Source organism: Heloderma suspectum, chromosome 4 (assembly GCF_057233095.1).
Source record: "Heloderma suspectum isolate Gila_16-S chromosome 4, 16-S_ref, whole genome shotgun sequence".
Lineage (NCBI taxonomy): Eukaryota > Metazoa > Chordata > Lepidosauria > Squamata > Helodermatidae > Heloderma > Heloderma suspectum.
This window is the reverse complement of record NC_139461.1, coordinates 158,062,517-158,134,333: the sequence shown is the minus strand read 5'-3', so window position 1 is coordinate 158,134,333 and position 71,817 is coordinate 158,062,517. Positions and strand designations below refer to the sequence as shown.

Here is a 71,817-nt window from a genome sequence, read left to right as displayed (position 1 = left end):
ACAGCGACACTCTGAGTCCACGTGCAGAATTGTACTTGCTGGTATTTTTCTTATAGTTCTACAGTGCCATTTCACCCTGCTATCTATGGATTTCCACAGATGCTTTAATGTTGTTTGATTAGTAGTTCCATATACTTAATTCAGATTTGTTTTCTACTTAATGTAATCTGCCGCATTTAATTTTTATAATCTTTTCCAGTAGGTTATCGTGACAATTTTGGATGCTTTTTATGTAACGCAAACACAAGAACCATCTGTACAGAACCTTAAAAAAAAAAAAAAGTATTCAGAAAACCCAGAACCCTGCCAGGATTCTTGCTTCTGAAAACTGTAAGTTGACCTATACTTAATTATGGGTATGTATTAAGAAATTTAAATGAAGTTTAGCACACAGCAGGTGTTTGATACTTGATTCCTAAGCATATTTTTCCTTTCTGTTTGTCATCTTCTCCGTTGTATCTGGTTGGCCACTGTTGTAAAATGGATGTGCTGCTTACTAGAGGAGCCTGTGGTCCAATCCAGCACAGCTCTTCTTGCATTATGATTTTCTTACAATTCTACATGGTATTTTAATTTCTGAGGTAGCAAATTACTCAGCATTCTCTCTGTGGTTTTCCACATGAACTTCAGTGGTTTTGCCTCAGAAGACCCATTTCCTTAAGTCTGGCAGAATAATAATAATGGTTTTGAATTGAGAAACTACTTTTCTGCTACCATTGCATCAGGCAGAGCCATCTAGGAAAGTGGTTTAAGTGATGAGAAACTTGCTTTAAGGGGAGGTAGATGATGGGGGTCCCTTGACAGCCCACTGTGACATATTTAGTAAGCAGTTCACTGACTGAATTGCTTGTATCCATTCTGACTTGGATGCCATCTTACATCTGATAAATGTCTGAAATTTCATCAGTCACCTTGTCAATATTGTTTTGATAAGTTTCAGTTATTACAGCCTGAAGACTGTGGTTTGTTAGTTAAAAATAACACCATTGTTCAATAGGGCAATAATGGCCAAATATTCATATAATCCTCATGCTAAAAGTGAATGCACAACCCACCAAAAAAAACCCCAAAACTATGCTGGACTAATACCAAGGAAGGTATTACCAAGGAAGATACCAAGGGAACCCCTTGCTGTATTGGACTGTAGGCAGGATACTCAAGGTCCCTTGGCTGGATGTTCCGTTCCAGCAGCTGAGTTGCATATGGTTCCATATGTGGGATGGGGACATAAAACTCAATATATGGTTGATGCAGAGAGATCTGGGAGTCATTGGTGCACACAATCCCCATCAGCACTCACAGTGTAGGTGGTGATGCACCTTCCCTTGCAGCCTGTGGAACAGGTGAAAACAGGCCAATCTAATACCTGGGGGCTACTATGAATAGTTATTACCTACATGTAACTAGTCACACACTTGTTGTTGTTCAGTTGTTCAGTCGTGTCTGACTCTTCGTGACCCCATGGACCATAGCACGCCAGGCCTTCCTGTCCTGCGCTGTCTCCCGGAGCGTGCTCAAGTTCATATTCATTGCATCGGTGATGCTATCTAGCCATCTCATCCTCTGCCGTCCCCTTCTCCTTTTGCCTTCAGTCTTTCCCAGCATCAGGGTCTTTTCCAGAGAGTTTTCTCTTCGCATTAGGTGGCCAAAATATTTGAGCTTCAGCTTCAGTATCTGTCCTTCCAAGGAGCACTCAGGGTTGATTTCCTTTAGGATGGACTGATTTGACCTCCTTGCAGTCCAGGGGACTCGTAAGAGTCTTCTCCAGCACCACAGTTCGAAAGCATCAATTCATCGGCACTCAGCCTTCCTTATAGTCCAGCTCTCACAGCCATACATTACTACTGGGAAAACCATAGCTTTGATTATACGAACCTTTGTCGGCAAGGTGATGTCTCTGCTTCTTTTGCCATAGCTTTCCTCCCAAGGAGGTTTGCCATAGCTTTCCTCCCAAGGAGCAAGCGTCTTTTAATTTCATGGCTACAGTCACTGTCTGCAGTGATCTTGGAGCCCAAGAAAGTAAAATCTGTCACTGCTTCCATTTCTTCCCCTTCTATATGCCAGGAAGTGATGGGGCCAGATGCCATGATCTTTGTTTTTTTAATGTTGAGTTTCAAACCAGCTTTTGCACTCTCCTCTTTCACCCTCAACAAGAGGCTCTTTAGATCCTCTTCGCTTTCTGCCATTAGGGTGGTATCATCTGCGTATCTGAGGTTGTTGATAATTCTCCCAGCAATCTTAATTCCGACCTCTGATTCATCCAACCCGGCATTTCTCATGATGTACTCTGCATGTAAGTTAAATAAGCAGGGTGACAATATGCAGCCTTGTCGTACTTCTTTCCCAATTTGGAACCACTCGGTTGTTCCTTGTCGGGTTCTTACTGTTGCTTCTTGACCCTCGTACAGGTTTCTCAGGAGACAGGTAAGGTGGTCTGGTACTCCCATCACTTTAAGAATTTGCCACAGTTTGTTGTGATCCACACAATCAAAGGCATTAGCGTAGTCAATGAAGCAGAAATAGACACTTTTCTGGAATTCTCTTGCTTTCTCCATGATCCAGCGAATGTTGGCGATTTGATTTCTAGTTCCTCTGCCTCTTCGAAACCCAGCTTGTAATTCCGGTAGTTCTCGGTTCACATACTGCTGAAGCCTAACTTGTAGGATTTTGAGCATCACCTTGCTGGCATGTGAAATGAGCGCAATTGTGCGGTAGTTTGAACACTCTTTGGCATTGCCCTTCTTTGGAATTGGAATGTAAACTGACCTTTTCCAGTCTTGCGGCCATTGTTGAGTGTTCCAAATTTGTTGGCATATTGAATGCAGCACTTTAACAGCATCATCTTTTAGGATTTTAAATAGCTCAGCTGGAATACTGTCATCTCCGCTAACTTTGTTGTTAGTAATGCTTCCTAAGGCCCACTTGACTTCACTCTCGAGGATGTCCGGCTCAAGTTCAGTGACCGTGCTATCATGGCTATCAGGGACATTAAGATCTTTCCTGTATAGTTCTTCTGTGTATTCTTTCCACCTCTTCTTAATCTCATCTGCTTCTGTTAGGTCCCTGCTTTCTTGGTCCTTTATCATGCCCGTCTTTGCACAAAACGTTCCCTTGAGGTCTCCGATTTTCTTGAAGAGATCTCTAGTCTTTCCCATTCTGTTGTTTTCCTCAATTTCTTTGCATTGTTCATTTAAGAAAGCCTTCTTGTATCTCCTTGCTGTTCTCTGGAACGCTGCATTCGGTTGGATATATCTTTCCCTTTCTCCTTTGCTTTTCGCTTCCCTTCTTTCCTCAGCTACTTGTAAAGCGTCATCAGACAGCCACTTGGCTTTCTTGCATTTCTTTTTCTTTGGGATGGATTGAGTTGCTGCCTCCTGAACAATGTTACGGACCTCCATCCATAGTTCCTCAGGCACTCTGTCTATCAGGTCTAATCCCTTAAATCTATTCCTCACCTCCACTGTATAGTCATAAGGGATATGATTGAGGTCATACCTGAATGGTTTAGTGGTTTTCCCTACGTTCTTCAATTTAAGCTGAAATTTTGCAACAAGATGCTCATGATCTGAGCCACAGTCAGCTCCAGGTCTTGTTTTGACTGACTGTATAGAGCTTCTCCATCTTTGGCTGCAAAGGACATAATCAATCTGATTTCGATATTGACCATCTGTGATGTCCATGTGTAGTCGTCTCTTGTGCTGTTGGAAAAGAGTGTTTGCTATGATCAGCGTGTTCTCTTGGCAAAACTCTATTAGCTTTTGTCCTGCTTCAATTTGTACACCAAAGCCATGCCTGCCTGTTATCCCGGTGATTTCTTGACTTCCTACTTTAGCATTCCAATCCCCTATGATGAAGAGGACATCTTTTTTTGGTGTTAGTTCTAGAAGGTGTTGTAGGTCTTCATAGAACCGATCAACCTCAGCTTCTTCGGCATCAGTGGTTGGGGCATAGACTTGAATTACTGTGATGTTGAATGGTTTGCCTTGGATTCGTACTGAGATCATTCTATCGTTTTTAAGATTGTACCCCAGGACTGCTTTTCCCACCCTTTTGTTGACTATGAGTGCTACTCCATTTCTTCTCAGGGATTCTTGCCCACAGTAGTAGATATGATGGTCACCTGAATTAAATTTGCCCATGCCTGTCCATTTGAGTTCGCTGATTCCCAAGATGTCGATATTCAATCTTGCCATCTCATGTTTGACCACCTCCAGCTTACCTTGATTCATTGATCTGACATTCCAGGTTCCTAAACAATATTGTTCTTTACAGCATCGGATTTTCTTTTCACCACCAGACACATCCACAGCTGAGTGTCCTTTCGGCTTTGGCCCAGCCGCTTCAGTCTTTCTGGCGCTACTTGGAAATACCCTCTGCTCTTCCCCAGTAGTATATTGGACACCTTCCGACCTGAGGGGCTCATCTTCCGGCGTCATCTCTTTTAGCCTTGTGATACGTTCCATGGGGTTTCTTGGCAAGAATACTGGAGTGGGTTGCCATTTCCTTCTCCAGTGGACCACATTTTGTCAGAACTCTCTGCCATGACCTGTCCGTCTTGGGTGGCCCTGCATGGCATAGCTTATGGCTTCACTGAGTTACGCAAGCCCCTTCGCCACAACAAGGCAGTGAACCATGAAGGGGAGTCACACACTACATATATTTAAAAATGGCACCATTTTTAAATATATGTAGTCACACACTACATATATTTAAAAATGGTGCTTCTCAGAATCAGAATATCCATTTACTATTAGAAAATGAATTTATTTATTTGAAATATTTTGATCTCACCTTTCAGTCCAAAGACCCTCAAGGAGCTCACAACATAAATTAAAACAGTTACTATATACACGGAATAAAAAGAATAAAATAAAAACAGGAAAACCTTCAGAAGACATAAAGCAACAGGGAAAGGAGGAAACTAACTGATGGTACAAAGGAACCAAAACATCTTGACAGCCTGTCGAAAGGCCAATAGTGAGGAGGCCAATCAGGTCACCCAGGAGAAGGAATTCCATAACCTAGACACCACTGCATAGAAAGACCTGTGTGTCCCAGGCAATCGAATCTTCAGTGGCAACAGAACCTAATGGGGAAGCAGAGCCTGTTGGGTTTTCAATCTGGGAATGTCACCTGAATACTTAAATAAATGCAAATATTACCAAATGCCATAAAAAGCAAAGTTAGCTGTGTTGGCCAAAAGAAAAATTCCAAAATCCATAATACAGCAATATCTTTATATTTCCCAAATCTTTATATTAGACCAACCAAAACATCTCAGACTCCATCAATACCCACAAACTGTGAGACTGGAACACCACTGAAATGTACACTTCCAGATTCAAACAGATGAGAATTGCTCCACCTGTGCAACCTGATGGCTAGTAACACAAAGAGGAAGGTGAAGAACAAGCAGGAGGCAAAAGCCACTTCAATCACCAGGTTGAAGGTGAGGTCAGGCTGTGGATCTACAGGAGCTGAGATGCTGCTGAGATCTGAGAGGATTTTGGGGATGCTGTCAGCCAGCACCACGGTGACAGTGACTGAGGCGGAGAGAGGTGGCTGCCCATTGTCCTTCACTAAGACCACCAGGCAAACGAGTGCTGTCATTCTGGTCCAGGATGAAGAGAGTCACTGAGACATTGTAGCTGAGCGAGGGGTGGGGTGGGGCTCTATCCTGGGCCTTGACCTGGAAGTTAATCTTCTGAAACTCTTCATAGTCAAAGGAGTTCAAGGCATAAAGAACACCGATCTCAGAATTAATGGATAGGTAGGAGGAGAATGGGGAGTCATTAACATCTTTTCCAGTGATTGAGTAAGTTATTCTGGTGTTCTCTTCCTAGTCTGGGTCATTTGCTCTTAGAAAAAAGATGGAGGCCCCTCTCTAGTTATTCTCCATGAAAAATGATGTGTAATCTGATTCTTCAAAGAGGAGTGGGTTGTCATTTATGTCTTAAATGTGTAGTGCTATTATAGTGGTGGTAGGAAAAGGAGGTGTCCCATGTTCAGTTGTTGTGATGGTGATACTGAAGTCTGCCACCATCTCCCTGTCAAGGGCACTGGCTGATAACAAACCATAAAAGTCATCCATTGATTTTTCCAGTTGAAAAGGGAGGTTTGGAGGAACTGAGCTTTTGACCTCACCATTGATTCCTGAATCTTTATCCTCTACATTTATAATAGCAATAACTGTTCCAGCTGATGAGTTCTCATGGATTGTGTTGGTTAGAAAGGTTACTGTTAGTTCTGGTGTCAGATCTGTGACCATAATCTCAACTTTTGCCCTATCAAACAGTTGTCCATAGTCTTCAGCTTGCACCTCAAATTGAGAGAAGGATGATACCTCAAAGTCAAAGTTTCCCATGAGTGTTATTATGCCAGTTGTTGAATTGAAAAGAAACATTTGTGAGTCCTTCTTGGCAATTTTCTTAAAAGAGTATTTCACCTCTCCATTGATGCCTTCATCTAGATCTGTGGCTATGACTGTAGATACTATTGACCCTTTTGGAATATTCTCCTTGATGCTGACTTAATAGACTGATTGGCTGAAAACTGGTGCATTGTCGTTTGCATCTAAAACAATGACATGTATTTGAGTGGTGCCAGATCTGATGGGATCACCCCCACTGGTAGCTGTGAGGACCAGATCATAAACTGATGATTCCTCCCAGTCCAGAATGTTTTCAAGCACCAGCTCAGCATGGCTAGCACTGTTTGCTCCTGTTTGCACATCCAGATAAAAACAGCTATTGCCTGTGAGTTGACAGCTCTGTATAGAATTCATCCCCAGATCTGGATCATGAGCTTCAGGTAGAGGAAACAGAGACCTTATTATAGATATTTCATTAATTTTCACCTCCTGCTCTCCTGGAGGAAAGTGGAGAGCATTATCATTTATATCAGTAACTTCCACTTCTACTCCATAAAGTTTTCTCTCAACAATAACCTGAAAATTTAAGATGCACTTTTTTCCCCTTCCACAGAGTCCCTCTCTGTCAATTCTCTCAGAGGTCTGCAAATGGCCACTGTTGTAGTTCAAAGCAAAATACTGGATCATACCTGTCTTGGTAAGAATCTGGAGTTCACGGTCTGAAAGAGGATTTCCATCCATTCCTAGATCCTTTGCAATATCCCCCACAAAAGAGCCTTTCTGCATCTCCTCAGAAATGGAATAATGAATTTGTGCAGAAACTGTCTCCCAAAGAAACACCATCATGAAGCATTGCTTTAGGATTCACTCTTTGCAGCTCCACAGCTGCTGATTTTCTCCCATTTCTTTGCAATTGGTTCTGGCTCAGAAGCTTTTGGGTCTGAAATGAATGGATTTTTGAAAAAATATTTAAAGTTGCTTCTTTTAGACTTCCTGCAATGTCTGTGCACGTATGATTTCTCAGATATTTTTTGTTTCTGTATTGGGGAAATGCAAGGTGGTTTAGTTGAAACTCAGGCTGTTGTGTACCTCACCAGACTGGTGAACAGCGACACCCCAAGCTCAACTGAAAACTCTAGATGATTTTTGCCATTTATTATTTTCCCATTTGCCATCATTAAAACTTTTCCTTTATTTTTTAAAAATACTTCGTGTTCAAAGACTGAACAATCTAGCTTCAGGGATGTGATGGACTGACAGATTCACAGTCTGTCACAAACGTATGGATCAGAGCAGTATGGTGACTGCATCTTATCTGCCCCTCTGGAGCCTTGTGCTTGAAATGTTTGACCCAATAGGGTGTTTTCTGTATTTCAAATGATATTTGATGCAGATCAGATTAACACCATGTCTTAATGTGTTTAGGGTTTTTGCTTTCTGTGGCTATGAATACCTATATCTATGTAAGTAGGAAGAGAGGTTGATTTGCATGTTTTATAGATTAACCTAAGCTTATCCATACTCAAGAGCATTCCAGTTATCCAGTCTCCAGACTCTAGTCTTCAGTTGGAGCTAGCCAGCCATGCTTCCTGAAGTCCGTGCTGTTGAAAGAAGGAGATTGACTCATCTGTTGCTTCCAGGAATGGATCTTCTATAGCATCTAAGAAAAAGTGTGCCTGCCTATTCAGCTAGGGTATATTTTTGAGTTTAGCTGAATAAACTAAAGAAATGAAAGTTACTTTATATTTAAAGTATATGTATATGTGTGGTACAGAGAAAAACCTGTGCATTTTTCATTCACCTCTGAGACATTCACAGCCTCCTTGTGTCATGTGAAATAGTTTTAAAGGTAACTTTAATACTTCTCCAGCTTCTGAAATATTTGGCTTGGTTCCAAAAAGCGAAATAACCATTTTCTCTCCAAATCCTCAGCCTTTTCTTGGGTGGCTGGCATGGAGCCATACAGCAATTGCATTTTCCTGCTCATGTCCCCTTACAACCCACACTCAAGTAAAAGACCACCCTCTCTAAAGCAGGACACAGGGCCACCGTATGAGGCAGGCAGTTCTTGTCCCTGGTTCCCCCGAGCCTAGTAGCCTTGAGGATCAGGCCTGAGGAAGCCCCCATTCACCCTCTAGTGATGCCTCAAAGTGCTCAGCTTCTACTCCCATAGCCTGCACTGCACCAGCTAGTTGCAATCTGGTGATAACTGGTGATTATAAGTAACTTTCCGCACCCAGCAAGTGCAGCACATCATGGGGCAGGGAAGTGTGTGTGTGTGTGTGTGTGTGTGTATGTAAATACAAATAATGAAATAGCACATTGTATATATGGGCCTTAATAGGGCAGGGTCAGCTTCAGCAGAAAAGCACTGCTTTCCCCTTCACACTGGTTGTCCACTCAAAAATCTCCAAGTTCATCCCCCCTGGTTTATTTTTCCCATGAGCAAGAGAGTAGCTGGTAGGGTTATTTTGAACAGACTATCAGCAGGAAGAAACAGAGGTAGCAGCCCCTCCAGTGGCCCACCTTCTACTCCCAATTGCAGCCTCCACATCTGCTTTTCAGGTGAAGAAGACAAGCCCCTTGGAAGACTGTTAATGCATCTACTGTGTAATATCTACTTTGGCACTTACTGAAGTCATACTTTTCACTGAACGTTGTTGATACAGCTGTCTGGCTTTTCTCATATTTATGGCATTTCAAAATAGCAAATATACCATGGCATTTTACCAAATATCAAATTATATTTACCAAATATAATATTTATAGTCATGATTGTTGCATCCTATTGTTTGTTTGCTAGCATTTCTTGAGGGTAGAAATACTGGTGAAAATTGTCATTGAAAAAGTTATGGGTTGGATCCAGACTTGCTCCTTCTGAACAGGAGAGTTCCTTCCTTTCACAGAGGGAACTGGGCTTCAGCAGAGACTTCCTGCTAGAGGAAGGGGGTGGGGTGCACATTTTCACCTATTTCCCTTCTACCTTCAGCCCTCCCCACCTCCCCTCATGTTATTTCAAAGGGCTCCCCAACCATCTGGAATAGTGTGGGAAATCCACTGAGCACAAAACCACATCCAACCAAATGTTCAGTGCTCTACTATACCAAACAAATTTTTCCAATAAATATAAACCAACTATCCCAATAGTTGTGATGCAGAGTATATATAATTATAATAGTATAATTATAATATAATAATAGTTATTACTAATCCACCTTTGGTAAGAACAGTTTGCATTATGCTTCTTTTAACTCTTGCATCTCTCTCTCTCTCTCTCTCTTTCTCCCCCTATCTATCTCTCTATCTCTCTATCTCTTATCTAATCTCCCAAATAAATTGATCAGATTTGTATACTATTTATATACTGAACTGTTGCAGTCAAAAATAGGGTAATTTTTGATTACGTATTTGTTTAACAATATGACTTTCTCAAAGCAAGATTCTGATAACAAGGATCAGGCTTCTCACTTCTTTAGATCCTATATAAGAGTTGGTAGCTGCCTTTAATAACTCATTGACATTAGCATAAAGATACATTTCTCAATATTTAGTTTCCCTTTGTTTCCAAGGTATAGGACAGATATTTATCGTTTCATTGTGTGTTCTAGAGGAGCATTCAGACCCATAATATCAGATTTCTGTGTTCCAAAACTTAATACCAAATATGCCAGGATTTAGCCTTACTGCTCAACAGAAAGACTAAAGAGGAGAGGGAACATGGGGAAGCCTTGTCTTGTAGCTCTTGCAAGATGAAAATATTCTGAAATGCAACCATGTCTTAAAATATTTACCATGAGGAGTACTATAAATTCACTTTAGCCAGTTAGTTAGCACAGGGCCAGTTCCTTCCAAAGAATTCTACAACTGAAGAGAAAGTTCCATTCTAAATGGTCGAACCCCTTCTTTGCTTGGATACATACTAAAGCTGCCTCTTCTTTTGATATTGATGATGAATTATATCCACTGTTCTGACATCATCACTTTTGACATTTTCACTTATGCACACTTGGAAATTAACAACATAATCCTACATAGGTCTACTCAAAAGTAAGCCTCATTGAGTTCAACGGGGCTTATTCCCAGGTGCGTGGGTATAGGCTGCAATTCTATGCGAACGTATATGGGAGTAAGCCTTTTTGAACACAGTGGGACTTGCCTGAATACATATACATTGTATCAGGCTGCATGTCATAATGCTGACACTGGGTTACCTAAACCATGATTGTCAGAGCAGCCAGGAGTCTGTGGGTGGGGTAAATAAATGTGAAACTCATGTCTCATATTATGGTTTGCACTTGGAAGTCTCAGCACACTAGATATAATGACCTTAACATTTTTATGTTAAGCTGATCAACGATGCACTTAACATCAAAATGTTTTTTCACTCTGTTTTCCTTGAGGTATTGACCATGCCTAACAGCAAGACCTTACATTCCAGCCTCTAAGGATGGTTTGTACTAGACTACATTTTCAAATGATGCTGTCTTTTCTTAATTGCCTTTTCTGAGCAATGTTTGTATGTGTGGCATGGGGAAGTTAGAGGATAAATAATGTACCATTATTATACTGCCCATTATGATGACACAAGCGCTAGTTTTCTATTGAAGTTATTCCTGTATTTTCAGATCTTCTTACGGTGTTCTTCCCATAATTAGATCAAGATAAATATGTCACCTATAGAATGTCTTTATTTGCTGTTGCAGCTGCTAATATTTGACATAACTTTGTCTAGTAAATTCCCACGTCCTGTACTGATATTCTGACTTAATGGTTATATTTTACTTTTTGCTGTTTTCATCCATATGATTAAATTATTCTGTGTTTTTATTTAAATATTTCATTCGTACTTTGAGATGTAGTTTTTTTAGCCAATGTCATGATGACCTATTGTTATAAACAATAATCTTAAACTTAACTAACTAATTAACATGAAAGAATGTCATAGTTGGGCAAACTCTAATAATATGACCGTATTGGCTTTTGTTTTTGTTTTTTAGCCTAGCTCTTCCTGTTTTTCTTGTCCTTTCTTGCCTGCTCTCCCTTGATGCTGTGCTTTGGGAAACTGAGGTGTGTGTTGGCTAGGTAAGTGTCCTACTTTACAGAGGGCAGTGCTCTGTTTGGAAGCATCCTCTGAAGGGCTGTCAAATTCCAGTCTGGTTTAAAGACAAAGAAGAATAGGAAGGGAGAGTGGGGGCCTTGAAGTTGCCCACCCATAGTTATCACCTGGAGAGCAGTGTATTGTATTTCGGTTTAAAATTATAGCCATTATTTCTAACTTTGCATTTATGCATAACAATTAGCGTATGCACATATTATGCAACTATGTGTCCTCTTTTGTCCTCTTTGGTTCCTTGGGCTTTTCCATAGCCCTTCTTCTCTCAGCATTTGTGAGACATTTTTGGGACTTCTTGTGTCTCCCCCCCCCCCCGCCCACCACCTTCCTCTCAGCATTTTTGTGAGAAGTGGTGTCTTTGGGCTTCTCATTGTCCTCCCTTTTTCCTCTCAGCATTTTTGTAAAGAGTGGTGTTCTTGGGCTTTCTATTGCCTCCCTTTTTGTTTTTCAACCTTCAGTTAAGGTAAATTCTCATAACTTTCTCCCCAATTCTTGTTTTTAGAAAAACAAACAAATCCTGGATTCCTGCATTTGTGGGGTAAAGTTTGCTCAAGGCTCTTTGGTGGTATAAAATATACTTTCCTCCCCCTTTTCTGTTTTTTAACAGCTGAAGTCACTGTTAAGAAGATTAGTCTTTACTGCAGTTATCCCCTCTCCATTTATGTGTTTTAATTTAGGCTGGGGGTTTGGCATCAATGAGCTCATTTTTATTTCCATGCTGTATTTTTGGTGCTTCATCTACTTTTATAATTGCACCCAAAAGCTTAGGGATGCCTGTCCCACTCAGAAGGGTCCTCCACTGCCATATAGCCGTGCACGGTGACGTGGCTGGCTCCAGCAGTGCGAACCAAGCTGCTGCTTAGTTTCTCTGGAGTAGTCCATTATTTTTGAAAGAACTGATCTGATTTCTAATCATTATACCCACTGAACTTCAATAGAATTTGACACCTTTCTCACTTAATGGCATATTTGCATAGACAATCGTTTGTGTTTTGCCCTCAATCGCTTGTGTTTTGCCCTAAACAGAATGGTTTAATAGAAACTTGAAAGACAGTTCACAAACATCTACATTGGAAGGCAAAGGACGGACATTCTTCAATGGTGTTTTTGCTTACAGGGCTACGCAACACATCACAGCACAAAGATCACCATTCCTGGGTTGCTCAAATCAAGATGAATCTCTCTCTAGGTCCTTTAATAAGACAAACAGCAGTTCAAAAACAAGAGAGATATAAGGTTTACTTCACATAGACAACCATTGTGGTGCTGAAGGACTGAAGCTTAAATGTAGGTCTTTTTTTAGGGTAAGAAAACATGGATTTTATGAAAAGAAGAACAGAAATTTACAGCCCCTCTCAACCTGGTTGAAAAAAAGAGAACATTATACCTACAAACTTTCTGATGATCACCTATGGAATGCTTTTAAAAGTGCACCAACTCATGACGTACAAGGTGGAGATGATGCAGACCTTCAGCCTATGTGAGATTACTGATTCCTTCCATTTGTCATCAGCACTACAAGATGCCAGAGAAAGATCTGCTGCCATATTCAGATGACTGCCTAGTGTCTACCTGGACTAGGGACTATGTTGTGCAATGTTAAATAATGGTCTCAGTTTGTGAATGAGCCATCAGAGAGCATAGGAAGAACTTTCATATCACTTTACTGAAAACACAACACTTTGCAATAATTTCATACATTCAGTTGTGAGTCAACAAGGATTGCAACACACATGAATTAAAGTCAGCCTGTCCTTTGTGCTTTTGAAAATATGAAGCTGCCTTATGCTGAGTCAGGCAATGGGTCCATCTAATCCAGTGCTGTTCAGTCAGACTCTGGTGTCTTAGGCAGGGGCCTTTCCCAGTCCTTTTGCCTGAGGACTTTTACACGGATGTGCTGGAGACTGAATCTGGAGCCTGCATGCAGACCATGAGCATCAGCCCCTCCCACATAGCGGGTAGAATTGCACGTCATATTCCAGTGATGTGGACACAATCAGGCAAAAAACCGAAGGGAACCCTGACTAAACTTTAGAGGGAGATGAAAGAGAACTCAAAACAGGGCTGCCATTTTAAGCAACACAGCTGTTTTGAATGTCACCTGTAGTTCTACCCTTTCTCTGGAACATGTCGCTTCTGAATGTTCTGTAGGAACAGTGAGATTTTATAATAAAATCAATGATCTGATGAATGTAGATGTTATTGTTGTATTTAGAAATACAGATGATTCATGAAAAGCTTTTAAGCATCACTTTGGACCCCCCCCCCCCAGAAAAACATGTTTTGTTTTTTTTAAATGAAAGCAACAGGAGTTTCAGGGAGGATCTTGGAGGAATGAAAGTAAAACTGAGATAACCCTGTCAAGATGGTTAAGTACAATAAAGGGTAAATCTTAAAATCTTAGCTCTACAACTGGATTCCCATTGTTATAATTTAAATAATCAGCAGTTAGAACAGTATCTGTTGATTGGTCAGAGAGTATTATTATTTTTATGCCTTAAATTGACTTTTTCTAGAATCCCTGGCAAGAGAGACCTGGCCATGAAGAAATGCTTGGACTGCACTGCTGGATGTCCAGTGCTTAGGGCCAAACTAGATGATACATGAAATGCAGTAGCTGCCATCTACTTTCCCCCCCTTTTTAAAAGAGGTATGTGAACTGCATTCAAGCATTTCATGTATTGTCTAGTGTAGCCCTTAAAGAACTGGAATACTACTGAAATTCACACTCTCTGAACTAAATAACTACCATTAAAGAACTCTCATTTAGGTACAGTGACTCTATTATAAACAGAGCATAGAACTGGCTTTATTAACTTTAAAATAAATCAGAAATAATGAAATGTACACGCTCACCTGAGAAACTGCTGCCCTCTCCTTAATGGTGCTAGAGCCACCTGTTGTTAACCAAGGATCTGGCTTACCAGGAGCCTGCTGTGGTGTCAGCAAATTTGTACAGCTTTCAATCGGACAAAGAATTTGGCTTTTCTGAGAGCCTGAAGTCAATGAAACCTCATGGCAATAAGACTGAAGAAAAGCTCGGACTCCATCAATGCCCACAAACTGTGAAACTGGAACACCATTGAAATTCACACTTCCACTGTCACACAGCTGTGAGGTTCTCCACCTGTGAAGTCTGAGTGCCAATAACATGAGGAGGAAGGTGAAGAACAGGCAAGAGACAAAAGCCACTGCAATCACCAGGTAGACGGTGAGGTCAGACTGGAGGTCTGCAGGAGCTGAGATGCTGCTGAGATCTGAGAGGGTTTCGGGGATGCTGTCAGCCAGCACCACGGTGACGGTGACTGAGGCGGAGAGAGGTGGCTGCCCATTGTCCTTCACTAAGACTACCAGGCTTTGCTTGAGGGCGTCTTTCTCCAGAAAGAACCGGGCTGTCCTGATCTCTCCGGTGTGGAGCCCCACGGTGAAGAGCCCTGGCTCCGTGGCCTTGGTCAGCTGGTAGGAGAGCCAGGCATTCTGGCCGGAATCTGCGTCCACTGCCACCACCTTTGTGACCAGGTAACCCGGCTCAGAGGAGCGAGGGGCCAGCTCTATCCCAGTGGAGCCATCGGAGGGAGGGGCCGGGAACAAGATTTCTGGAGCGTTGTCATTCTGGTCCAGGATGAAGAGAGTCACTGAGATGTTGGAGCTGAGCGGTGGGGAGCCTCCATCCTGGGCCTTGACCCAGAACTGGATCTCCTGAAAGTCTTCATAATCAAAGGAGTTCAAGGCATAGACAACCCCAGTCTCAGAGTTAATGGAGAGGTAGGAGGAGAGAAGGGAGTTACTGGTTTGGTCTTCGATGATGGAATACAATATTCTGGCATTCTCCTCCCAGTCTGCATCACTGGCTTTTACAGAAAAGATTGAGGCTCCTCTTGGATTGTTTTCCAGGAAAGAAGGCATGTAGGCTGATTCTGCAAAGTGAGGAGGGTTGTCATTTGTGTCTAGAATCTGGAGTAAGATAAGAGTAGACACTGAGAATGGTGGAGTCCCATGATCAGTTGCTGTAATAGTGATATTGTAGGTTGCCACCTGTTCCCTGTCAAGGGCTCTGTCTGTCACTAAAGTGTAAAAATTGTCAATCGTTTTCTTCAGCTGAAAAGGAAGATTCCTGAGAATTGAGCATGTGACTTCTCCATTGACTCCTGAATCTTCATCTTGCACATTCAGAAGGGCAATAACTGTTCCTGTTGGTGAATTCTCAGGGATCGTATTGATGAAAAAGGTTATTGCTAGTTCAGGTGCATTGTCATTAAGATCCGTAACAGAAAGTACAACTTTTGACCAGTCACTCAGCCCCCCTCCATCCTCACATTTCACCTCTAATTCATATAAGGTTGATTCTTCGTAGTCAAGGTTCCCCATTAGAGTTATTGTACCCGTTGTTGAGTTTAAAAGAAACATTTCAGAATCCTTCTTTGTGATTTTTTTGAATGAGTACTTTACTTCTCCATTGAGTCCTTCATCTAGATCAATGGCTCTTACTGTAGCAACTCTGGACCCTTTAAGAATGTTCTCCTCTATGCTTACTTCATAGATTGGTTGGCTGAAAACTGGTGCATTGTCATTTGCATCTAGAACAATTACTTGGATTATAGCAGTGCCAGACTTTACTGGATCACCCCCATCAGTAGCTGTGAGGATCAGGTCATAAACTGATTCCTCCTCCCGGTCCAGAATTTTTTCCAACACCAGCTCAGCATGTCTGGCACCATTTTCCCTTACTTGCACATCCAGAGAAAAATGACTACTACCCATGAGTTGGTAGTTCTGTATGGAATATATGCCCAGATCTGAGTCTTGAGCTTCAGGTAGAGGAAACTGGGATCCAGGGGTGGATGTCTCACTGATTTTCAGCTCCTGTTTCCCTGATGTGAATTGGGGAGCATTATCATTTATATCAGTAATTTCCACTTCAACCCTATAGATCTCTATTTTGCTCTCAATAATAACCTCGAAACTTACAGTACACTGCTCTGCCTTTCCACAGATTTCCTCTCTGTCTATTCTTTTAGACGTTTGTAAGTAGCCACTGTTGTTATTTAGAGTAAAATGCTGGATCATACCTGTCCTGGTAACAATCCGTAGTCCATGGTCTGAAAGATGTTTTCCCTCTATTCCTAGGTCCATTGCAATATTCCCCACAAAAGAGCCTTTCTCCATCTCTTCTGGAATGGAATAATGAATCTTCCCAGAAACTGCCTTCCAAGCAATCATTGTTATGAGGCATTGCAAGATTCCCTCTTTATAGCTCCACATCCTCTGAGTTTCTCCCATTCCCCTGTAAAAGGACAAATGCCACTGGCTCTGGTTCAGAAGCTTTTGGTTCTGAAATTAATGCTTTTTTAAAGTAAAAGTTGTCTCCATTACATTTCCTGCTGCAATGTCTCTGCAAGTATGATGATATTTTGTATATATGTCTTGCAGAACTTCAAGCTGGGTTGGTTAGAATTCAGAGTCTGACTGTTTCTCTGCCAGATTGGTGAACAGCGACACCCAGAGGCTCAACTGAAAACTGTCAATGTTTTTTGCCATTTATTATTTATTATTTTATTAGTAGTATTTTTATACCGCCTTTCCACAAATGTCACTAAGAGGATGTACAGCAAATCAAATAAAACAATAGCAAAGTAAAAATAAACAGTAAAACCATATGATAAAATTAAAAGAACACTAAGGCTGCAATTCTATACACTTGGGTGTAAGTCCCATTGAACTCAGTGGGAATTATTTCTGAGTAGACATGAATAGGATTACACTTGAAAAGCAATGTAATTGGCCAAACTGAAAAGATGTGTCTTGACTCCTTTTTGAAAAGCTGAGAGACTGGAGACTAATCGTAACTCTGAACGAAGAGCATTCCACAGTTTGGGAGCAATACAGGAGAAAACCCTTCCGTGCATGCCCAATAAATGGGCCTCTGTAAGTGATGGCCATAATATTGCTTCCATATTTGCCACCATTAAATTCTTCTCTTTATTAAAAATGCTTTGTGCTTAAAGACTGAACAATGTAGCTTCAGGGATGCGATGGACTAACAGGACCACAGCCTGTTAGACCAAGGGGGCACCCCCCCCCCCCGATGTCCCTGGGATATAGCATGGTTTCCACAGGGCCATTCTGTCCAAAAGAAGAAAGGGGATGTCATCAGGGAATGTCATGAGGACAGCCAAGCTGCCATCTGTAGCATTGGCAAAGCTTTTTTTTTCTGTAAATAAGAAAGAAAGAAAAAGGATTCCTTGGCTACCTCTTCTTTAAAGATAAGTCCACCCCACCCAAACATTTTTAGATTCCCCCCCCACACACACACACACAGTTAATCCAATCTTTGGGGGTATTTTTGTTCTCCTCCCCTGAAACTAATGACAAAGTCTGGGCTGAATACTTCAGCCCAGCTCTAGTGTCAACACACTTCTGCTACATTCCAGGGCATTTGTTTTCAGCATGTGTCCAAACAACATTTACAGTGAAGAAAATAGACAGGCATTCTCAAGTGGTTTGACATACATTTGATGCTGAATATACGTTCATGCCTCTTTCATCATGCTTATGGCAAAGACAGAAGTTTCCTCTTACAGTGTGGGGTAGTAGTTTGGATGGTCTGCCCCCAAAGACTAATGGAAATCAGTGGATTCCTGAAAGCTCTGGGGGATTTTCTTGTGGATAGAGCTGAGAATCCTGCCAAGACCTGTTTCACTTTGAGATGAAACAGTCCACTGATATGATCACTCCTGAGCCCTCCTGGCACTATGGAGCTCAATCAACAACCTGGCATTCCAGGGAGGTGAGGGTGATGAAACAGGTTGGATGATGGCTAAAGCACAGGTGGAGGAAATCTGCTTGCAAAGCCAACTGAACACAAGTAACAGCACATCATCATGCCTATGCATTGCGGTGAGGGCAGCAAAAAGGACTTATTTCATTGCCTCCATCACATCCTCAAGTAACTGTCCAGTGGAGCTTTTTAAGATGGTCCCAAAGCTGTCAACACCGGCTCCAGTAAATGGAGCCCTAGCCATTTCAGAAGCCCATTGTGATACTTTTGCTAGGCACATTGAGGATAACATCATCTTTCTTCACAGCAGCCTTGAGGCTGCAATTACTGCAGTTCCTGTTGAGGTGTCCCATACTGCATCTAGCCAGATATTATGGGATCAGTTTCAGGTTTTGCAGCCTGAGGTGTTTGTACTTACATGTCCAGCCACATGCTCTCTTGATCCTTGCCCTTCTTGGCTGATTAGAATAGTAATAATAGAATAATAGAATAGTAGGGCTAGAAGGAGCCTATAAGACTATTCAGTCCAACCCCCTGCTCAATGCAGGAATCCAAGCCAGAGCATCCCTGACAGCCTCATCTTGAATGCCTCCAGTGTGGGAGAGCCCATGACCTCCCTAGGTAATTGGTTCCATTGTCATATTGCTCTAATAGTCAGGAAGTTTTTCCTGATGTTCAGCCGGAATCTGGCTTCCTGTAACTTGAGCCCATTATTCTGTGTCCTGCACTCTGGGATGATCAAGAAGAGATGCTGGCCTTCTTCTCTGTGACAACCTTTCAAGTACTTGAAGAGCGCTATCGTATCTCCCCTCAGTCTTCTCTTCTCAAGGCTAAACATGCCCAGTTCTTTCAGTCTATCTCATAGGGCTTTGTTTCCAGTCCCCTGAACCCTCTCCAGTTTGTCTGCATCCTTCTTAAAGTGCGGTGCCCAGAACTGGACACAGTACTCCAGATGAGGCCTAACAAGTGCTGAGTAGAGGAGAACTAGTACTTCATATGATTTGGAAGCTATACTTGTATTAACACAGCCCCAAATAGCATTTGCCTTTTTTTTGCAGCCACATCACATTGTTGGCTCATATTCAACTTGTGATCGACAACAATTCCAAGATCCTTCTCGCTTGTAGTGTGGTTGAGCCACGTATCCCCCATCTTGTAACTGTGCATTTGGTTTCTTTTTCCTAGGTGCAGAACTTGGCATTTATCCCTATGAAATGTCATTCTGTTGTTTTCTGCCCAGCGCTCCAGGGTATCAAGATCACTTTGAATTTTGTTTCTGTCTTCCAGGGTATTAGCTATCCCATCCAATTTTGTGTCTTCTGCAGATTTGATCAGCATTCCCTGCACCTCCTCCTCCAAGTCATTAATATAAATGTTGAAGAGCACCAGGCCCAGGACTGAGCCCTGCGGTACCCCACTTGTTACCTCTCCCCAGTTTGAGAAGGTCCCATTGATAAGCACTCTTTGAGTCCAGTTCTGTAGCCAACTGTGGATCCACCTCATAGTTGTTTCATCTAGCCCACTTTGAGCTAGTTTGCTCATCAGGATATCCTGGGGCACTTTGTCGAAAGCTTTGCTGAAGTCGAGGTATATTATGTCTACAGCATTCCCACAGTCCACAAGGGAGGTTCCCAGATCCAAAAATGAGATCAGATTAGTCTGGCAGGGTTTGTTCTTGACAAATCCATGTTGGCTTCGAGTAATCACTGCATTGTTTTCAAGGTACTTACAGATCGATTGGTTTTCCAGCTTCTTCTGTCTTCTCATTGATTTTTAATTGGAACTGGGCTAACTTGAAGTTTGGAGCATTGTCATTAGTATTAATTATTTTTACTTCAGTTCTATAAATCTTCAGTTCTATAAATCTATAAATCTTCATTGCAGATTCTGTAACAGTACTCAACTGAAGAGACACATTTCTACCCAGGGACAGATCTCTTCTGTGTCTTGAATCTCTCCTTAATGTATAAATGGCCACTCTTATTGTTTAAAGCAAAATACTCTGCCTTACCTGTGGACACAAAGCTGGGTCCATGATGTAACAAATTCTTTATATCCAGTCTAAGATCTTTTTCAATATTCCCCATAAAGGAATGTTTTGGCATTTTCTTTTGGCATTTATTTCACAGTTTGAGGAACTGCTCCACGGTCTGATCCAACATGGCTTTTCTTATCTTATAAAACAAAAAGGAGAACCCCCAAAATGATGCAAAACATGATAACAAAAAAGAAAGCTGGATCATTGTAGAACCAAAGGCAGAACTGTCTTGCAACAGCCATTTCTATTTCTATTAATTTGATATTCTTACCTTAAATGTGGGTGGTGCTCTGAATGTATCTTTGGCCAATATTTTACATAAATAAAATACATTTTATTTACCTAAAAGTAAGAGTGATTTCCAGAGTACAGAGGGTGGTTTCCTAGAACTTCCTTCAGCTTTAGCACAAATAGTTCCTCTCCTTTTGCTTTATGTTTCTAGGTGGAGCAGCAGGGCTGAGTTGGCGGCATCTCTCTGTGCATTTCTCTGCCTGATTAGCAAACCATGGCACCTCCCATCCCAATCAAAAGCTGCACCATCACATTGCAAGAGTTCTTCATACTTTCCTTTGGATATCGGGAATATTTGTCACCCTAAGCAAATATAAATTATTAGCCAGGGAGAAGCTGCAAAGCAAAATGCCTCAGAGAATATTGCTTTACTCACTATAATGAAGTGGATATAGTGCATCATGTTCTTAATGAAGTACATTCCTAAGTCTACATACAAATATTTGCCAGTGGTGCTGGTATTAGGTTTTACAAATTACCTCTGTCCCTAATTTTTCATTTCCTGTATTAGGCAGAAGACCAGGGGCAGCCAGATCCATTCGGTTATATTGACTCAAGAGGATGGGGGACCAGGCTGCAGCAGACTCTTTTATATAGGTCGGCTGTGTCCTAGTTATTTTGCATCATTATTGGTAAATGGCATAAATATTTTATACATTATTCCCGATGGGTGTGTTGATGAAATCCTGAAATGCAATAAAATCCCCCTCACATACTTTTTGCCAAGTTATATTTTGTCACACAGTCTTTTTGGGAGTCAAACAATCTTACATACATTCTTATTTCTTCTATAAAAGTATTCAACATCAAAATCTCTGTTATATGTAGAACTAAAACATAGAATTAAATGCAAGAAAATGAAATAATTCAGTGAAATACAGAATTACACAGTGTATTCCTAAGCTTTTCTGTTAGTGCATTGAATCTTAGGATCAGGCTGTGTTGTAGCAATTTAGAATGTTTGGATTTGAAATGAACAGAATCTGAAGTCAACTTTATAAGTTATTATTGTTCTCCAGAAATTTCAACATTAAATTTGAATATCCCACTCCCCACCTCATCACCATTTCAACGAAGGCTGCATTTAAATCATCCCTTTATTTCAAAGCCTTAGGAGCCATGTAGATCTCATAAAGGGAAAGGAAAGAAACCCCACAGATGAACACTGAGTTCATACCCTTTGTTTAAAGTGCAAGCTTTTGAGTTGCACAGAAACGTTCTTCACGTATGTTTAAAGCAATTAAAAATAAAAAGTTAAGATGTCACATGTTACTTTCTAAGATTGAGGAAACAAGACATTTTGAACTGGAGTTCTTTACTTAGATTACAAACTGTCTGGCAAATATGTGATCCAATCAATATAATTCCTATTAATATAGCTCCTGCCCTTGCTCATTGTTTCAGGAACAATCAATTTCACACCTGCCATATAATATCAACAATGACACGATGACCCATTTATCATGGCACTTGCATAACAACCAGCTCACAAGCACATCTGGAATAGTACAGCTTCAAATCACTCTCCATTCCTGCACTCAGTTTGTGTGTGACTTCCTTGGCAGACTGTGTAGGAGCTGGCAGCTCTAGAATGGGAGAACAGGAGCTACTGTTAGCCTCATTCTTTCACAGCACTGCTGCATGTCTTTCACTTTCCCAGCACTGCTTATGCCCCAGTGCTGAGGGTCAGGTCTATTGCCACAGCAAGGAAAGGCAGAGGGTCCCTTTGTACTGGCCAAATCCAATTCTCTGCTCCTGCTTTGTTTTTTTATGTTAGAAAGCAATTTCCTTCCTGAACTTAAGTATTTAATTTAGTGTAGCAATTTGTAGCTAATGGATAGAGAGTCTGGTGGTCACAGCCTGAGCCAGGGAAAGAGCTGTCCCATCGTGCCAGCATTGGGCTCCTCCTCCAAGATGATTTGCTCCTCTACAAATGCAGTTTAGGAACAGCATTGATCTTTTAAGCACACTGCATATGGAAGACTGCTTATGCCCCAGTGCTGAGGGTCGGGAAAGACAAAGGGAAGGCAAAAATCATACACAGATTTACAAATAAAAACCAATAAAGTCAATCTAACTTAGCTAGTTACATGTTATCTGCTTGAGTAGAATCTGGGGTTTCAGAGCACATGCAGGTTTCCTTGCAGAAAAGATGAAGTGTGAGAGCATCTTCAGACTCCTGATTTGGGTGGTTCCAGGAAGACAATATATCATGCTTCACCTATTTCTGGGAATTTGAGATTAGTAAAAGCCAGCAGCCCCACCCCTGGACTTGCAGGTCCCAGCCAGGTCACAGAGGCATGCCCAAGATTTAATGCGGAAGGACAAGGCACACTGCAGGGAACCGCCTGGGAGCTGCTTTAAGTAAAAAAGATAGCATAAAAGGACTTTCAGAGAATGTGGCTTTTCAAGTGGGATGTAGCTGGCTGGCTGCAGATTGGCCACAACGTCATGTGTCCCTAACGACTTTAAGCCACAACAGCATCTCAGAAAACCTCCCATCTAGACAGGCCCCAAGATATTGAGATCATGTCAAGGGTATTCCTTTCTTGGCACACTCCTCATCTTGTTGTGCAACATCCTATAGATAAGTGCAGCTGCTGTAGTAGCATATAGTGGCTGGCCTGCAAACCTGGGCAGCTGCCTTTAATAAGAGAGGAAAACCTGCTCTTATATGCGGTCCACCAATGGCAATCATGTTATAAAAAGTTAAACTCAAATGCTAGACTGCTATGAGATGTCCTCATATCTGTGCCCCTCTGTTGGCCTAAATTTTGTTCCAATGAGATGTAGATCATAGAATCATCATCATCGTCTTTATTATGGTCACTGACCAGACTTTGAACATACAAAATACAAAGAGTCTACAAACACATTCGGGAAATATACAGTAAAATCAGTTCTGAAGATATCTTATTCCATAGCATTCAAAAAGAATTTAGCAAAAGCCTCGATTGTATTTGTATCCCTATCCTCTGTTGTCCTAAAACAGTAGAGAAGTACATTTATATCTGATCTAGTATCAGACAGTAATTGCTGTCTAATCTCTATATAAAAGGAGCAGCAAAGTAAAACATGAATAACTGATTCGATTTCATTCCTTCCGCATGGGCATATACGATTTAAAATGCTAGTTTTCTGAAACTTCCCTTGTAACAAAGCAGAGGGTAAGACATTAAATCTTGCTAAAATAAGTGCATGCCAATATTTGGGAATGTTAAGGATTGAGAGATATTTCACTTCTACCAGCCCATAACTCAGATTTGCACCCCAAAACAGAGGAGAGCAAGTTCTAGTTGCTGCAGAATTTAAAGCTTGTAGATCATAATCCCTGACCCTTTGAGACAGAAGAGCTCTGGCCTGCTTATCTTCCATCATTAGTACAGACTCTGGGCATAAGCCCATAGAACTAGGGATGTACGAAAGGTACTTACCTTTCACGGATTATGTTTATGGTTGGGGGGGAGGCGTTCCATCCCTCCCACCCACCGGAATCGTGGCCAGCTGGCTGTGCTCCGCAGGGATTCTGCGGAGCCACCGGCTGGCTCCGCCAGGAGCCGGACATCCGGCCGCTGGCTAGCAGGGATGCAAATGGCGGCGGCCATAGCCGTCGCTGTTTGCATCCCTGCAGTCAGCCATGATAGGCTATGTAAATGTTTACGTAGCTTATCACGGCTGACCCAAAAAACCACACGCGCGTATGCAAATGGCGGCGGCCACGGCCACCGCCATTTGCGTTCCTTATTTTGGCACGTCTTAGTCTACGTAAACATTTACGTAGAGTAAGATGGTGAAAATAAGGGGAATGCAAATAGCGTAGACGCTACGCTATTTGCGTTCCCCTGATTTTCGCAGTCTTAGTCTACGTAAATGTTTACGTGGACAAAGACGTGCCAAAATAAGGAACGCAAATGGCGGTGGCCATGGCCGCCGCCATTTGCGTATGCGCGTTGTTGGTTTGTTTTTTTTTAAAGTCAGACATGATAGGCTACGTAAACATTTACGTAGCCTATCATGCTTTTTTTTAAAAACCTAGCCGTGATAGGCTACGTAAATCTTTACGTAGCCTATCACTTTTTTTTTTTTTAACTGGAAATGGCGGTGGCGGCAGCTGGTCAGAAGACCAGCCGCCATCGCCGCTGCCGCGGCTGCCGCGGCTGCTGCTGCTGCTGCCGCCGCTGCTGAACTGCTGCCAGAGCCGCTGCCGCCAGGAAGGTCCGCCCAAGGTAAGTCTCGTCCTGGGGGGGCGGGGGGGGGGTGGCAGGCCGTTCCGCCACCGATTTCAGGGGGCCGAATGCCCTGGCATTCGGCCTCCCCAAGATCCATGGCGGAATTTTCGTATATCCCTACAGAGAACTGATCTTATTCCAGAGCAATTTCATCCACTCAGAGACCTAAGGGTCATTGTGTATCTTATATAAATAACCTAAGGATCCAGGGCCGTACAAACGGATCCAAAAATATAATGTGCTAATCCAAGCTTTTGTGGTGATTGTCTGTAGGCCAGTTTCCAACAAGAGAGCAGGGGTTGCTACACATTTTGGAAGACCAAGGATACAGCAGTTGAAAGCTGCCTGCACAGATTCTATTGGAAAATTAACAGTTTTGATCCAGATTGCAGTGCCATACGTCAATTGCATAAATGACTTAGCCTTAAACACTTGAAGTGCAGCAGGGACCAACTGACCCCCTTTGGTATAATAGAACCTTATTATTGCAGCAGCTGTAGTGTTAGCTGTTGCTCTAGCCCTATCTCTCTGCAAAGACCAATTGAGAGTTTTATGAAAGTATATACCCAAATATTTATAGTCTGAAATTTGTTCAATATGATTCCCATTCACAGGCCATCCAAAGGGCCTCCTACATCTTGAAAAAACCGACACTTTGGATTTATTATAGTTAATTCTCAACTGATTAATTTTACAGTAGCTAGTGAACACTGCCAGCAGATGCAGGAGGCCAACCCTGGTCCGTGATATTAAGACAGCGTCGTCTGCATAGAGTAAAATGGGGATCTTTGTATCAGCCAGTTTTGGAGGATGAGAATTTGTAGTATTCAAAGCATTAGGTAAATCGCTCAGGAAAATATTAAACAAAAATGGAGCTAAAACACAGCCTTGTCTTACACCCCTAGTTGATACTATTGGTTCTGACAGACTACCGCTGGGATTACATCTGATTTGAACTTCCGTCTGATGATAAAGGTTTTGGATCAAATATAGAAGTCTTCTACCAAGACCCAGCATTTCTAATTTTGCCCATAGCTTATTTCTCGAAACTGAGTCAAAAGCGGATTTCAAATCTATGAATGCAGAAAATAATTGGCCCCTTTTGGTTTAGAATACTTTTCAGCTAGATGGGCCAAAACAAAACAGTGGTCCAAAGTTGAGCAACCAGGAGTAAAACCAATTTGTTTGTCTCCTATCACTTTGGAGTTTCTCATCCAATCCAGAAGACATAACAATTTGGTGTAAATCTTCCCAATTATAGATAGGAGGCTTATGGGATGATAATTATTGGGATCCTGCCTCTCACCCTTCTTGTATATGGGGACTAAAATTGCCTTGCGTCAAATATGTGGAAAATGACCTGTCCTGCTGCATAAAGTAAAAAAAGGGGCTAAAAAAGAAGCCCACCAGCTCACGTTGCTTTTTAATGCATTTGAAGGTATACTATCAGGTTCAGGAGCCTTATTGTTTTTTAAGTTGGCTGATTAATTCACTGATCTCTTTTGGATGAACATCAGGCCACTCAGGTAAATCCTCTATCTTCCCAACTACAATTAGATTTGCAGAGTTGCGGTCAAGAAAATTTTTGGTGAAATGTTTCTCCTACACTGCTGTTGGAATACAGCAGTCAGGAGCCTTACTATCTGATAGTCCGCTAGACACCAGATTCCAGAAACACCTTGTATTCAGAGTTGCCTGATACAACAAACTCCACCTCTCACTTATATCAGCTTGTTTCTTGGCCTGGATAGTTGCCTTATAAAGTTTTTTAAGTTGAAAATAATTTGCAGGGAGCATGTTTGTCATGCTTCTACTATAGCTCTTATATATATTCTGAATTTGTTTCTTAAGGGACATGCACTCATGATCAAACCAACCAAAGCTTTGTCTGTGTTTCTGAAAATTTGTGATTTGGGGGTTTCTAAAACTGTACATAAAGTATCCATCAACTCTCCATAATGGGAAATTGCTTTGTCTATATTGCTATAGGATATTATCTTCAAATATAAAGTTTTCCCAACATTGGAGAGTATGAAGTAATTAATCTTATCCTCAGAGTGATTGTTCCATCATACCACTTTACTGGTTATTGGAGGGAGGACAGGAAGGCCTGGCGTGCTATGGTCCATGGGGTCACGAAGAGTCGGACATGACTTAATGACTGAACAACAAATAATTGGTGATTGGTTATGATTCCATCCTCAAAACCATTAAACATAGTAATTAATGGAAAGTGATCGCTATCAGTTATTTTATCAACCCCAAATAAATGGATCCGCTCCTGCAAGACCCAGGAGATGATCATGTAATCAATAACACTAGAGCCTAAACTGGAGGTGAATGTAAATTCCCTGCTACTGTCAAAGGGTGCCCAACCATTCAGTAGCATTTTCCCTGAGCAATTAATAAATTGGGCCAGAAGAACACCTGCAAGATTATCTTTAGATCTTCAGGTTGATTGCTAAAGGTAAGGGACCACCGACTCTTCTAGATAAAAATATTTAGATTCAATAAGTGCAGCATTGCTTGCTCCCATCCTGGCATTGAAATCTCCCATTATAATGACTTTTGCTTTTGGAAATTGGCCTTCCATTTGGATTACAGAATCTTTTAATGTGCGCCATTGTTGTTTAGCTATCAAATTATTCTGTATGGGCGGGAGGTAGATAGTAAACATCAGAAACCGTTCTTGTCTAAATTGGAGCAACATAGCCATAGCAATAGGATTACAAGTAGCAAGTTTTCTAACAGTCATTTTCAAGTTTAGTGAAAACAAACATAGTAAACCTGACCTGGGCTGACCTTTACCTTTGTTATGACTAGCGTTAAGCGAGTGGGATAGGAATCCGTTAACAGTTATTGGCTCAGTTGCCCATGTTTCTTGTAAAAAACATCAAATTTATCTATGTAATCCTTAACAGAGGGAATTTTATTAATTTCTACCCCAACCTGCTATGTTCCATGATAAACACCTTAGCTGGGTATTTCTAGGGGATGACTTGGTTAAATTAATGGCTCCATTATCTCTAGTTTTCTCTTCATATCTAAAAAAAATACTCTCATTAGCTTTCGAAGTAGCAACCCAGTTCAGCTTACTGGGATTTGTAGCAACAGAGGGCTGAAGGCCTAATTCTGATGGCTTAAGGTATCTATAACTTAACCAACTGTTATGTGACTTATCTGCCAGTTGTGGCTTTACAAGCTCAGTTACTCATGGAGCGGGTGGGGGGGGGGGAGGGATTGTGTGTCAGAATTGACAAGAATAAAACTTCCTGTATGGGCCGTTCTGTTAACTATACACTGTGGTGAAATTTCTGTAACTGGTTGCGACTCTACAGACAACAATTGCTTATCATTATCAGTATGAAAAAAAGAACATTCAGTAGGGTTCTGCTTACATAGAGCACCATCATCTTTGTTTAAATCTCCTTTCAATGCATACATGTTCATAGTCTTCACTTGTTCCACTGCTTCATAAGCTGGAAGATTAACACTGTCTTCTAAAGAAAAAGATTTCTGTATTGATAGAGGAGATGGGGATTTTTTAGTCTCTTCATCTACAGGAGTCTCCTCATTAATCAAGGTGCTATTGACCTGTAACCCAATAAAAGAAATTTCTTTGTCTCAAGGGAAGTCCTTTTCTTCATCCGTTCCTTGCAAGTTCTGAGCAGCCATTGAAACTGTTGATAGCCTCAGTGTGGCGTTCTGCTCATTGTAAGGGAGGGCAACAAAAGGGGAGAGCGATTTTGGGTCTGTTGGCTCAGAAGGATAATCCATTTTCTTAGTTAGTTGCTTGTGAATCAAGTCCCCTCCAAGAGTCGAGTCAGTTTTGACATTAGAGCAACTACAGCTTTTTAGAACAACAACTGAGGTATTCCTGTCAATTGGCACTTTCTGAGGTGTCTTTTTCCTCCTAATGAGAGGCCGTGGCTTCGCTTCACGGACTCTACGTGCAGGGGGTCTGACTCGGTTATATGACAGCAGGGGTTCCTTTAAGAAGTCAAAAAAGACACGTGAAGGAATCAAGCCAAAGTTGTATAATAATAGTTTCCTTTTTAATATTAAACTGGGAAACCTAGAGGTTTCAAATGCTAAAACGTATTTCTTGTTAGAACTTGTGCTTTGAATTCTATTGATTTCTATGAGATCAATTCTTCTCTTCAGGTCCATAAGGATGTAGCTAAGATGCTGAAGTGTTTGGCTTTTGGAGCTCCAAATAGGTGTATTTCCCTTATAGGGCAAAATAGTGAGAGCCACTTTAAGGGGTTGCAGTACTAAATTGCACTGCTTGCAGTATTCAAGCATTCCCCCTGTTTTATACTTTCAGAGTTATATTTTCTCCCTTCCTCCTTTAGAGCCTCAAGGCTGTGCAGAGGGGTCTCAGTGTTAAAGCGTGATGTTAACTCAACTAGCTTAGCCAAGACCTGGCCAAGTCGGTCGAAGATGCATTCAACTGTGCTTGCGATTAATGAGGTTTGTTCAGCAAGGAGCATTGAGATGCCTCGTGCACCATCCAGGTCTAATTGACAGCTTGTCACCTTGGGGGCACCTTCCCCTTTAAATAAAGAGAAGGGGAAATCTTCAGTTCCAGTTCTCAAGGTCCCAGATGTATTGCTTGCAGGGATGTTTGAGTTATGGATAGATTCCTTCTGAGTTGATGAGAAAAAATGGTCAATCCTACGCTGTTTAAGTAAAGGGTGAAAGCTGAAGTCCTCTAGACTGCAACAGCATTTCAATTTTCTCATCTTTAATACTAGGAGCTAGTATCCTTTCACCATCCTTCCAATCAGTGCTAGAAAGCAGCTTATACAGTTTAACAGTTCAAATCAGGAGACTCCAACAGATTTAAGATGTTTCTAACATCCAATTGTGCTCTAGATACTTTTCGCTGGTCCCACCATCACTCATTATAATCTATTATCAAAAGGTTCCTGGGCAGCAACAGCTGTTAGGAATTGTGCCTCCACAGAAAGCCAGCATCCGCAAAAAACTTACTACAGCTGCTTTCATGTAATCATAATTTAAGGTTGTAAGAAATTGTTTAATTTATTTTGCTTTGCTTTACTTTATTTCTCTCTTCGTCTCTTCCTCTTCTATCTCTCTTCTCGAGACACCCTTAAAGATTTTAGCTTAGCTGGCCGAATACCACCTCTTATCAGAGAGGAAAGATAAATCCAGGTAGGAGCTTTGAATTGCTTTCTTCAGCCACTTAAAACGAACTAGTCTCCAAACTCAAGATTGGGTTGGTAACGGAAGTCAAAATTACAACTTAAAAACGTTAGATTTAAAAAGCATTAGCAATATTAGACCTGTTGACTCACGAAGGTAAGTAGACTTTCAGGATATAATGACAGATGGCTTGACTCCATGAAATACCAGCTTTGTTGTTAAGAAAAGGTCTTATCAAGCAGTGTTCGAATGTGATGGGATCCTGCTCATTCCAAATGGTCCCTTCTCTCGGTAAGCTCGTTAATGAGCAAAGAACCAACATAAAAACAAGATAAGGCTAACTCCACTACTGGAACAAATCAATTAGGGAGTGGAAAAGCTAACTGAAATAATTTAAAACAGAGTAAAACTAAAAACGCTGGAACTCTCCCCACAGAGGTACCCTATTGAAGCCAAGAACTGTGTTTCCTCCAGTAACCTTAAGTCATACCATAGAATCATAGAATAGTAGGGCTGGAAGGGGCCTATTAGACCATGGAGTCCAAGCCCCTGCTCAATGCAGGAATCCAAGTCAAAGCATCCCTGACAGAACAGAACAGAACAGAATAGATGACTCATCCCTAGTTCTGCTTTTTCCCCCCTACCTCCACTAACCTCTTCTTCATCCTTTTATCAATTTTACAAAATGTGATCATGGCTGTTTCTGTACTCTAACACTGTGGCAGAAAGCTGCTGAAGCCAAGTATCCTTGTAACCCTACTAAAAGCCTCTGTGCACAGAGACCAACTGGTATTTTACTGGTCCTAATCATATCAGGTGGTGGTTTCAGTACAGGTTACTTACAAGTAGGGATGGACGAAAGTCCCTTACCTGTTCTCGAAGCTTGCTTCGCGGTGGGGGGGAGGCGCTTCGGTTCTCCCCCCGAAGTTCAGGCGAGGGGGGGGAGGTGCCCCGCCTTACCCAGCCGAAATTCAGGCCGGGGGAGAGGCGCCCCATCCCTCGCCAGCAAAATTCAGGCCGGGTAGGAGCGCCCCGTCTACCCGGCCGCGAAAAAACAGTAAAAACACACACACACACACACACACACACACACACACATGCCCGTGATAGGCTACGTAATGATTTACGTAGCCTATCATGACTAGATTTCCAATTTCACGGGTGACTTTGAAAAAAAAAAAAGCGCATACGCAAATGGCGGCTCCCATGGGAACCACCATTTGTGTTCCTTATTTTGACACGTCTAGTCTACGTAAAGATTTACATAGACTACGGCGAAAATAAGGGCAACGCAAATAGCGTTCCCTTATTTTCGCCGTAGTCTACGTAAATGTTTACGTAGACTAGACGTGCCAAAATAAGGAATGCAAATGGCAGCGCCCATGGGCCGCCGCCATTTGCGTACATGCTTTTTTTTTTCCGAAGTCACCCGTGATAGGCTACGTGACGATTTACGTAGCCTATCACGGCTGACTTTGGAAATCTAGCCATGATAGGCTACGTAAATCGTTACGTAGCCTATCACGGGTGTTTGTTTGTTTTTTTACTTTACTTTTTTTTTTTGCAATGGTGGCAGCGGCAGCCGGTCGGGAGACCAGCCGCCGCCGCCCCCTCCGAACTGCCGCCGAACCGCCGCCGGGACCCACCGCCGAGAGGGACATTCGGCCATGGTAAGTCCCATCCCGGGGGGGGGGGTGGGGGGCTGGCGGATAATTTCCCCACCAATTTCGGGGGGCCGGATGCATTGGCATTCGGCCTCTCGAAGATTCATGGAGAAATTCTCCGCCATCCCTACTTACAAGTAATGTCTTTAAGAGCAGAAGATAATATGGCTACCAAAGCAATATGTGATTTGGCTTTGCTATTTAGTCAACAGCAAATCCTAGAGGTTAACATGTGACCTAAATCAAAATATAATATTTATTAGAATCAATGAAATCATTGATTTCACCAGTTATGAAGAAGACAGTTAATGACTCCAAAACATTTTACCTCTTTACATCTTAATTTTAAAAAGAATAAAAAGGCCCCATCTAGACTTTGTGATTAAAGACCTTCATTTAATGAAATTTTGTAAACATGAAGCCTGTCTAATAAACATGGATAAAGAACTGGCTTTATTAACTTTAAAATAAATCAGAAATACTGAAATGTACACGCTCACCTGAGAAACTGCTGCCCCTTCCTTAATGGTGCTAGAGTCACCTGTTGTTAACCAAGGATCTGGCTTATCAGGAGCCTGCTGTGGTGTCAGCGAATTTGTACAGCTTCCAATCGGACAAAGAATTTGGCTTTTCTGAGAGCCTGAAGTCAATGAAACCTCATGGCAATAAGATTGAAGAAAAGCTCGGACTCCATCAATGCCCACAAACTGTGGGACTGGAACACCACTGGAATTCACACTTCCACTGTCACACAGCTGTGAGTTTCTCCACTTGTGAAGTCTGAGTGCCAATAACATGAGGAGGAAGGTGAAGAACAGGCAAGAGACAGAAGCCACTGCAATCACCAGGTAGAAGGTGAGGTCAGACTGTGGATCTACAGGGGCTGAGATGCTGCTGAGATCTGAGAGGATTTCAGGGATGCTGTCAGCCAGCACCACGGTGACAGTGACTGAGGCAGAGAGAGGTGGCTGCCCATTGTCCCTCACTAAGACCACCAGGCTTTGCTTGAAGGCGTCTTTCTCCAGAAAGAACCGAGCTGTCCTGATCTCTCCGGTGTGGAGCCCCACGGTGAAGAGCCCTGGCTCCGTGGCCTTGGTCAGCTGGTAGGAGAGCCAGGCATTCTGGCCGGAATCCGCGTCCACTGCCACCACCTTTGTGACCAGGTAACCCGGCTCAGAGGAGCGAGGGGCCAGCTCTATCCCAGTGGAGCCATCAGAGGGAGGTGCTGGGTACAAGATTTCTGGAGCATTGTCATTCTGGTCCAGGATGAAGAGAGTCACTGAGACGTTGGAGCTGAGCGGTGGGGAGCCTCCATCCTGGGCCTTGACCAGGAACTGGATCTCCCGAAAGTCTTCATAATCAAAGGAGGTCAAGGCATAGACAACCCCAGTCTCAGAGTTAATGGAGAGGTAGGATGAAAGAGCAAAATCGCTTATACCTCCTTCAATGATTGAAAAGATGACTGTGGCATTTTCCATAAAGTCAGGATCATTTGCTTTCATGTAGCAAACAGACTCGCCCCTTGGGTTATTCTCAGTTATATAAGATGTATACTGTGTCTTACTGAAGACTGGGGCATTATCATTTATATCTGAAATTTCCAAAAAGAATGTTGCAGTGGCTGATAAAGGAGGATTCCCTTTGTCTTTAGCAGTAATAGTTATATCATAATTTGATATCTCTTCCCTGTCAAGGGCTCTGTCAGTCATCAAATGGTAGTAGTTATCAAATGATTTCTCTAAATGGAAGGGAAGAATTGTAGGAATTGAAGATATGACCTCTCCATTCTCACCCATATCTTTGTCTTGGATGTTCAGTAGAGCAACCACAGTTCCCAGAGAGCTTCCTTCACTGATTGAGTTAAAAATGGTGGTGATTGTTATCCTGGGAACATTGTCATTAATGTCAATAAGCCTTATCAACACTTTAGCCCTGTCGGAGAGACCTCCATTGTCCTTTGCTTGAACTTCTATTTCATATAATGCATTTTCTTCATAGTCCAGCTTTCCTGTTGTTGATATTTCTCCACTTTTTGAATTTATGTGGAAGAGTTGTATTGCTTTCTCTTTTATTTTCAGGAATGAGTAAGTCACCTCAGAATGTGTTTCTTCATCTGCATCTGTAGCATTTACAGTAAGCAGTACAGAACCTATGGGGATACTTTCCAAAATGCTCACTTTATAAAGAGGCTGGTTGAAAACTGGTGCATTGTCATTTGCATCAAGAACCATTACACAGATCTGCAGACTGCCAGATCTCGCTGGGTGTCCACCATCAGTGGCTGTGAGGATTAGAAAGTGGACAGCTGCTTCTTCCCTGTCCAAGGATTTCTCTAGCACAAGTTCTGGATATTTGTCTCTATCAGATGCCCTCTGCAGTTTCAAGGAGAAATGTTTGCTGCTGCTCAGATGGTAGTTCAGAAGTGAATAATCTCCACTGTCAGAATCCTGAGCTTCTTGCAAAGGGAAATGGGTCCCTGTAGTAGTCATTTCACTTATCTTTAGATCTAAGTGCTCCTGCTTGAAAGTTGGAGCATTGTCATTTATATCTGTGATTTCAATTTCAATGGTGAACAGCTTAACTTTCTCCTCAACAAGGAGTTCCAGACTTAAAATGCACTTCTCTTCCCACCCACATATTTCATCTCTGTCTATTCTTTCAGAGACATATAAATGGCCATTCTTAAAATTCAAGGTAAAATATTGAAGCATACCTTCAGAAATGATGCGAACTCTGCTGTCTGACAATTCCATGGCTCCTAGTCCCAGGTCCTCTGCAATATTCCCCACGTAAGAGCCTTTTTGGACTTCCTCAGGAATTGAGTAGTGGACTTGCCCATAATTTAACTGCCAAACGGCAATCAAAGTAAGCCAAAATGAACTACTGCATTGCTGGAGGCTCAGAGCATCTGCCATTTCAAGTTTTCTAGAATTACCTTTTTTTAGGATTTCCTTTGAACTGAATAACTCTTTTTCTTCCTTGCTCCAAAAAGTATTTTTATTTCTTGCTTCTTTCTCTGCTGTTTCACTGCCTTGCTAGCAATGTGTAAAGCTCCGGAAATCCATCTGGATCTTCCATTTCAATTTGCTTTCTTACTGGTAAACAGCGGCGCCCAGAGTCTCAACCAAAAACTGCAATGACTGAGCAACATATTTATGTAGTTTCCTTCCTATGTGTGTTGCTAGCCTTCTGTACCAGGAAGACTATAATTTTGATATCCTCATTTATTCTATACTTTTCAAAATGAACAATGAATAAACCAAAAATTGGCAACAAACTTTAGCATCTGTTCTGTGTGAAATAGAACTTTAACGTAGTATCTATTCTATTATTCAGTTCTTTATTTTCAGAAATTATACATTAGTGATTGGCGTGCCAATCCGATACACACTTACCTGGAAGTAAATCCCACTGAACTAAATGGGACATACACCTGAGTAGATATGCATAGGACTGCAGCCTTTATTTGGAGAAATAATGTTAATCACTAACACATATTTGGTAAATGTAAAATGCAATGAATGCAATATTATACTCTTCTTTGGGTGGAGATTTTCTGTGTGTTCTTTAATTCAGTAAAAGATCACTATATTCTGGAGAAACTCATCATGCCAGCAAATGCTACTGGCATTGTGCTAGATGTCGCTTATGCTGGCACAACATCAGTTGTACAAGCAGAGTAGCAGCATTGGATACTGTCCAATGAAATAGTGGTATTTGGCATAATAATGTTATTTTAATATAATCTTGTGTTAGCTATAATGACATTTTACTGAAGCGCAAAAAGAAAAAAAGAAGGAAAAGAAAATCTCCACCCAAATGAATATTGTATTTACTGCATTTTACATTTATCAAATATGTGTTTGTGTATCTTATGAAAACATTATTTCAATAAATTCAGGCAGGCTTCCTGATCTTTTCCTTCCTGGCCTATTCACGGTTTTAGTTCAGACATTTTTTTGACATTTTCACTGTTTTAGTTCAGCACACTCACACGCACACTTTTTTCTTCTCTACCACAAGTAACTTCCAGAAATAGCAGATCTTTCTGCTTTTATAGCCCTTAAGACCTCTATCCTGTTAGAGTGAAGGGCATCAGTTTAAAAGATTGGCAGCACGTCGATTGCCACAGGTTTAGGCCACAACATTCCGAATCACAATGGCTGATTTGCAGCCTAATAAACTATTTGCCTGCCAACCTCCCTTACAGTCACTGCCAAGGCAGTCTGGCATGGTCAGGCAGCCTCCCCCGGCTCCCAGCCTCAGAACAATGAAAAGAACCATTCCTTGCTCTTCCTTGCCTGTAGACATGGAGAGGAGTTTCTGCAAGGCTCATCACCAGCCCGCGTCCCAGCCAGGAAGCCTTGTCAGCGAGCCCAGCATTGTCCCAAAGTGCCTGCGGTCCAAGGGCCCCACGAGCCGGCGAGCTGCGAGAGGTTGGCTTGGGCGCTTTGGCGCTCGCACTTTGTGCTGGACGGCCAGCCTCGCTGAAGCTGCTGACTGTGACTTCGTCATCTGGATGCTAAAGAGACATAGAACCTGGCAGTGCAGACTCAGCAAAAGCAGCTCCCATGGCTTACCAGGGGATGGAAGTGAGAAGATTCATACTCGGCCTGCAGCGAGCAACCACTGCCAGAAACAGAGTGGATTTCTTCAGGGCAGACGGTTTTTCCAGCCCTGCCTCGAGATGTCAGGGGCCGTACCTGGGGCCTTCTGGATATGAAGCAGGGGTGCCGCCATTGAACTCCTGCCTTTTACAGTCTATTTCACACTAAGTTTGGGCACCGTGGCTTCATGAAGTTATGGATCAGCAACTATCTGATTATGCCCTCTCCTCCTTACTTGTTTCTTATAATGAGAACAATAATGCTTGACTATGTACTAGAATTCATGTTTGTTCTCACTACTAAAATGACGATGAGCCACTTTAGAATGGAAATTGCCTTTATAGTTCTGATTCACACATTCACAGAAGTGGAAACATGAATGTACTCTCCCTCCACTCTTTTGAGATGTTTGCCCTGTTCAGACAAACATTGGGGAAGGGTGGTTAGGCTAACCATGGTGCATGGTGGTTACCACTAACCACTGCGAGTGCTACTGCCACATATGCAGGTAACCATGGTCGGCAATGTGGTCAGACTACCCACTCTCTAGCTACCCTCCCTCCTGCAGGAACCCGCAGTCCTCCAGATGGACGGCCATGCATCCCAGCGGCCTTTGCATTGTCAGACATTTTGGTGCTTAGTGCTGCCAGCCATTTTGGTGCTTAGTGCTGTAGGCCATTTTGGTGCTCAGTGGCTACTCCTTCTTTGGCCACTCTTGCTGCAGAGCTCTATGGCAGCTGTCAATTAACCATGGAGGCTGTTCAGACATCACACTAAGCCATAGTAGAGCCCACTAAACATCTTGCAGCAAGTGGTCAATGAACATGGTTACTCCGTCATTAATCAACCACCAGGGTTGGAACATGCGCCTGGTCAGACATCACGCTAAGCCAGCATGGCTCAAAACTCTTTACCATCATGGCTTAGTGTGATGTCTGAACAGGGCCAATATGTTGCTGATGTCTTCACTGGATTCCTCCCATTTTTTTAAATGAAATTGAAGAAGCACAGGAATCAAGCATACGAAATGGAATGCCTACAACCCAGGTGGAGAAGCAAACACTACTGCACACAGGCTAGAGCTCATTTCAGAGCCTGCTCTATGGCACTGATTGTGATGAACAGAGATTACTTCTTCACTCCAACTGTACAATGCCATCCAGAGGATCTATTCCAGGGAGTTAGGGATGTTCTTCATCTGTGTTTGCAGGATCGCCTACCAGAATACTCACTGTGACTTACTTGCAAAGCATCTGATGGATAAAATCATTTCAGTCCATTCTTACTTGGATGCCACATTAATTACACCATCCAGTCACTTTTGCTGGTGAATTTCCATTATTGCTTCCTGATATACTACTGACAGGCTGTTTTGACTTTTGAGAGGTGCTGCCTACTGTTCTCAGCTCTGGCCCATCAGAGCCCATCATAGCTAATAACATAACAGAGAGAGGGGTGGATTGGGTTCAGGAAGTGACAAATTCCTCTTTATAAGAGGAGAAAATCCCAGCAGCCTTGAAGGGGGGCAGCTCTGAGACCATTCCTTAAAAACCTTCCAAATGATTTTTCTGATTAGCCAGTTACTAATCTTCCTTTCTTGGGCAAGGTGCTTTACAAGTGGCAGCTGCTCAACTTGAGACACTCCTGGATGAAATGGATTATCTGGATCCATTTCAGTCTGGCTTCTGACCCAGTGTGGGGACTGCTTGGTCACCCCAGTGGACAACCTGTACTAGACCACAAAAGCAGAAGTGCAACCCTGTCTCTCCATGATGTTTGATGCCATCAGCCATCAACAATGATATGCTTCTGGATTACCTATCTGGGATGTGGGCACTGCACTCTTGTGGTTCTGTTCTTATCTGACAAGTTGATTCCAAAAGGTGCCATTGGGGTACTTCTGTTTCACCTCACAGCATTTATGCTACTGGATACCAGAGGGTGCAATTTTATTTCCCATGTATGTAATATCTACATGAAATGGCTGGGGAATGCCATTTGGAGTGAAGTCAGGTGCCACCAGTATGCAGAAGACACCTAGCTCTATTTCTCCTTTTTGTCTAGTGCAGGTGATGCAATGGATGTCCTGATCAGGTAGTAATGGGCTGTATGTAGGCTAATAAACCAAAGTTGGAGATTCTGTTGAAAGGTGATAAAGTTGATTTGGAATGTAATATTCAGCCTGCTTTGGATGGGGTTGACTTCCCTGTAAAAGATCAGCTTCTCAGCTTGAGAGTGCTTGCAGATGGATGTCTAAATGGCATCTCTGGCACAACTCTGCTAGTGCAGCAGCAGCTGCCCTCCCTGAGAAAACCTGATCTTGCCAGTTATCCATGCTTTGGTAACATCCAGGCTATACTGAAATGTGTTATATACTGTATGTGGCTGGATACAAATTTTGAATCCAACTGGAAACTGCCTTCTTTTCTTTTTTTTGCCCAGAATGCCCCTCAGAATGACACTATGTCATGATACTGAGTCATTCTGGGATCATTGTAGGGAATTCAAGAGGGCTGCCACTGACGACAAGGAGAGAACTGTACATCACTAGTGTCATTCTAACAGGTAGTTTGGGTGTGGGTTGTAACCTCCCCACCAATGGCTAATGTTTTAGGCAGCTGCTAATGGGGGGCACCATTTTCTCCCCAGAATACCCCTAAGAAGGGTGCTGTGTTGTGATGTAGGGTCATTCTGGAGGCATTGTTGGGAATTAAAGCTGGCAGCTAGCAGCAGTGGGGAGCTGGGAGGAGCATCAGTATTGTTTACATCCACTGCCCTTAAATTTGGCCTCCTCAGTGCCAAAATCCCTCCCACAATTGCCCCCCACAAATAGTGCAGTGAAATGAGGGAGCATTTCACTTCCTGGGTAGAATTCAAAATGTGGAAGCTGGTCAAGAGAGTGGTAATCCAGAGGAACTCTCAACTGAGATACATTTACATAAAAAGTCACTGAAATTAATAGAGACAGCAGAAGTTAAGACGTTATTAACTTTTGCTACACCAAGATTTGTTGAACTGGGAATAAACCTGGGAAACTACTGGCTTATAGGATCAAATGGCTAAAAGATAAATAACTTATACGGCCTATTTGTGCTTCAGGTGGAATTAAAGTCAAATACAAGGATATTACAAAATAATGTGAAAAACTATCTTTTGAAATTTACACTTCTAGTAACCTTCTAGAAGAACAGATAGAAATAAACAAGTAGAGTTCCATTCAAAATGTTGGATGATATTCATCTGTTGGATGCAGAGATTACTTGGGAGGAAGTTTCATTTGTTATAGAAAGCTTAAAGAAAAATAAAAGTCTGGAACTGGATGGACTGCTGGCTGAGTTTTATTTAACTTTTATGGAAGACTGAGTTGATACCTTTACCCAACTATTAACCCAACTAATAAATCAATAAGATAATAGTCAGTAAAAATATTCTAGAGTCTTGGTCAATTTGATTGTGAAGGAAGGAAAAGATATTTCAGAGATTAAATGTTATTGACCTATAACTCCATTGACTTTAAAACAATTACAAGAGTTATGGTGAACAGATTTAATTAGGTGCTTCCAGTACATTCATATTGGTCAAGCAGCCTTTATAAAATGGTGAATGCTTCACAATTACAGCAGAAGGGCAATTAATGTAATTCATAAAGGGATTAGGATCAAGAGGCAGCAATTCTAGCTTTTCTTGATGTTGAAAAAGCATTTGATAGAGTGGAATGTGAATTCTTAGTTGCAATCATGAAAAAAATGAATGTTAGTGACAAGTTTCTGTCTGTCATAAAAATGCAAAAGCTCAGCTGCATGTTAATGGAGTCATATGAAAAAGTCCTGAAAACTCTTCTACCAGTCAGAAATACCAACCCGACAATGTTGTAGCCTGTGCAAAATGCAGATTGACAGAACAGGCCAGAAGGTCTGAACACCAATTCTGGCCTGCTTGCACTGGCTGCCTGTATGTTTCCAACCACAATTCAAGTTGCTGTTTTTGACCTATAATACCTTACACAACTTGGGTCTGCAATATCTGATGGAGTGTATCCATCAGTGTATCCACCCCCCAGTATGAACCCATCCATATACTATGTTCATCATCTAAGGCCCTCTTCTGGGTAGAGGCTCAGGGGGCTGAGGGAAGTTCAGAGGAGGGAAAGGTGGTAGTCTCCTGAATGTGGAATGCTCTCCCCACTGAAGTCCAATTTGTACCAGCATTGTCATCTTTCTGACACCAGGTTAAGACTTAACTCCAAAGCATTTGACAGTAGATGGTGAGGTTTTTAATGTCAGTTGTCTTATCAGGTCCCAGTATCTTGTTGTAACTGTTTTTCAGCTGTTTAAAGATGTTTTTAAATTTTGTATGTTAATATATTTTTATATATTATGTTTTTGTTTGTCATTTTTATGAACTGCCCAGAGAGCTTTGGCTATTGGGTGGTATAGAAATGAAATAAATGAAATGTCACCAGCCACCCTGCTAACCAAGCATGAAACTGTGACTTTGTCCTTTCCCCCTTTGCTTCTCACACTCATTCCATCAAGAAGTCATGTTGCTTTTTCCTGTAGAACATTGCAAAAATCTGGCTCAAGTCTCTGCCTCCTTTAGATAAACTCTACTTCATTCTCTGGTCACCTCCCACCATGACTACTGCTACCTCCTCTTTTCTAGACTTCCCCTGTCAGATCACAGTTCTTTCATCTCATTTCTTCTCCACCAACATTTTTATTGTAAGCTATATGAAAGAGAAACCTATCCCTGCGCCTTATGATTCTGTGAACTGCAATGCATGTTTATGGGAAATAACAACAACAACAACAACAACAGTGTTGTTGATAGTTTTTATCAACATATGAATCTGTCTTTGGTCCTTCTACCCCACAGTACTATTGATTCCAACTAGCAGCAATTCTGTAAGGTCTCAGGCAGAGATCTTTCCCAGGCCTTCTACCCAAGATCCTTTTCCAGCAGTCCAAAACACCACCTTCACAGTGACACAGCCAATCTGCTGAGCAAGGAGCTGTGGAGCAATGCCAGTGACCAAAGCGTGAGCCTTCGGTATGCAAAGCAGGCACTTCCCATTTTGTGTATGAAAGGTCAGCATCAGTGGCCCTGAGAACCAGTACAGTTGGCATATGGAGGGAGGTGGCAAACTCCTCTCTTCCCTTAATATGCAAGACCTTTGAAGGTTCACCTCATGTTCCACTCAATATTAAATGAAAAGAAGTATTTCATAAGAACTGCATCCTAGATAAGTTCAGATTCAGAAGACACAGTGAACTGTGTTATGAATGAAGGAAAAGAAGGCAAAATAATCTCCAAGAGGATCAAGGTAAGAAAATGTCCTCATCCTTAGAGTGCATTCACAAAACATGTGACTACTTCACTAAGAAAATAGTATGTGCTACTTCTCTCACAGAAACTTCTAAGAGTAGGAGAATTATGACATTTTCAATTACAATGAAGATAAGATTCATGATTATACATTAAACAGAAAAAAATAACCCAAGTAGATAAATGTTTATGTAGACTTATGTAGAAGTGTTCACACAAACATTCACCAACTGGAACATAAAAATATAATTTTTCAAAGTTCAACTATTACAGAAATCAAAACTCACCTGTGTGAAAATCTCTTCTTCCTTACTGATGTTTGAATCATTCACAGTAAACAGACAACCAGATTTACCAGAAGCCTGCTGAAGTGTCAACATGTTTGTACAACTTGTTGTGGGGAACAGAATCTGGCTCTTTTAAGAGCCTGAAGTCAGTGAAAATTCATGGCGATTATTCTGAAGAAATGCTCAGACCCCATCAATGCCCACAAACTCTAAGACTGGAATCCCATTTAACTTCACACTTCTATTGTCACACAGCTGAGAATTTCTCCATCTATGAAGCCTAGTGACCAATAAGATAAGGAGGAAGGTGAAGAACAAGCAAGAAACAAGGGCCACTGCAATCACCAGAAAGAAGGTGAGATCTGACTGAGGATCTACAGGAAGTGAGATGGTGCCCAGATCAGTCAATATGTCAGGGAAGCCAGCACCACAATGACAGTAACCGAGGTGGAGAGAGGTGGCTGCCCATCATCCTTCACTAAGACCACCAGGCTTTGCTTGAGGGCGTCTTTCTCCAGAAAGAACCAGGCTGTCCTGATCTCTCCAGTGTGGAGCCCCACAGTGAAGAGCCCTGGCTCTGTGGCCTTGGTCAGCTGGTAGGAGAGCCAGGCATTCTGGCCGGAATCCATGTCCACTGCCACCGCCTTCGTGACCAGGTAACCTGGCTCAGAGGAGCGAAGGGCCAGCTCTTTCCTAGTGGAGCCACTGGTGGGAGGTGCCAGGTACAAGATTTTTGGAGCATTGTCATTCTGGTCCAGGATGAAAAGAGTCACTGAGATGTTGAAGCTGAGTGGTGGGGAGCCTCCATCCTGGGCCTTGACCTGGAAGTTAATCTCTCTGATCTCTTCATAATCAAAGGAGCGCAGGGCATAGATTACTCCAGTCTCAGAGTTTATAGAAAGGCAGGAGGAAGAGTAGGAGTAACTCATCTCACCTTCAGTGATGGAATACATAATGTTGCTGTTCTTCTCCCAGTCTGGATCAGGTGCTTCTAGTATGATAATAGAAGCTCCACCTGGAGTATTTTCTGTAACTGAAGATATGTAGGACTTCTTTTTAAAGACAGGTACGTTGTCATTTTTGTCTAGTATTTTCAGTGGAATGATGGTTGTTGTTGAGAGAGGAGGATTTCCTTTATCTTGTTGCTATGATAGTCACAGAGAGATCACTTCTCTGTCTATGGCTCTGTCAGTCACTAAACAGTATTAGTTTTCAAATGTTTTCTCTAAGTGAAATGGTGGGTTCCCAAGGATTGAGCATATGACCACCCCATTGTCTCCTGCATCCCTGTCAATTACTTTTAACAGCGCAATTACAGTCCCTTCTGGAGAATCTTCACTCACAGCATTAGTGAGAGACGTGACTGCAAGTTCTGGTGCATTATTATTTACATCAGTAATAGTTAACAAAATATTTGCTCAACCTGATAATGTCATTATTCCCTTTTGTCCCTGCTGAACTTCACAAGCCAAATAAAAAACACAGACAAGAGCTAATCTCCACGGCTCTTTAATCCTTTACTTCAGTGGGTCATACAGATACAAATTGTCAGTAACTCACAGTCTACAAAGGAAAAGCCTTCAGGGAGTTCAAGGGGAAGCTACCCAGGTTGAAAGCTGCCCACCATTTGAGAAAAGGCGGGCAGGCTATCTTAACTTAACGGGTGGGGGTGGGGATCTCCCTCTATCTCGTGAGGTCTCTACACATAGCTGTTCCCACCGTGCCAATTGGGCAGATCACCTAAGCTCCTCCCCTGCCATCTCTCTCTTGGCTTTTCGTCTGTGCCTGGCGTCTAAGAATTCAAGGTCTCCATGCCTCCCCTCTCCCTGTTCGCTATCTCTCACAGGGGTGTGAGAAGAGAAACCCTCTGTGTCCAGCTGGACTATTGAAACCTGAGGAATCTGTCTCTCCCTGTCTGGAAGAGTCTGGGAAAGTTCCTCACCCATGTTTTGAGGTTCCTCCTCAGAATCTGAGCTACTCTGGGGAAGCTTACAGTACCATCCGGATGAAATCTTGGAAGAACAGATGCTTCTGCAGAGAAACAGAGGGGCTGAAATCTAAGATTAGATGCTGGAGTGTCATCTACTGAACGCTGTTTGAAACTCCTAAGCAATTAGGAGACATAAGGACAAAAATGGCTCCAAATAGTATTTCTGAATTTAAACTACTAGCAATATCTGAGGACTTGTAATTAAATCTGCGTGTTTGTTTTTTGTTGTTTCTGCAATTATACTTGCTTGTTGTGCTTTTGAAAGTGGAGGATGGCAGTACCAAAGGAAAAAAAGAAAGGCTTGAGAACGCCACCTACCCCCCTCAATTGCTCCTTGGCAAAGGTTTCTAGAAATGCCGGAGATGAAGAGGAGTTGCTTGCTTTGATAAAAACTATGTCTTCTCAGCTACCAGAGCAGTCAAAGAAACTTGAAACAATTCAGGACTCAATTACTGCCCTTCAGGGGGCTGTGGATTTAATTAATATCTCTTTTCAAAAGATGGAATCAAAGGTTAATGCTCTTGAAGATCAGGTTACTGCTGCTCATGAAACGGCCATGGAAGCGTCTCATAATATTTTGTCTGCTTGAATTTCTCAACTGGAGGCCTTCACACATAGTGCAAATCTATGTATCCTTGGTATTAAAGATGTGGCTACTGAGATAGGTTTGGCTGAATTTATGGATAAACTTTTGCATGATCTACTTACTTTACCATCTGATTTTCTACTTGATACTGAGCATGCATATCATGTTCCTGGTTCAATACGTGGCACTAAAGGGACTTTTGGGACTGTTATTGTTAAATTGTCACAAGTCTCTACAAAAAATTACCTTATGTGTCTGGCAAGAGAATGAGGTGAGCTTTGGCGGGGACCAGCAAATGACAAGATTATGCTCTTTCCTGATTATACTAAAGAAATCGCTGACAGAAGAAGGCAATTCACCAAGGCGAGAAGTTTGGCAAAGCAAATTAACCTGCAATATCATATTAAATATCCGGCTACATTTCGTATTCTTTTTGAAGGCCAGATGAAAAGATTTTTGGATCCTGATGCTGCAGAATCATTTTTAATTGGTATTAAAGTTAAAACAAGGGAACCAACTCTCTCAGCCTCCCGAGTTGGAACTTAGCCATTTTTACTGTTCTTTTGAAGTGCTGTTTGGGCTATAGCTAATATGATGTCTAGGCAGTATGCCAGAGTGAATGTTTGCATATTTTTGTTTTCTTTCTCCTTTTTTTGTGTTATATTGTAATAAAATGCCTATTTGTGTGTGTATGTGTGTTTATGGGTGTGTGTGTACACATATAAATATATTTTTAGATATATTACTTAAAATATACAAATGATTTGCTTTTGTTTTTTATTTTTTTATCTTTTTCTTAAACCTTTTTTCTCTTATTATTATCATTATCATCATCATCATCATTATCATGGGATTATTATTATTACTATTCCTTGTTGGCTAAAACTTTAATGTTTATTAATATGCATTAAATGAATGGTAACATATGGCCAATGGAAATGGATTGTTTGCTTCCATTCCTTTGCTATAAGACTGTTTGGATATTTGGTTTGTTCTTATTGAAGTTTAATATAATCCTTTTTTCCCTTTCTTTTTCTCTTTCTCTCTTCCTTCTTTTGCTATCTTCCCTTTTTTCTTTTCCTTAGAATACTGTAATGTTGGAAACTGAAGATTCTGATTATGTTGTTGGTAGTGTTTATTTCATTTATAAAAATAAAATAATAATAAATTCAAAAAAAGAAAAGATTCTGAGCTACTCTGCCACTGCCTATGCTCAAAGGCACCCCTGTCAGATAAACCCCTCCCATCATGGGGTTGAACCTCCATTTCATACATAGTACACTCTCCAAAATCCATGTTCTGCTTCATCATCACTTCTCCAGTCCTGGAATCCAAATGGAATGGAATATATTTGAAGCTTTTTCTGATATCTGCCAGAATGCATAAGTTATCTCTGAATTAACGCCTTCATCCAGATCAGTAGCATTTATTGTTATTAGCAAAGAATCAATAGGAATGTTTTCCTTAGCAGTCACTTCATAAACAGATTGTGAAAAAAAACCTGGCACATTGTCATTTGCATCTTCAACAACAACCTTGATGTGTGCAGTTCCAGATTTGACAGGATTTCCCCCATCACTGGCTGTAAGGATTAAGTCATGGAAAGCCTCTTCTTCCCAATCCATAGACCTTTCCAGTACTAACTCAGCATATTTGGCTCCACTTGCTGTCATTTGTACATCAAGAAAGAAGTGTCTATTAGGGCTGATTTGATAGCTCTGTAAAGAATTCACTCCTAAGTCTGGGTCCTGTGTGTTTGGAAGAAGGAATTGGGACGCTATGGCTGTATTTGCTGGGATGGTTAGAATCATAGAATCATAGGGTTGGAAGGGGCCTACACGACCATTGAGTCCAACCCCCTTCTCAAAGCAGGAATCCTGATTCCCAGGCAGTCTCCCATCCAAGTACTAACCAGGGCTGACATTAATATCTTCAATTTCAATTTCTACTGTATCAATTTCAGCTGTTGTTGAACAAGAATATCTAACTTTAATATACAAGTTAATAGTCATCAATATATTTCTTCTCTATCTAGTCTTTCATTAATATATAAATGACCATTGTCAAAATTGAGGGCAAAATATTGTGTCCTACCTTCTGTAATAATCCGGACAACCCCATGACAGAGTTGCTTCAAATCCATCCCCAGGCCCTTTGTGATATTCCCCACAAAAGAACCTTTCTGCAGTTCTTCGGGGACTGAATAATGGATGTGCCCAGAAATTGCTTGAAAAAACAGCTACCAGCATAATGCAGAATTCCTGTCCCCTTGTGTCCCAGAGTGTTTGTGTGTTTGCCATTTCAGCCTCTGTAAGGCTTTGAGTAGGGATGTACGAAAGTCACTTACCTTTCCGCGGATTATGTTTATGGGGGGGGAGGCATTCCATTCCTCCCCCCCAGAATCCTCGACGGCTGGCTGTGCTCCATGGCAGCTCCACGGAGCAGCCGGCCAGGCCCAGCCCAGGCCAGAGCCGTCCACAGCCGGATTTCTAGCCATGGAGGGTTCTGGGTAAAACAAAAACAAAAAAACTCACCCGCGTATGCAAATGGCGGCGGCTTTGGCCGTTTTTTTTGCCGTTTTTTTTGCCTTTTTTTGCCGTTTTAGCCTACATAAATATTTACGTAGGCTAAAACGGCGAATCAAAATGGGACGCAAATAGCGCCCGCTACGCTATTTGCGTTCCCCTTTATTTTCACCATAATAGTCTACGTAAATATTTACGTAGACTAAGACGGCAAAAAATAAGGAACGCAAATGGCGGTGGCCGTAGCCGCCGCCATTTGCGTACGCGGTTTTTTTTTTTTAACCCAGCCGTGATAGGCTACGACTTTACCCTGTAAAAAACAAAACAAAATAACAAACCTCCAGACTGCAAATGGCGGCGGTGGTATTTATTCTCCTTCCAAGAAGATCCTCCCTTTCCTTTTGCTTTTAGACCAAAAGACTGTACACCTTTCCAGTTTTTTATCACAATGGGTTATTTGTCGGGATGGATGGAACACTTACCTTCCGTTCCATTCTGTTTCTGCGGTGGGGAGGAGGCGCTCCATCCCTCCCCATGGAATCCTCAACGGGGGGGGGAGGCGATCCGGTCCTCCCCCCCAGAGTCCTACCTGGCTGGCTTCGCTTTGCGGCCAAGCTGCGGAACCGCCGGCCAGCTCCGGCCACCTTCAGCTGGACATCCGGCTGCTGGGCAGCCCTGCAGGGACGCAAATGGCAACTGTTGTAGCCGCTGCCATTTGCGTCCCTGTACTTAGCTATGATAGGCTATGTAAATATTTATGTAGCCTATCATGACAGGGGAAAAAAAACCCAGCGTACGCAAATGGCGGTAGTTGCCGCCATTTGTGTACACTGGGATTTTTCCTCCCCTGCAGGTTTTTCCCCCCCTGCAGGGACGCAAATGGCATCCCTGCGTTAGCTGTGATAGGCTACGTAAGTATTTATGAAGAGGAGGCTATGAAGGCTATGAAGAGGAGGAAGCGAATGGCGGCCGCAGGACGGCCGCCATTTGCAAAGCAGCGTGGACGGGAGCAGGTAAGTGCTCCATTTCGTGTGCCTTTTTGGGGTTGGGGGTGGTGGGGACTTCGTCCCGCACGCCTTTCATGGGTTGGGGGGCGGGGACTTCATTCCGCGATGGATTTTGGGGGGCTGAATGTACTGGCATTCAACCTCACCGAGATCCGTTGCGGAATTCTCTGACATCCCTAGTTATTTGGATCTCTCCTTATTGGTGAACAGCGATACTCAGTGTCTCAATCAACAAATGCAGTACTTAAAAAATGTACAAAATGTTGATGATACTGACATTTTGCAAAATAACATTTCATTCATTTTTTTTATAATTGGTATAAAAACAAAGCTCATGCATTTATTTGACAGTCTTAAGGAAATCAATTCAGTATTTTGATAATGCATTAATTGCACCTTAGAAATGATTAAATGCCACCCCATGGGATTATCCTTTAATCCATTGGCTCGATTGTGGCAAATGTAATCTGTAGACATGACAATTTCCCCCTTAAAATAATTTTTTTCTTAGCTTCTGACTAATCAAATTAATTCAGAATGTAACTCAGTGGCAGAGCCCCAGCTTGGCAGGCAGAAGGTCCCAGGTTCGATCCCCTGCATCTCCAGGTAAGGCTTGTAAACTCATGTCTGAAACCCAGGAGAGCCGCTGCTGCCAGTCAGTGTTGACAATACTGGGCTTGATGGACCCAGGGTCTGACTCAGTATAAGGCAGCTTCCTATGTTCCATATTAGCATTTTTAAAAATGAAAAGAAATGAGAAGTTATCCCAGTGTGCTAGTAAGACTGCTGGAATGAGGGAAGGGGGTCAGGTTTGAATTTTTAAATTTTATTTTTTGTGGAGAGAAAGGATGTGGTCTCAGCTCTTACCCTGAAAATCCTGCCTATTCATACACTCAGAGCCAACCAGCTGGTGAATTCTAAGTATATCTGGGAGGCAGGAGACCACAGTTATTCAGTAGTGTGGGAAAGGCACTCTACTCAGTGGCACATTTCTTTCTGTATTACAGGATTCAGCCCTGCTGGAGAAAACAGACCCTTGGCTCCATTCTGGGGTGCTGGCACATATTAAGTGGGGGGGGGTGTTGAGGGGAAGGCAGGAAGGAGAGAGAGTTGTTGGGAGGAGGGAAAATGAGGGCTGGGTTATTGTGCAAACAGGAAGAGAATGTATGCGTTTTTTGGGCCATTTTTCCACAAGAACGGAAGGAGAAGCTAATGGAGGAGTACCAGATTTTTTAAAAGGAATCAGCTTTGCTGCCATTTGGTCCATGCAGGGCTCCACAAGGAGGTTCTCCACAACATTAAAAATCACTTCACAGAACATACTTCCTGGTGGGGGCGGGGGTTGGAATGAACATCATCTGAGTGGCAGGGGCTGCTCAGGATATACCAGTATGAGTGAACAATGTCTCAAGCTATATGATTTTAAGCCTGCAATTCTAGGCACATTTGTTCAGGAATAAACTCCATGGGAGCCAGTCATATGTACTAAATAACTGTATTTAGGAACAGCATGTGTTATTATTTTACGCAACACTTCTCTGGAAATTGCAACCTATTATTACAATTTGGAACTTTGTTGTAAAGTGTGACATAACTTTGGATGTATTTCTGGAGAAGAAATTTCTGATCCAGAGACATTTCTGGAGCAGTAAAAAAAGGATTTGCACACAAAAACATATGGAAATTCTAACACCCAATGTTTATGTTTTTTTCTTGGACAAGTTGACTGTAGACCAAAGGTAAAATACATAGAGTATATTATATGTATATCATACTAAAGAAGGAAGGAACTAATGCAGTTATGAAATACAGGATGTTTTCTTCCTTGAGTTTAAAGATGGGCTGTACACAAAAAGCATAGATCGCCATGTTGTCCATGGAAAAAATCCAAGATCTACAGTAGATTTTAGTAAAACTAAAAATACAGTTATTCACTCTACATTGAAAAAAGAAATAAATGGCTGAGAAGGAGAACACGGTTGGGGATTTGCCCTGCTGTAGTGCCATCTCTGTCATCCTGATGGCAGGATCAGCTGCCCTCACCAAGCTTGTCTTGTGAGGATTGGGGCCTTTTGAAGAAGAGAGACTGTCTGGTGAGTGAGAAGGAGGTCAGTTTCTGGGCCTTCCCTTATGAGAATGCGAGCGTGTGACAGCATATTGAGGTGGTGCTGAGTGTTGCACTCAGAGTTGCACAGGAGTCACCAGGGGATCGACATCTTCTATTTCTCCAGCCCTGCTACAATCATCTCAGCTCCAACTTAATTGTTTGTTTCCAGAGGCAGCATGAGTACAACAGAAGCTCTTAAACTCTCTCCAATCACTGTCTTCCCCCTTACTATTTTCTCCCTTTCTTTGAGACTTACGGCATCATCACACAAGGCTTAGGGCTTCATCACACACAGCTTTTATCTTGTGACTGAGATTGCTCCTTCATGGATGTTTGTGGGCTCTTTACATGACGCCGTGACCCTGCTGTGACCCTCCTGCACTAAATACCCTTTGTTCTGTTTTTAAATAGATTGCAGATAAGGAGCTATCAAATTACCCCTGTTGTGTTCTGCTTCATAGAATCATAGAATAGTAGGGTTGGAAGGGGCTTACAAGGCCATCGAGTCCAACCTCCTGCTCAATGCAGGAAACCAAGTCAGAGCATCCCTGACATGTGGCTGTCCAGCCTCGTCTTGAATACCTCCAGTGTGGGAGAGCCCACCACCTCCCTGGGGAATTGGTACCATTGTTGTATTGCTCTAACAGTCAGGAAGCTTTTCCTGATGTTCAGCCGGAATCTGGCTTCCTGTAACTTGACCCCATTATTCCGTGTCTTGCATTCTGGGATGATCGAGAGGAGATCCTGGCTTCCTTCTCTGTGACAACCTTTCAAGTACTTGAAGAGCGCTATCAAATCTCCCCTCAGTCTTCTCTTCTCAAGGCTAAACATGCCCAGTTCTTTCAGTCTCTCTTCATAGGGCTTTGTTTCCAGTCCTCTGATCATCTTTGTTGCCCTCCTCTGAACCCTCTGCAGCTTGTCTGCATCCTTCTGAAAATATGGTGCCCAGAACTGGACACAGTACTCCAGATGAGGCCTAACCAGTGCTGAGTAGAGGGGAATGAGTACTTCCTGGGATTCGGAAGCTATGCTTCTATTAATGCAGCCCAAAATAGCATTTGCCTTTTTGGCAGCCACATCATTTCGTTGGCTAATATTCAGCTTGTGATCTACAACAATTCCAAGATCCTTCTCGCTTGTAGTGTTGTTGAGCCACGTATCCTCCATCTTGTAATGTGCCTTTGGTTTCTTTTTCCTAGGTGCAGAACTTGGCATTGATCCCTATTAAATGTCATTCTGTTGTTTTCTTCCCAGCGCTCCAGCCTATCAAGATCACTTTGAATTTTGTATCTGTCTTCCAAATTGTTAGCTATCCTGCCCAATTTTGTGTCATCTGCAAATGTGATCAGCATTCCCTGCACCTTCTCCTCCAGGTAGGGATGTATGAAATGACTTACCTGTTTCGTTTTGTACATCTGCGGTGGGGGGGGGAAGGTGCTCCGTCCCTCCCCCCGAAATCTTCACCAGCCAGCTCCGCTCTGCGGCAACTCCGTGGAGCTGCCAGACAGGGCAGCCCGCAGCGACATCCAGCCCCTGCTGGGCTGCGCAGGGACACAAATGGTGGCTGCCGTAGCTGCTGCCATTTGTGTCCCTTTTTTGCCGTGATAGGCTACGTAAATATTTACGTAGCCTATCACAGCAAAAAAAAAAAAATGGAACGCAAATGGCGGTGGCTATGGCAGCCGCCATTTGCGTCCCCTTTTTTAGCCATGATAGGCTACGTAAATGTTTACGTAGCCTATCAAGGCAAAAAAAAAAGGGAATGCAAATGGCGGCCGCCGTAGCCGCCGCCATTTGTGTTCCCTTTTCTTTTTGCCGTGATAGGCTACATAAATATGTACGTAGCCTATCACCACCTCCTCAGGGACACAAAAGGCGTCCCTGCGTTAGCCGTGATAGGCTATGTATTTACATAGCCTATCATGGCTAAAATGGTGAAGTGAATGGCGGCCGCAGACGTGGCCGCCATTCGCAGAGCAGCACAGATGGCAGAAGATGAGTGCTCCGTTTCATGCGCCTTTCACGGGGCGGGGGGGCAGGGGGCTTCGTTCTGCCATGGGTTTCGGGGGGCCGAATGCACTGGCATTCGGCCTCACAGAGATCCATGGTAGAATTCTCTGCCATCCCTACCTCCAAGTCATTAATAAAAATGTTGAAGAGCACTGGGCCCAGGACTGAGCCCTGCGGTACCCTGCTCATTACCTCTCCCCAGTTTGAGAAGATCCCACTGATCTTCTCAATGAGATCTTCAGCTTCAGTTTCATGAAAAGAGTTAAAGTGGCAAAAAGAGGCATGAGATCAATGACAGATAAGGGAAGACTCAGGTAAGGGGAGAAGGGGTGTGGGTGAAGGAAGTGCGTGTAAAGGGAGTCAGTGGTGATCCTGCATTTAAAACGGAAGCAGAAAGCCCTGTTTTAACTGCAGGATTTTAGGCTGGTGTAGAAATGCCCTAAAAATCCTGCAATTTACCAGGGCTCCTGCTTTCGGAATCTCTGTGGGATCAGATCGGGTCTTTTCCATGTGGCTTTAAAAAAAAAACCCTAAACTTCTCAATGAGATCTATGTGTTTCATTAGAAAGCCACTAGGTGGCGCTGTTGTTTTATCTTCTCTATATATAGAAGTCAAAAATTGTGTGTGGGTTTGTGTGTTTGTGGCTGGCTGCAGGGCCGTCTGTAAGACAGGGCATAAAGGGGAGCTGCCCTGGGCCTAATCACACTGCAGGGGCCACTGAACCTGCCATTTGGGCCCTTGAGTTCCTGCCGCTTTTAGTTCACATTCTCACTTGCCCGTGTATATGACAGGAGTCACTGGGTTACATTATTACTTCGTTTATACTTTCCCTTACTAACAAGTACACCCTCTCAATCCGGTACAGGCCAGGTTTCTGATTTCAGCTATGAGTCATCCCATTGGCCATCTTTCATTCTATTGGTCTCTCTCCCATTCACTCTGACTTCCTTCACCTTGGATTGGCTGGCCACCGTTTGTTCCCTCCTCTTTACTCATGGTTTCTTTTCTGACTGTGCAGAGCATTTAGTTTCTCTCCCCTCTTCCTGCAATATCCAGTGAGCAAGCAAGTTAGTGTTAAATATCTTTACCCCTTTCAATGTTAGTAGTGTGTGATTAACACTAATGTGAAATGTGGTGCAGTGTGTGCTCACCTGTCTGAGGAGCTGGGATGACACAGTGGAGTGGAGACTTAGGGCTTTATTCATAAAAGAGTGAACTGGGGGGAACTGAGAAGGCAATTGCAAAATGAAGGTCATAATAGCGGAGTTTTACGTGTAGCTGAATTGAAGATTTTTGGGTTTGTGTGTTTGTGGCTGGCTGCAGGTCCATCTATAAGACAGGGCATAAGGGGGAGCTGCCCTGGGCCTAATCACACTGCAGGGGCCACTGAGCCTGCCATTTGGGCCCTTGAGTTCCTGCCACTTTTAGTTCACATTCTCACTTGCCGGAGTGTATGACAGGAGTCACTGGGTTACATTATTACTTCGTTTATACTTTCCCTTACTAACAAGTACACCCTCTCAATCATAATACAGGTTGGGTTTCTGATTACAGCTACCAGTCATCCTATTGGCCGTCTTTCATTCTATTGGTCTCTCTCCCATTCACTCTGACTTCCTTCACCTTGGATTGGCTGGCTGCTGTTTGTTCCCTCCCCTTTACTCATGGTTTCTTTTCTGACTGTGCAGAGCATTTAGTTTCTCTCCCCTCTTCCTGTTCCTGTAATATCCAGCAAGGAGGTCTCTGTTGAACATTTTAATAGTGGTATGAGATTCAGTGTGGCTTATATTGTAGTAGTGCTTACAGATCCAGTCTCTTGCATTTGTAGTAGTGTTTTTTATTCAATCTGCTCATTATAATTGTTGTGCTTTTTTAATCAAGTCTGGTGGATTCAACTTTTCACCTTTCTTATGGGGCCTTTCCGAGAAGCGTAAACCTACCTTAATGTGTTTCTAACAAATAGTGCCTATGACAAAATTACATCCCGGGCAACACCAGGTATATCAGCTAGTTTGTAATAAAAGCGACTTTAAACTGTGCACCCTCATTTTTGTCCAGTCTCCATGGTGGGAGAAGGGAAAATGCCGGACTTCCCTCGTCATGGAAAACAACACAGTAGAACTCACAAAGGGTGGGAGGTTCCCTGGATGAAGGCTGCATCATGTACAGGACGCACACCTGAGTTTTTTTAACAGGTTAGTTCCTCTTTAATCACTGGTTTTCACAGGAGCTTTAGATGACGCTGCTGCTCTCCTGCTGCTATGGATGTTTCTACATTAAGCAACCCCCCCCGCAAAAACCCACATCCTTTCCAGAGCTTCCTGCTTTCAGTTTCTTTCTGGGATTAGGAAGGGCTCCTTTACATGGCAGCCACATGGTTGAACTGAGGGAGTGCCTTCCTCCCTCCCTGACATGTGTGCAAAGGAGGGGGGGAATCTTGTTTTCATAGCTTAACTTCTGCTGTACTGTTTTTTCACAGCCCCCAGGAAACCTCTCCTTACATCTGAGTAGAGATAATACCCTGGTATAAGATGGGAGACACCATGGAGGGTGACAACGTCATCTAAAGAGCCCACAAACTTCCGTGACAGAGCCACCTCAATAGCAGGATAAAAGCTCTGTGTGATGAACCCCTATCTCTCAAATTCCGCTACCTCTTTCTGTGTTATCTGAGAACAGGGAGAACCTGGCATTTTCTGTGCTTGTGACTGAAATCGCCATTGTGTATTTTCCCCTTTAGTGCTTTGTCCTGCTTTGTGTGGGCATGTGCTAGGAGGTGTTGCTGGGTGGTGTTGAATAACATTGTCATGACAACAAATTGGTGGGAAGGGGGGGCAGGTCACTGACCGGGCTTCCAGTTACCTTTTCTGCCTCTTTCCAATTCTACTATGGGCTCTGAGATCCCCTTGAACACAGCAATGCTTACTTCTGAGTCAGCTTATTGGCTGTACGGCTTTCCTTTCCTGGGAGTAAGTGCCACTGAAATCTGTGTGGCTTCCTTCTGAGTAGGCATGCACAGGAGTGCATCCCCTTCAATGCATTTACTTGGAACTTCCTCCTCCCATTGACTTCACTGACTGCTTCTTTTCCCTTTTGCTCACCAGTTTGATGGCCTTTTTTCCTCCCAGGGTGATGGGGGAGTCTCCCTTCTCAGCCCTGCAGGAGAAAGGCTTGACCGTTAGGATTTCAATGGGTATTAGAAGTGCCTTTTATCCTCCCCTGAATAAATTCAACATGCAGAGCTAGGAATGGTAATTGTTAATGGTTTCTTTTGTGTTTGTGTGTTGTTTTAGATAAGGCAGTAATGCTGAGATGGTTTTCCATAGTACTCCCACCTAGCCAGCCACTATCTCTTCTCCTAGCTCACCTTGCAGGGTTGTTGGGAAGCCAGAATAAGGTGGAAGAGCAACAACACATGTAGGAGGGCAGAGAACAAGCCAGCTCTAATGCAGGTGTCCCCCATGAGGCAGTCACCTGGAGGGTGGGGGCTGCTAGGGATGGCTTGGTGCATTACAAGTCCATTTGTGGATTTCTTACTTCTGTAGTCGGGAACCCGGAAATCCGGATACTCTTCAAACTCAGTAGTGCAGGCAATATACTGCATCTAATTCCATCACACACTGACATATTTAGCAGAGAAGGACTAGCAGCACCAGCAACCTCGGGGTAAGCCACCGAGAAGGCTCTGCCTTGGAGGAAGGAGGGGACCAGCTCCCGTAACCCCCTATCCAGGCCACTAGAAGGGCTTCCGACTTCCCTCCTGCTGTAGAGGAGTGGAGGGATGGGCGGAGCCATCAATCATGTTACAGGAAACAATGACCAGGGGAGGGGAGGGGAGGGGGCAAAGGGCCAGCAGCCCCCTTCTGTCCTAATTGTTTCATGCAGCTCCACCCAGCCACGAAAAGGTACAGAGCGGAGGGATGCGCTATGAGAGATGCCTGTATGCAAGCCCAGTGGAAAACCTGGAAAGGAATTGGAATCAAAAGGTTTGTAGTGGAATAAAATACCAGGTGTGAAGAGAGCCTTACAGCTACATATAATAGAATTCCTCAAATTACATCTAGGGAAATTCTTTCTTAGAATCATAGGATCATAGAATAGTAGGGTTGGAAGGGGCCTAAAAGGCCATCAAGTCCAACCCCCTGCTCAATGCAGGAATCCAAGTCAGAGCATCCCTGACAGATGGCTGTCCAGCCTCGTCTTGAACGCCTCCACTGTGGGAGAGCCCACCACCTCCCCAGGGAATTGGTTCCATTGTCGTATTGCTCTAACAGTCAGGACGTTTTTCCTGATGTTCAGCTGGATTGTGGCTTCCTGTAACTTGAGCCCATTATTCTGTGTCCTGCACTCTGGGATGATCGAGAAAAGATCCTGGCCTTCCTCTCTGTCACAACCTTTCAAGTACTTGAAGAGCGCTATCCTATCTCCCCTCAGTCTTCTCTTCTCCAGGCTAGACATGCCCAGTTCTTTCAGTCTCTCTTCATAGGGCTTTGTTTCCAGTCCCTTGATCATCTTTGTTGCCCTCCTCTGAACCCTCTCCAGTTTGTCTGCATCCTTCTTAAAGTGTGGTGCCCAGAACTGGACACAGTACTCCAGATGAGGCCTAACCAGTGCTGAGTAGAGGGGAACGAGTGCTTCCCGTAATTTGGAAGCTATGCTTCTATTAATGCAGCCCAAAATAGCATTTGCATTATTTGCAGCCACATCACATTGTTGGCTCATATTCAGCTGGTGATCGACAACAATTCCAAGATCCTTCTCGCTTGTAGTGTTGTTGAGCCACGTATCCCCCATCTTGTAACTGTGCCTTTGGTTTCTTTTTCCTAGGTGCAGAACTTGGCATTGATCCCTATTAAATGTCATTCTGTTGTTTTCTGCCCAGCGCTCCAGTCTATCCAGATCACTTTGAATTTTGTTTCTGTCTTCCAAAGTATTAGCTATCCTGCCCAATTTTGTGTCATCTGCGAATCTGATCAGCATTCCCTGCACCTCCTCCTCCAAGTCATTAATAAAAATGTTGAAGAGCACTGGGCCCAGGACTGAGCCCTATGTTACCCCACTCGTTACCTCTTCCCAGTCTGAGAAGGTCCCATTGATAAGCACTCTTTGAGTCCGATTCTGTAACCAACTGTGGATCCACCAGATCATTGTTTCATCTAGCCCACTTTGAGCTACTTTGCTCATCAGGATATCATGGGGCATTTTGTCAAAAGCTTTGCTAAAGTCGAGGTATAGGTAGGGTTGGCGGAGAATTTCTCCCCGAAACTTCGGGGGGCTGAGCGCCAACGTGTTCGGCCCCCCGAAAAAGTTTCGGGGAGAAATCCTCCGAACCCCACCGCCCCCCGCACCCCCCCGGGATGGGACTTACCTTCGCCGAATGTCCCTCCCGGCGGCGGGTCCAGCCGGCGGTTCGGCGGGTGTTCGAGCAGGGCGGGAGCGGCAGCCGGTCTTTCGACCGGCTGCCACCGCCGCCATTGCAATCAAAGAAAAAAAACAAAACGCCCCCTGATAGGCTACATGATGATTCACGTAGCCTATCACGGCTAGATTTGCAAAGTCAGCCGTGATAGGCTACGTCAATCATCACGTAGCCTATCACGGGTGACTTTAAAAAAAAAAGTGTGTACGGATAATGGCGGCCCCCATAGGGAGCCGCCATTCCCGTTCCTTATTTGGTCGCTGTATTCTACGTAAAGATTTACGTAGACTACGGCGAAAATAAGGGCAACGCTATTTGCCATAATCAGAAGTGAATTTATACAAAAGACCTCCTTTTTTAAAACACACACACAGAGAGAAGCTTTTACAAGACTTTTCAACTCAAATAACAACTTTCGAGCAGAAGCAGACGCAAAGGATATATATATATATATATATATATGAATGAAATTATAGGCACTGAGGAAGCAATTTGAGCTGATAAACTGCAGAAATAGAAAAGAAATTAAGGTTTACAAAACAATGTGGTTTTTTAAAGTTAAAATAAAGATCCTTCTAAGGTTGAATCTTACAGACCAATTGCTCTATTAAATCAGGACTTTAAGATATGGACTAACATTTTGACAAAGAGACTGAATAAGGTTATACATAAGTATATTACTGATGATTAAACAGTTTTAATCAAAAATAGGAAACTCTCATTAAACATTTAGAAATTAATAAATATAATACACTTAATTAAGAATTCTAATCACCCATTTGTTTTCTTAGATGCGCAGAAAGCATTTGATCACGTAGAGTGGGACTTTCTGTATGCAGTGGTAGGAAAAGTAGGTTTGGGAGGCTTATTCACCACATGGATAAAGTTGATATAATTCAACCCTAGTGCTTTTATTTCAGTAAATGGTGTCTGCTGTGAAACAATATATTTAAAAAGAGGAACAAGGCAGGGGTGCCCCATATCCCCACTTCTGTTTGCCTAATCTATAGTACCTTTAGCAGAAATGATAAGAATACATCTAAGGATGGAAGGCTTACGGTTGCTTCCAGTATGATCAAAGAAAGCCGAGTAGGGTTACTCTTGAGCAAATATGTTATAGAATGTTTGTCTACACCCAAAAAGCTGGAAAGAGAGGTGTGAAGCACTGTCTGAGGATTACAACCTCACATTTGAAACATTAGGGACAACTGACTTTGGACAGATTTTTTAAAAAAACTGATTAAGGATACGGTGTTGAAAAAAGATTGCACTTGGAAAATTTAGCAAATACCAGTTTTTCTCTGTAGTATAGGTATTGAAAAGTAAATCACACTCTGTAGCAGTATATACATGAGCTTACATTTCCTTTATTAAGAGAGGCTTTTACCAAGCTGTGCTTTCAAACTGTGCCTGCCTACTGCTTGTTTGGAAGGAAGGTTCCTAAAGTTCCATGGGACCAACAGCTCTGTGTCTGTGGGCAGAGGGAAGTGAAGGAGAGCGGTCATTATTTGCTGTACTGCCCAATGTATAGGGCATGCAGAGAAAGACCTTTGTCCAGTTTTTTTTCTTGTCCTGAGATGTCAGATTTTGAGAAAATTTGTATGCTTTTGGTTGATCAGAACAAATACGTTACATACTAAGTTTCATTATTTGCAACAGCTGCTATTAAAATTAGATGAAGTAATGTATAATCATATTTATTAGTGGTGGAGATTATCTGATTTGAACCTTTATTCTGGATTTGTTTGGAGTTTCCCCCCTTCTTCTCTCCTGTTTTGTGATGACCATCCATTTTAAGCAAATAAAGATAGATCGATAGTCTGAAGATGGGTGGGTTTTCATTCATATCTAATATTTTCAGTGGAAGGTAGGCTGTTGTAGAGAGCCAAGGTATTCCCTGGCCTGTGGCTGTAATTTTTATTTATTTATTTATTTATTTCACTTCTATACCGCCCAATACCCAAAGCTCTCTGGGCAGTTCACATAAATTAAAACCACAAGGTGCAGCATAAAACAACATAAAATGTGAAAGCTTAAATCCACAACATAAATCCACAAATATACAACCAGAATAAAACCTAGCAGCAGGGAAGAGATTTAAAATACAGATTAAAAACTTGAACAACCTCTCTGTCCAGGTTTCCTTTAGTCACTAGAGTGTAATAGTTATCTTAGAATTTCTGCAATCCAAATGGAAGGCTGGAAGAAATTGAACACATGATCTTCCTATTTTCTCGGGAGTCTTTGTCTTTTACATGTAAAAGGACAATTACAGTCCCACTGTGAGAAGTTTCTGCCACCAAAGCGAAGAAAGGTGAAACTGTGATTTCAGGAGAATCATCATTTGCATCCATGACTGTTAACAATACTTTAGCCAGTGATGATCACCCTCCTGGGTCTTGTGCTTGGATGTCTGTTTTTTTTTTTTTTTAATCAATTTCCTCAAAGACTAAGTTTCCTTCAACTGTTTGGGGATTTAAAAGGAATGTTTGGGAAATTTTCTCTGATTTTGTTCTAAATGAGTATGTTACTTCTGAGTTAATTCCTTCATCAATGTCTGTAGCTTTTGCCATAGTCAGACAAAAACCAACTGGAACATTTTTCAGTACATTAACTATGCAAGTAGATTGGGTGAAAATGAGGGCATTGTTGTTGCATCAAGGACAATGACACATATTTACAAACTATGCTGAGATTCCTCCACCAGTGGATGTTAGGATTCAGTTATGAACAGGTTTCTTTTCCCTGACCAAGGACTTCTCAAGTACCATTTCAGCACTCTTAACAGTCTTTTATCCACCTTGAACATGCAATGTTTATTGAAATGGTTCATATCTCTGAATAGAATTGATCCCTACATCTGGGTCTATTGCATCTGTGAGGAGAAACCTTGATCCCTGGGCCTTGGTTTCTCTGGTGTTAAATGCCAGTATACCTACTTCAAATCTAGGGGCATTGTCATTAACATCTGTTATTTCAACTTTAGTGGTATAAATTGTCATTTGATCTTGAATAAGAATCTCATATTTTAACAAGCATTTCAAAATTTGACCACACACCGTTACTCTTTCAGTTTTTTTCTCTCTAGTGTATAAATGTCCCTTTTCCCAAATTGAGAGAAAAATACTGAGTCTTACCTGTGGAAATTATGCATACACCATTGTTGGATAACTTATTCATATCCAGCTACAAGCATTTTGAAAAAATTGCCCACGAAACCCCCTTTTCCAATTTCCTCAGGAATCACATAGCAATTTAGCAATAAATCCTGAAGACGGGAGCTCACTCCGTCACGCAGCACTCGGGTCTCAAACTGCTGTCCTGCCGACCTTCCGGTCTGCAGTTCAGCATCTTAACCACTAAGCCACCACAGCCCCATCAGGAGAATATAGTAGAACATAATAGCCAATCAAAGGGGGCAACGTCCCATAGCAAAAGATGCACACAGCAGAGGCATCTGGGGAAGGATATCATGTATAGGCGTTTCTATGCAAATGCTAGAAGCCTCCGCGCTCAAATGGGAGAGTCGGAGTGCTTGATTTTAAAGGAAAACCTAGATATAGTGGGCATTACAGAAACCTGGTAGAGCGGAGAGAACCAGTGGGATATGGTCATCTCTGGATATAAACTCTACAGGAAGGACAGGGAAGGGCTTACTGGAGGAGGTGTTGCCCTGTATGTCAAAGAGGGCATAGTGTCGAGTGGACTAGAACACCTAAAAGGGGTAGGCTCATCTACAGAAGCTCTGTCGGTGACAATGTTGTTGTTGTTCAGTCGTTACGTCACGTCCGACTCTTTGTGACCCCATGGACCATAGCACGCCAGGCCTTCCTGTCCTCCGCTCTCTCCCGGAGTGTGCTCAGTTTCATATTCATTGCATCGGTGATGCTGTCTAGCCATCTCATCCTCTGCTGTCCCCTTCTCCTTTTGCCTTCAGTCTTTCCCAGCATCAGGGTCTTTTCCAGGGAGTTTTCTCTTCACATTAGGTGGCCAAAATATTTGAGCTTCAGCTTCAGTATCTGTCCTTCCAATGAGCACTCGGGGTTGATTTCCTTTAGGATGGACTGATTTGAACTCCTTGCAGTCCAGGGGACTCGTAAGAGTCTTCTCCAGCACCACAGTTCGAAAGCATCAATTCTTCGGCACTCAGCCTTCCTTACAGTCCAGCTCTCACAGCCATACATTACTACTGGGAAAACCATAGTTTTGATTAGACGGACCTTTGTCGGCAAGGTAATGTCTCTGCCTCTTATTATGCTGTCTAGGTTTGCCATAGCTTTCCTCCCCAGGAGCAAGTGTCTTTTAATTTCATGGCTACAGTCACCATCTGCGGTGATCTTGGAGCCCAAGAAAATAAAATCTGTCACTGATTCCATTTCTTCCCCTTCTATATGCCAGGAAGTGATATGGCCAGATGCCATGGCCTTAGTTTTTTAATGTTGAGTTTCAAACCAGCTTTTGCACTCTCCACTTTTACCCTCAACAAGAGGCTCTTTAGATCTTCTTCGCTTTCTGCCATTAGGGTGGTATCATCTGCGTATCTGAGGTTGTTGATAATTCTCCCGGAAATCTTAATTCTGACCTGTGATTCATCCAACCCAGCATTTCTCATGATGTACTCTGCATATAAGTTAAATAAGCAGGGCGACAATATGCAGCCTTGTCGTACTCCTTTCCCAATTTTGAACCAATCGGTTGTTCCATGTCTGGTTCTTACTGTTGCTTCTTGGCCCTCGTACAGGTTTCTCAGGAGACAGATAAGGTGGTCTGGTACTCCCATCTCTTTAAGAATTTGCCAGAGTTTGTTGTGATCTACACAATCAAAGGCTTTAGCGTAGTCAGTGAAGCAGAAATAGACGTTTTTCTGGAATTCTCTTGCTTTCTCCATGAGCCAGTGAATGTTGGCGATTTGATCTCTAGTTCCTCTGCCTCTTTGAAACCCAGCTTGTACGTCTGGTAGTTCTCGGTTCACATACTGCTGAAGCCTAGCTTGTAGGATTTTGAGCACAACCTTGCTTTTCCCACCCTTTTATTGACTATGTGTGCTACTCCATTTCTTCTAAGGGATTCTTGCCCACAGTAGTAGATATAATGGTCACCTGAATTAAATTCACCCATGCTTGTCCATTTTAGTTCGCTGATTCCCAAGATGTCAATGTTCAATCTTGCCATCTCATGTCTGACCACCTCCAGCTTACCTTGATTCATTGATCTTACATTCCAGGTTCCTAAACAATATTGTTCTTTACAGCATCGGATTTTCTTTTCACCACCAGACACATCCACAGCTGAGTGTCCTTTCGGCTTTGGCCCAGCCGCTTCACTCTTTCTGGCGCTACTTGGAAATTCCCTCTGCTCTTCCCCAGTAGTATATTGGACACCTTCCGACCTGACGGGCTCATCTTCTGGCATCATATCTTTTAGCCTTGTGATACGTTCCATGGGGTTTTCTTGGCAAGAATACTGGAGCGGGTTGCCATTTCCTTCTCCAGTGGACCACATTTTTTCAGAACTCTCCGCCATGACCTGTCCATCTTGGGTGGCCCTGCACGGCATAGCTTATGGCTTCACTGAGTTACACAAGCCCCTTCGCCACAACAAGGCAGTGATCCATGAAGGGGGTCGGTGACAAAAACAATACCAGGCTCCAAAACTAATTTAGTGCTAGTAACATGCTATCATCCCCCAGACCAGAATGCTCAGAGTGACCTTGAGATGGAAAACAAAATCAGGGAGGCCTCCAAACATGGAAATGCTGTAATAATGGGCGACCTCAATTACCACCACATTGATTGGATACATGCATGTTCCAGCCATGAGAAAGAGGTTAAATTTCTAGATGCCCTAAATGATTGTGCCCTAGAACAGTTGGTCATGGAACCAATCAGAGGGGAGGCAACCTTGGATTTAATCCTAAGTGGTGTCACCCAGGACCTGGTACAAGATGTAAATGTTGTTGAACCACTTGGAAACAGTGATCACAGTGCTATCAGATTAATATACATATATTTAAGTGAAAAATTGCCCAGGAAGTCCAACACAATCAAATTTGACTTCAAAAGAGGAAACTTCTCTTAAATGAGGGAACTGGTGAAACGGTAGCTAAAAGGGGGTGTCAAAATGATGAAATCCCTTCAAAATGCATGGAGATTACTCAAAACCACAATAATAGAAGTCCAACTGAAATGTATACTACAGGTTAGGAAAGGTAGCACCAAGTCCAAGAGGTTGCTGGCATGGTTAACGAGCAGTATTAAGGGAGCTATTAGAGAAAAGAGAGCTTCCTTCAGAAAATGGAAGTCTAGCCCAAGTGAGGAAAACAAAAGAGAGCACAAGCTTGCACAAAGATGATGCAAGCAGACAATAAGAGATGCAAAAAATCATTTTGAAGAGCATATAGCTAACAACATCAAGGCCAACAATAAAGAATTCTTTAAATATATCAGGAGCAGAAAACCAGCTAGGGAGGCAGTTGGGCCACTGGATGACAATGGAGTTAAAGGAGTACTGAAGGAGGACAAGGAGATTGCGGAGAAGTTGGATGAATTCTCTTCATCCGTCTTCACTGCAGAAGATATAGGACAGATACCTGTGCCTGAATTGATATTTTCATGAAGGGAGTCTGAGGAACTGAGGCAAATAGTGGTGACAAAAGATGATGTTCTCAATCTTATTGATAGATGGAAAGCAATTAAATCACCGGGCCAAGATGGTATCCATCCTAGAGTTCTCAAAGAACTCAAATATGAAATTGCTGATCTTCTAACCAAAATACACAACATAAGATGTCCCTAAGATCAGTCTCTACCAGAGGACTGGAAGATGGCCAATGTAACACCAATTTTCAAAAAGAGATCCAGGGGAGATCTGGGAAATTACAGGCCAGTTAGCTTAACGTCTGTTCTAGGTAAATTGGTTGAAGGAATTATTAAAGATAAAATTAGTAAGCATATAGAAGGGCAAGCCCTGCTGAAAAAGAATCAACACACCTTCCACAAAGGTAAGTCCTGCCTCACTAACCTTTTAGAGTTCTTTGAGAGTGTCAGTCAACATGTAGACAGGGGTGATCTGGCAGACATTGTTTACTTGGACTTCCAAAAGGCTTTTGACAAAGTCCCTCACCAAAGACTCCTGAGCAAACTTAGCAGTCATGGAATAAGAGGACGGGTCCTCTTATGGATGAGTAAGTGGTTAAAGATCAGAAAGCAGAGAGTAGGAATAAATGGTAAATTCTCCCACTGGAGGGAAGTAAACAGTGGTGTCCTAGAGCCTGTGAGGTGCCACTCTGGGGGAGCTGACCTCCTTGCTGCTGCCACTGCTGCCCACTTGCTTGACTTCCCCCACTGTGCCTAATGCACATCCCTGCCCAGAGGCCTCCTATCCCCGCTCATTGATGCAGAGAGGGCAGGTGAACAGGCAACAGCAAGGAGGAAGTGCGGCAGGTGCAGGGGACTCCAAGATTGGCAGCAGCCCCCTTGCAGGAACACGGGCCTCGGCAGCTGCCCAGCCACGCTGGCACCCAGGGCTGAAACAAGGACTTACCAAGAACAATGGACACTCATGGATACACCCAGCCCAGCAACAAGTGCAGGTGCCATGTATTCTGGGAATATGTGTCATTTTATGTATGTATGTATGTATGTATTTATTTTAGAAACCTTAATGCTATCTTTCAAAAGGTTCAAAAGGTTTTGCCAGGCAGCTCACAGTAAAACAACAACAGCACTTTAAACAAAGAATAATGCAATAATAATACTGTAGCAAGAACTCTTATCTTCAAAGACTTATTTATACCTCCTCCTTATCAATTACTTGCATGGATAAGCCCTTGTAAATGAGGTGCAAATCCATCTGGCACAAGTAACTATCATTCAGAACCACATTTAAGCCTCTTGCAGCTCAGAGCCTGCATGCAGATTTACAGACCATCTTGAACTCAACCTGTTTTTGCTTTGCACACCTTAAAATGTCTTTCAAACGTAACCTTAGAAAATGAAACTCACCTGTTCAGTTTTCTGTCTTTCTTTATCAGTGCTTGGATCTTCCAAAGTAAATAAAGGACTCAATTTATCAGAAGCTAGTTGAGGCGAGAGAGTATCTGTACAACTTCCAACTGGAAAAATAATTTTACTCCTTTGGGAGCATGTGCTAACTGAATCCTCATGGCAGTAAGAGCGTAGAAAAGCTGAGACACCATCAATGCCTACAAATTGTGAAGCTGGAACTCCACTGCAAACCCCATTTCCCGAGTCATATAGTTTCTCCACCTGTAAAGTCTGGGTGCCAGTAACACTTCACCAGTTATGAAGAAGACAGTTAATGACTCCAAAACATTTTACCTCTTTACATCTTAATTTTAAGAAGAATAAAAAGGCCCCATCTAGACTTCATGATTAAAAAACTTCATTTAATGAAATTTTGTAAACATGAAGCCTGTCTATGTATAAAGAATTGGCTTTATTAACTTTAAAATAAATCAGAAATACTGAAATGTACATGCTCACCTGAAAAACTGCTGCCCCTTCCTTAATGGTGCTAGAGTCACCTGTTGTTATCCAAGGATCTGGCTTATCAGGAGCCTGCTGTGGTGTCAGCGAATTTGTACAGCTTCCAATCGGACAAAGAATTTGGCTTTTCCGAGAGCCTGAAGTCAATGAAACCTCATGGCAATAAGACTGAAGAAATGCTCGAACCCCATCAATGCCCACAAACTGTGGGACCGGAACACCACTGGAATTCACACTTCCATTGTCACACAGCTGTGAGGTTCTCCACCTGTGAAGTCTGAGTGCCAATAACATGAGGATGAAGGTGAAGAACAAGCAGGAGACAAAAGCCACTGCAATCACCAGGTAGAAGGTGAGGTCAGTCTGGCGGTCTGCAGGAGCTGAGATGCTGCTGAGATCTGAGAGGATTTCAGGGATGCTGTCAGCCAGCACCACGGTGACGGTGACTGAGGTGAAGAGGGGTGGCTGCCCATTGTCCCTCACTAAGACCACCAGGCTTTGCTTGAGGGCGTCTTTCTCCAGAAAGAACTGGGCTGTCCTGATCTCTCCGGTGTGGAGCCCCACGGTGAAGAGCCCTGGCTCCGTGGCCTTGGTCAGCTGGTAGGAGAGCCAGGCATTCTGGCCGGAATCCGCGTCCACTGCTACCACCTTTGTGACCAGGTAACCCGGCTCAGAGGAGCGAGGGGCCAGCTCTATCCCAGTGGAGCCATCAGAGGGAGGTGCTGGGTACAAGATTTCTGGAGCATTGTCATTCTGGTCCAGGATGAAGAGAGTCACTGAGACATTGGAGCTGAGCGGTGGGGAGCCTCCATCCTGGGCCTTGACCAGGAACTGGATCTCCCGAAAGTCTTCATAATCAAAGGAGGTCAAGGCATAGACAACCCCAGTCTCAGAGTTAATGGAGAGGTAGGAAGAAAGGAAGGAATTTCTCACTACAACCTTAGGCACAATTATCTGTGAGGAAGTCCCACTGAACTCAGTGAGATTTATGTCTGAATAAACTGGCACAGGATTTTGCTGCACCATTTCCCTTTCAATGATAGAATAAGTTATTCTCCCATTTTCCCCACAATCAGGGTCATGTGCTTTTAAAACTGTAACAAAATCACCTCGGTTATTATTTTCCTCAATATAAAAAATGAAGGTTGCAGTTTTAAAGGTGGGTGGGTTGTCATTTTCATCTAATATTTCTAATGGGAAGTATGCAGTTGTTGAGAGAGAAGGAATCCCTCGGTCACTTGCTATGATTGTGATGTTGTATCCTGAGACCTTCTCCCTGTCAAGGAGACTTGCAATCTCCAAACTGTAGTAACTGTCAAATGATTTCTTCAGCAGAAATGGAAGGCTTCCTGGGAGCAAACATGTGATTTCTCCATTTTCCCCATCATCTCTGTCATTTATATTTATAAGGCCTATAACACTTCCTGGAGAAGAGCTTTCTACAACCTTGCTGAAAAGTGATGTAATTGTGATCTCTGGTGCATTATCATTTGCATCCATGATTCGTATTACTACTCTGGCTCGAGTAGACAGTCCAGCCCCATCTTGAGCTTGTACTTCCATTTCATGTAATTTGGAATCTTCATAGTCCATATTCCCAGTGACTAATATTTGCCCTGTAGCAGGATCCAAGTGGAATGTTTTGGAAGCTTTCTCTGAAATTTTTCTGAATGAATACATTACCTTCGAATTTATTCCCTCATCCAGGTCAGTTGCATTCAGTATTAGCACTTGGGACCCTTTAAGGATGTTTTCAACAACATTCACTTCATACAGAGACTGACTAAAAATAGGAGCATTGTCATTCACATCTGTAACAGTAACACGGATCCGCACCATACCAGACCTCACTGGTTCTCCTTTGTCAGCAGCGGTGAGAATCAGCGGATGCATTTTCTGTTCTTCTCGATCTAATAACTGTTCAAGGACCAGTTCTGCATATTTGACTCCATCAACTCCAGGCTGCACATCCAGAGAAAAGTGTTTGTTATTACTGAGTTGGTAGCTCTGGAGAGAATTGGTCCCCAGATCTGGATCCTGAGCTTCTGGTAAAAGAAATCGTGCCCCGAGACCCAAGTTTTCGGCAATTTTTAATTCCAGCTCTTCTATAGGGAAGGTAGGTGAGTTGTCATTAATATCTGCTATTTCAACTTTAATCATAAAAAACTTCACCTTATCCTTGACAAGAATTTCCAAATTTAACAGACATCTCTCCATCTGGTGGCAAATCTGCTCCCTGTCAATTACTTCATTGACAAGCAAATGACCATTTCTCAAATCAAGTGCAAAATATTGCTTCATACCTCTGGAAATTATCCGGGCTTCACCACTTGACAACTCCTTTATATCCAGTCCAAAATCCCTTGCAATATCTCCAACAAAAGACCCTTTCTCCATTTCCTCAGGAATTAAGTAGCGTATTTGCCCAGAAGCTACCTCCCAGACAGTGACCACCACAAAGCAAAGTAGAATTCTCTTTTGAGAGCATAGCCTTCTTCCATCCATTTCCAGATAAACACTATCAGTTTGCCGTGATGTTGTATAAAGGCTCTGAAGACTGCCTAAATTATTGTTGTTGCATATCTAGAAATGGCGAATGCAGATCTGAGCTTTGTGTATTCTCTGTTGATTGAAAGCCAAGAAGGAATTTGTTCTCAGTCTTATGAGCAAACAGCGACACTCAGAGTTTCAACCAATAATTGCACCTTTCAGAAAAAAACCAAGACTGCAAGCAAAATCCAGATTCATTTATAAAATAACTGTCTTTTATATCAAAGGATTGCCAAATATTGCTGTGCCATGTATTGTAACTTGCCTGACAATTTTAAGGTCAACCTATGGAAGAACTCAAAGTAAATTTGTACAAATATGTTTTTGAAAATCAAGGTTGCATAAGGATATTTTTCTAATTCAGCTTTCTTTTAAAACAGCATATCCTTTTAAAAAATACTTAATTTTGTATAATTATGTTTTTATAACAGATTCAAGGCATTCATTTTAACATGTTTAAAAGAAAAGGAGCCATGCACTTAAAAAAATCCAAAATATAGTCTTGTTGTATGCAATACATGTTATGTTAATACTTTTCTTAACAAATAATAATAAAAATAAGGTAGAAATACATTTCTGTTTTTTGTTTTCATTTCACTTGAGATAAGTTCTCTGCATTTTTATACCTAGAATTTGTGCTGTCATACAAAGGGGCCTGAAGGCCGTCTATGGGTTTGTGTTCAATATAATAATTTTGGATTTACTGTGGGCAGCATAAGCTCATGTATCATCAGCTGAAGGAATATGAATGTGGTGGGGGCAGGAGAGAGTAAGACAGAGCATTCATTTCCAACCCATCAGTCAACAACTATTATTTTCAGGAAGCAGAATTTTATTTATAAGGGCTCTTTAAATGTGAAAACATTTCTACATGGAAATAATTTCTTTTTAGGAAATCATATGCAACCTGCATATGGATTGCCTTGTATGAAAATCACACACACACCCTTTGTGTATTCTCTGTTGGGGGGAATCTTTGGCCAACTGTGACTTCCTGAAAAAAAATGGAAAGACACCAAAGACAGGAAAGAATGGAGAACGGCTCCAGGTATACAGAAATACGTTTACCTGTGGCTGGATTGTACTTCCCCTTCATGGATCACTGCCTTGTTGTGGCGAAGGGGCTTGCGTAACTCAGTGAAGCCATAAGCTATGCCGTGCAGGGCCACCCAAGACGGACAGGTCATGGCAGAGAGTTCTGACAAAATGTGGTCCACTGGAGAAGGAAATGGCAACCCACTCCAGTATTCTTGCCAAGAAAACCCCATGGAACGTATCACAAGGCTAAAAGATATGACGCCGGAAGATGAGCCCCTCAGGTCAGAAGGTGTCCAATATGCTACTGGGGAAGAGCAGAGGGTATTTCCAAGTAGCGCCAGAAAGAGTGAAGCGGCTGGGCCAAACCCGAAAGGACACTCAGCTGTGGATGTGTCTGGTGGTGAAAAGAAAATCCGATGCTGTAAAGAACAATATTGTTTAGGAACCTGGAATGTCAGATCAATGAATCAAGGTAAGCTAGAGGTGGTCAAACATGAGATGGCAAGATTGAACATCGACATCTTGGGAATCAGCGAACTCAAATGGACAGGCATGGGCGAATTTAATTCAGGTGACCATCATATCTACTATTGTGGGCAAGAATCCCTTAGAAGAAATGGAGTAGCACTCATAGTCAACAAAAGGGTGGGAAAAGCAGTACTGGGGTACAATCTTAAAAACGATAGAATGATCTCAGTACGAATCCAAGGCAAACCATTCAACATCACAGTAATTCAAGTCTATGCCCCAACCACTGAGGCCGAAGAAGCTGAGGTTGATCGGTTCTATGAAGACCTACAACACCTTCTAGAACTAACACCAAAAAAAGATGTCCTCTTCATCATAGGGGATTGGAATGCTAAAGTAGGAAGTCAAGAAATCACCGGGATAACAGGCAGGCATGGCCTTGGTGTACAAAATGAAGCAGGACAAAAGCTAATAGAGTTTTGCCAAGAGAACACGCTGATCATAGCAAACACTCTTTTCCAACAGCACAAGAGGCGACTCTACACATGGACATCACCAGATGGTCAATATCGAAATCAGATTGATTATGTCCTTTGCAGCCAAAGATGGAGAAGCTCCATACAGTCAGTAAAAACAAGACCTGGAGCTGACTGTGGCTCAGATCATGAGCTGCTTCTTGCAAAATTTCAGCTTAAATTGAAGAACGTCGGGAAAACCACTAAACCATTCAGGTATGACCTAAATCATATCCCTTATGAATATACAGGGGAGGTGAGGAATAGATTTCAGGGATTAGACCTGATAGACAGAGTGCCTGAGGAACTATGGACGGAGGTCCGTAACATTGTTCAGGAGGCAGCAACGAAATCCATCCCAAAGAAAAAGAAATGCAAGAAAGCAAAGTGGCTGTCTGATGAGGCTTTAGAAGTAGCTCACGAAAGAAAGGAAGCGAAAAGCAAGGGAGAAAGGGGAAGATATACCCAACTGAACACAGAGTTCCAGAGAATAGCAAGGAGAGACAAGAAGGCCTTCTTAAATGAACAATGCAAAGAAATCGAGGAAAACAACAGAATGGGAAAGACTAGAGATCTCTTCAAGAAAATTGGAGATCTCAAGGGAACGTTTTGTGCAAAGACGGGCATGATAAAGGACAAAGAAGGCAGGGACCTAACAGAAGCAGATGAGGTTAAGAAGAGGTGGCAAGAATACACAGAAGAACTATAAAGGAAAGATCTGAATGTCCCTGATAGCCATGATAGTGCGGTCACTGAACTTGAGCCGGACATCCTCGAGAGTGAAGTCAAGTGGGCCTTAGGAAGCATTAGTAACAACAAAGCTAGCGGAGATGACAGTATTCCAGCCGAACTATTTAAAATCCTAAAAGATGATGCTGTTAAAGTGTTGCATTCAATATGTCAACAAATCTGGAACACTCAACAGTGGACACAAGACTGGAAAAGGTCAGTTTACATTCCAATTCCAAAGAAGGGCAACGCCAAAGAGTGTTCAAACTACCGCACAATTGCGCTCATTTCACATGCCAGCAAGGTGATGCTCAAAATCCTACAAGCTAGGCTTCAGCAGTATGCGAACCGAGAACTACCGGAAGTACAAGCTGGGTTTCGAAGAGGCAGAGGAACTAGAGATCAAATCGCCAACATTCGCTGGATCATGGAGAAAGCAAGAGAATTCCAGGAAAATGTCTATTTCTGCTTCATTGACTACGCTAAAGCCTTTG

The 71,817-nt window shown here is 42.6% G+C and overlaps 2 protein-coding genes and 3 pseudogenes across 3 annotated transcripts; all 5 read right to left on the bottom strand.

Moving 5' to 3' along the window:
• Window positions 1-5,518: 5,518 nt before the first annotated feature.
• LOC146347570 (protocadherin gamma-A8 pseudogene) lies at window positions 5,519-7,213 on the bottom strand (annotated as a pseudogene).
• A 7,054-nt stretch (window positions 7,214-14,267) lies between these two features.
• Window positions 14,268-16,703, bottom strand: LOC146347569 (protocadherin gamma-A6-like). Its single transcript, XM_084851553.1, has one exon. It carries the CDS (start codon window positions 16,701-16,703, stop codon window positions 14,268-14,270), a length of 2,436 nt encoding a protein of 811 aa, XP_084707679.1.
• A 14,854-nt stretch (window positions 16,704-31,557) lies between these two features.
• On the bottom strand, window positions 31,558-34,567 carry LOC146347568 (protocadherin gamma-A10 pseudogene; annotated as a pseudogene). Its single transcript, XR_014790444.1, has one exon. The product of XR_014790444.1 is annotated as a protocadherin gamma-A10 pseudogene (transcript).
• A 1,098-nt stretch (window positions 34,568-35,665) lies between these two features.
• LOC146347567 (protocadherin gamma-A12-like) lies at window positions 35,666-52,606 on the bottom strand (annotated as a pseudogene).
• Window positions 52,607-65,383: 12,777 nt separating this feature from the next.
• On the bottom strand, window positions 65,384-68,528 carry LOC146347566 (protocadherin gamma-A12-like). Its single transcript, XM_084851551.1, has 4 exons — window positions 67,042-68,528; window positions 66,021-66,951; window positions 65,520-65,792; window positions 65,384-65,422 (listed from the first exon to the last, which is right to left on the bottom strand). The coding sequence occupies exons 1-4, from the start codon at window positions 68,526-68,528 to the stop codon at window positions 65,384-65,386; spliced, it is 2,730 nt and encodes a 909-aa protein (XP_084707677.1).
• Between the last annotated feature and the right edge of the window lie 3,289 nt (window positions 68,529-71,817).

Bases quoted from the DNA above. Each gene is read 5' to 3' on its own strand.
- LOC146347569 (XM_084851553.1), bottom strand. From the start codon at position 16,703: ATGATTGCTTGGAAGGCAGTTTCTGGGAAGATTCATTATTCCATTCCA.
- LOC146347566 (XM_084851551.1), bottom strand. From the start codon at position 68,528: ATGGATGGAAGAAGGCTATGCTCTCAAAAGAGAATTCTACTTTGCTTT. The intron at 66,952-67,041 runs GCAAAATCCTGT...GGTTGTAGTGAG, and splicing joins ATTGAAAGGGAAATGGTGCA to AAATTCCTTCCTTTCTTCCT. The intron at 65,793-66,020 runs GTGAGCATGTAC...ACTGGCACCCAG, and splicing joins AAGGGGCAGCAGTTTTTCAG to ACTTTACAGGTGGAGAAACT.